General features: G+C 34.0%; 2 long non-coding RNA genes and 1 other non-coding gene across 4 annotated transcripts; 1 reads left to right on the forward strand and 2 right to left on the reverse strand.

Moving 5' to 3' along the window:
• Positions 1 to 363: 363 nt before the first annotated feature.
• LOC121218734 (small nucleolar RNA R71) lies at positions 364 to 470 on the forward strand. Its single transcript, XR_005915211.1, has one exon. It is a non-coding gene; the product is annotated as a small nucleolar RNA R71 (small nucleolar RNA).
• Positions 471 to 6,959: 6,489 nt separating this feature from the next.
• LOC121218366 (uncharacterized) lies at positions 6,960 to 7,998 on the reverse strand. Of its 2 annotated transcripts, none has more exons than XR_005914624.1 (2): positions 7,299 to 7,998; positions 6,960 to 7,190 (listed from the first exon to the last, which is right to left on the reverse strand). It is a non-coding gene; the product is annotated as an uncharacterized lncRNA (long non-coding RNA). The 2 variants fall into 2 exon arrangements; XR_005914625.1 differs by having other exon boundaries at positions 7,280 to 7,998.
• Positions 7,999 to 8,696: 698 nt separating this feature from the next.
• Positions 8,697 to 10,622, reverse strand: LOC121218367 (uncharacterized). Its single transcript, XR_005914626.1, has 3 exons — positions 10,573 to 10,622; positions 10,062 to 10,136; positions 8,697 to 8,923 (listed from the first exon to the last, which is right to left on the reverse strand). It is a non-coding gene; the product is annotated as an uncharacterized lncRNA (long non-coding RNA).
• Between the last annotated feature and the right edge of the window lie 61,467 nt (positions 10,623 to 72,089).

The following is a 72,089-nucleotide window of genomic DNA, read 5'->3' on the forward strand; positions in this document are numbered from 1 at the left end:
GGAAACGCCTTGAGTATCTTGATTGTGTTGCTTAATTTGTTGATCCATTGACAGTGATTATTTTTTCAAAAACAAACACATTATGATTGATCTTGGCACCGATAATAACAACAAGATTAACTGGGCTCTCAAGATTAACAACAAGAAGCAAGTGTGTCCATTTCATGTACTCCTACTACTCGTCTTTCTGAGGCTGCTTGGTTGGTTGGCCATTGATATTTATTGCTGACAATTCTTTCAATAATCTCATAAGCATCATTATAAGACTTAGAAAGAAGGGCTCCATTTGCCGAAGCATCCACCATTATTCTAGTATGAATATTGAGACCATTATAGAAAGTCTCCATTTGAACGCAGTAAGGAATGCCGTGATGAGGGCACTTTCGTAATAGCTCTTTGAATTGCTCCCATACCTTATATAAAGATTCTTCATCAAGTTGCTAAAATGAAGTGATTTCATTTTGGATCTTGGCTGTTAAAGATGGAGGGAAATATTTCATTAAGAAAAGTTCAACCAACTCTTGCCATGTAGTTATGGAACTTGACAGTAGGGAGTTCAACCACACCCGTGCTTTATCTCTTAAGGAGTATGGAAATAATCTCAGTCTCAAGGCGTTCTCGGTCCTCCGACTAGTTTAAATGAGTCACTCACTTCCATGAATAGCTGAAGATGAAGATGTGGATCTTTAGTAAGAATCCCACTAAATTGACCCATATTTTGCAACATTTGGAACATGACTGGCTTTAGCTTGAGTTGTTGTGCCTCGATTTTAGGTCTCCTAATACTCAGATTGAGTTCGTTGAATAGAGAAATGGCATACTGTCGAATGGAACAGTTTCTGTCATCTTCAACAATAATCGAATTGTGAGTATTATAAGTGAATGTTCCTCCTAGATTTTAGTTTTGAACTTCGGAATTCATCTCTTTGGTGCTTCTTTGGTCCGCATATCTTCTCCTTTGTCTAAAAGTCCTTTCAATTTCAGGGTCTACGGGGAGTAAGTCAATAATTTGATCAATACTCATAAACACCTGAAACAAACACAAAAAAATGGAATTAAATTTTAACAAAAAAAATAGATCAAAATGCAAAATTAACAATTTCACAAATAATTTCTTTTAAAACAGTCCCCAGTAACGACGCCAAAAACTTAGAATGATGGAAATGTGCAAGTGTACACAATCGCAACAAGTAATAAAGTGACAGGTAAATGTCGAGTTATTGTACCCACAGGGACTCTACAAAGAAATATTTATGAAATGAAATTCAAACACTTTGGTGATTAAAAATATTTTGAATTTGAGGAAGTGATTAAAAACTAAAATTTAACTAAGTAAAATAAAATAGAATAAAAATAAAAGTTTCAATGCACGATTTCAAAAGATGGTTTTAATCAAGATGACATAATTGTGTTAGATCAATTACATTTCTTAACTTAATATTACTAAAAAAATGTTCATGTTGTTACGAATAAATTCACGGCAACTTGGTATTTTGTTAACTATAGCACATATAGACTTACTAAATTAAATAATCTCTTGAACATATCACTATGCCAATTCAAACAATTTATCAATTTAAGTAAGCAAGTAAAATTTTAAGTGAGGTAACAATATATACCTACATTGAAACAGTTTAATCACAATAATATTGCAAGTTATGCAAGGCTAATGTACTGTTTAATACCATCGCTAATTTAACCCTCAGCTACCTTAGAAGATTAAACATATACTGATTAAGTTTTGTGTTAATTAATTACAATTTCAATACAATTAATAATTAATTCATTAGTTACCTTATAATTGTAATGCAAGAATAACATAATTATAGTTTTACTTAATCAAACAATTTACCAAGACCTATAACAACACAAACATAATTTTAATAACTTAAGTGGATGAAATGCAATTAACCTAACTCGAATTAAATTTAAGCCATGTTAATTAAATTTAAAATAAAAACATAACAAATATTTATAGACATGTTCATAACAACAACAAGAAAAGTTAAAGGATAGGAAACTAGAATCAAATCTCGTGTTTCTCCAAAGCCTGACTAGTTTGCTTCGCTCCTCCTTCTGTACTTATTCTTGTTGAACCGAGGCTTCTAAAAACACTTGAATGCTACTACCCAAGGTGGAAGAAAGACTCTTTTCCAATAGGGAAATCAGCAAGGAAGGGACAAGAAAGAAAAATAGAAAATAAGAAGAGAAAGTGAGTGAAAGAGAGAGAGATGTGTGGAATGAAATGTGTATTGAATGAGGTAGCAAATGTGGGTATTTATAGTTGTGAATGGATGATAAAAATAACAAATAATTAGAAAACACACACTCTTCCTTGTCCAGGCATACAACAAGAAAGTTTGAATGTTTCAAACTTACTATTTTAAGCTAGGGGCAAATCTTCAAAGACACAAAAACTGGAGGGGTTTGAATGGTGTTTAGGGAAACTTTGAAGGCTATTTTGCAAGCATAAAAATAAGAAAAATTAAAAAAATTCAGTTGATTGGGTCAGCTTGTTGGATGGTTTTGGGCTGCCATTTCTCTTGTTGGATCAGTTTTCTTTTATTAGCACCATTGAGCCACTTTTTCCTTCAGGCTTTATATTAAAACTTAACCCAATTAAATTTGGATAAAAATTAAATATACACTACGTAAAATAATCGTCATTTGGACTGTCCTTGGCTGGAAAAATATTCAGCCTTGCTCTTGGTTCACTTGATGTAAAAATTCCCTAACGGTTCAAGCCTTTTAAGGTGACTGCCGAGCCAATTTTCACCTTTTGTGCAAAATTGTCGAAAATAAACCAAATTTGTGAAAATTTATTATAAAAATAATTAAAATTCAATATGTTAATAATTTAAGTGAAAATTAATTATTTTATAATTAAAGTGTGAATTTCGACCAAATTTACTATGAAACTGCATGAATTTGGGCTCAAAAGGTGCTGAAAAAGTCTATATATTTTTGTGTTTCCAGTAATAAAAAAATTCTGCCAATGGGCTTCGCAATAATGCCTGGAGAAAAGGAAGACGATTGAGATTTCTTCTTGACTAACTTGAGAAGGCATGTAGTGCCTGTTGGGATCGCCAGTACGCCCTGTGGCACAACAGAAAAATATTTTGGCGATCCTCAGCCATGGATCCATGTATGATGAACGAAAATGGGTTGAGATAAGGTTGAAGATATACCTTCTTAACTGAAAAATGATGAAAAGATGTTGCTGCTTCGATGTCGATTCCAAACCACAACGAAAATGTCCTAACCTCTACGTAGTCCACGTGGTATTAAAACGAATGGAAAAAACTTTCCAAAAAAATTTCTAGAGAAAAATCTTCTAAAACGACTGCTAGACCTTTTTTTTCTTATTTTCTTTAAAACACTCTTAACCCTAATTTGGGATTTTGGTATCCATATATTGAAAATCGAATCATCCTATAGAGAACATATGGAATGCATTAAAAACGTTATATTCTTGCCAAAAAGAATTCTAACTTACATGTTTCAATGTTTGACCGAAACCATAATTATAATAATTTATTATAATAATTTCGATAAACTATATCCTGTTAAAATTTTATATGAATCAAATTCATATATTAAACTTAACTATTTTATTGATTTGTGTACAACAACTTTGCACATTTAATTCATTTAATATTTAACTGTAAATTAATTTAATTCATGTGGCAGGTAAACACAATAGCAACTGTATTTGGATTTTGTTCGTTTTAACCATAAGGTGTGACCTTGTAGGTTAACGTTAGTAGTAATACTAGAACATTTCTAATAATACATGTAATGGGTGGCATCTAGCAATGCATCATTGCTACCTAAGTTACAAGAAGTCATAATTTGACATAACCTTTCTATGATAAACCTTTCATGTATTACATCCTTTTGTCTTTTATATCTAGATTGGACATAAGTCACGGAACAGTTACACTTGCATAATCCAATCTTATGTTTTTTGATATCTTGAGTAGACTACAAAAAACAAATAAGTGTGATATCTCATATCAACTTATTCGAGCATGGCCATACATTTCTAGTCTCACTCAATCAAGTGGCCTAAGAAATTACTCTCATTATATAGGAGGGACAAATCCTATATTGATTAACCATATCCCACTATATAGATTGTGGCATATCCAACATCAGTCTTTTCAGTACAATCTATTATGGAAGACATTTGATTGTACCAAAATATACGACTCACAATGTTGGGATAATGATAATCTCAAGTCTGAGAATCGTATACATAGTTATCATTATGAGTAATGTTGTAACTATTACATAAAATCCAAGAAACATACTCATAGTGGGTCAGTCCAATTGTTGTTCTCTAGCACATACTCATGTATTGATTTTGACATCTCTATGCCAATGACAACACTTTGTCATCAATCAACTACATATTAGTCTCAATGCATTATTGTTGTCCAAGCTTACAATAATACTTGACTAAGGACCTTTTAAGAAAAATTATATTTTTCTTAGAACTTTATTACAATTTCGTTTATTTATATACACAAAAAAAAACTAAAATAATAATGAGAATGCCTTATATTAATAAACAAGGTAAAACGAGTATGTGATTACAATCATCTCATGATTGGTCTTTGGGCATACTATAACAACCTCCCACTAGCACTAAGACCAACCACTCATATATCTAATACCAATTGACTTAGTGTGATGTTCATGCTTCTACTATGTTAGAGGCTTCATCAATGGATCAACAATGTTATCATCTATTGGTACTTTGTATTTTTATATCTCTTCGATCAATGATTTCTCAAAAAAGATGGAAACACCTAAGTATATGTTTGGACCGTTGGTGAAATCTGGGTTCTTTTGCTTGTGCAATGGCTCTGTTGTTGTCACAACGAGGTTTTATAGCATCTAATATGCTACACACAACCCCTAGTTCAAATATGAACTTATTGATCCAAACAGCCTCTTTTACAACCTCACTAGTTGCAATATACCTAGCCTCAGTTGTAGAATCAACTATTGTATCTTGCTTCGTACTTTTCCAGCTCACAGTGCCACCATTAAGGCAAAACAGAAAACCTGATTGCAATCATGAATCATTCTTGTCAGTTTGGAAGCTAGCATCAGTTAACCTTTTACACTCAGCTTTTCCTCACCTCCATATATAAGGAATGTATCTTTAGTCCTTCTCAAGTACTTAAGGATATTTTTAACTGCGACCCAATGAACTTCAATGAGATTTACTTGGTACCGACTAGTCATGCTTAAAGCATACGAAACATTTAGATAGGTACATAGCATGCCATACATGACAGACCCAATAGCTGAAGCATATGGAATCTTTGAGAAGCTTGCTTTAATCCCTAAATGGATCTTTGTAGCTTACATGTCTTTTCAACATCTTTTGGATAGTAAAAACCTTCATGTTGTGTCATGTACACATCCTCTTCCAGTTTTCCATCAAGGAAAGCTATTTTGACGTCTATCTGCCAGATTTCATAATCATGAAATACAACTATTGCAAGTAAGATCCGGATGGATTTAAACACAGCAACAGAAGAAAAGGTTTCATCATAGTCAATACCATGAACTTGGTGAAAACCTTTAGTAACTAATTGCCTTTCGTATGTTTGTACATTACGATCCATGTTTATTTTCTTTTTGAAAACCCACTTGCACCTAATAGGTTACCCCTTTAGGTGGGTCAACCAAGATCCATACTTGGTTTTCTAACATGGAATCCATCTTAGACCTCATGGCATCAAGCCATTTCTTAGAATTTGGGCTTACCACCACTTCTTGATAAGTCCTAGGCTTATCTTGATCCATAAGTTGAATATCACCATATGTTATAATGAAACATCCATATCTCTCAGATACATGATGTTCTCTTAAAGATCTTTGTGGTAGTTGTGTTTCTAAAACAATTGATTTTTCTGCAATAACTTGTGGAACTTGTTGTTGTTCAATCTCTGGTTTAATGATCTATTGTTGTTTTTAAATTTCTCTGAGTTCTATTATTCTACTACTTCCTTTTCTAGAGACAAACTCTCCTTCAAGAAAGATTCATGTCCGAGCAACAAACACTTTATTCTCAGTAGGATTAAAGAAATAATATCCTTTAGTTTCCTTAAGATATCCCACAAAGATGCACTATTTGGATTTGGGTTCAAGCTTAGTAGACATCTGATGTTTAATATAAGCTTCACAACCCCAAATCTTTATGAAAGACATACTAGAATGCTTCCCAGTCCACATCTCATATGGTGTCTTTTGAACCAATTTAGTGTGAAAGTAGTTTTTTCAAGTGTATGTCCCCAAAAGGAAGTAGGAAGTTCAACATGACTTATCATTGATTGAACCATATCTAACAATGTTCAATTTCTCCTTTCAAGAACTCCATTCCATTGTGGAGTACCAAGAGTTGTAAGTTGTGAGACAATCCCATAAGTATTCACCTCCTCAATCTGATCAAAATGCCTTAATACTTTTACCTTGTTGATTTTGTACTTCATTTTTAAATTCCTTGAAGTTTTCAAATGCTTCAAATTTATGGAGAATAAGATAAATATACCCATATCTACTGAAGCTATCAGTGAAAGTAATGAAGTATTGAAAACCTCCTCTGACTTTTGTGTTCATTGGCCCACATACATCACTATGTATTAAGCCCAATAATCACTAGCTCGCTCACTTTTACTATTAAAAGGAGTTTACCTAACAAGCAAGACTTACATATATCCAATTGTTCGAAAATAAAACAGTAAAAAACTCCATCTTTATGGAGCTTTGATATGTGTTTCTCACTTATATGGCCCAATTAACAACGCTAAAGACAAATTTGATTAGAGTAATTTATTTTTTTATCTTTTAGTATTCATGTTATAAACGAGTCTATCTTGATCTAAAATGTAGAGGCCATTTACTAATTGTGCTGAACTATATAAAACATGATCGAGATAAAATGAACAAAAATTATTCTTAATAATTATTTTAAAACCATTTCTTTCTAAACAAGAAATTAAGATAATGTTTCTAGTCAAACTTGGCACAAAATAACAATCCTCCAAAATTTAATCAAGTCCACTAGGCAATGATAAAAGATGTGTTCCTACAACTGATGCAAGAACTCTTGCTCCATTTCCAACTCGTAGGTCTACATCCCCTTTAGCCAAATTCCTACTCCTTTATAGTCCCTGTATAGAGGTACAAATATGAGATCCACATTTGGTATCTAATACCTATAAATTAGATGTTGATAAATTAATTTCAATAACATAAATACCTGAAGTGTCTAGTCTTACCACAATGGAAACATTTTCCTTCCTTAGCAATTCCTCCTTTAGGTTTCAATGCAGCTTTTCCTTTGTTGAGTTTCACCTTGCCATTGTCCTTGGGCTTTGCCTTAGCATTAAGCTTTCCTTTGCCCTTGTCCTTGTAGACCATCAGAATGGGCTTAGGTCCAACCTTTTTCATGTTACTTTCAACTGTTCACAACATGCTAAGTAATTGTGGCAAAGTCTTATTAATCTCATTCATGTTAAAATTAAGGAAAATTGGCTAAAACTATCCGAAAACGATTGCAATATGACATCAGTGACCAACTCCACACCTAGAGGAAATCCTAGTTTTTCAAGGCTTTCAATATAGCCTATCATTTTGAGAACGTCAGTTCCCATAGGAGATCCCTCACCAGTTTGCATCGAAACAGAGCCTTAAAGGTCTCGTACCTCTCTTGATATGATTGCCCTCATATAATTCCTTGAGGTGCTGAATCATATCATAGGCAACCGTATCCTCATGTTGCTTTTGAAGCTCACGAGTCATAGTGGCAAGCATTAGACATCCTATATCGAACTTGTCATCAAAATGCTTCTTATAAGTATCATTTTCAACTCTAGAGGCATTAGCTACTGATTCATAAGGAATGGGTTCTTCAATGACATATAATTTTCATTCTTGCTTGAGAACAATCCTCAAGTTACGGAACCAGTCAAGGAAGTTCATGTAACACCCCTTACCCGAGACCGTTGCCGGAGTCGAGCACGAGGCATTACTTAGCTTATTTTACAAATTCGGAGCATAAAAATTTGGTTTGAAAATTGATTTCACTGTTTACAGTAATCTGCCCAATCGCGCAGCAGTTACTAAATTGATTATAACTCGAGCTACGGGACTCGAAATTTAATTCCGTAAATTTTCCCTGAAACTAGACTCATATATCTTTCTTCCATAAAAATTTCAGAATTTTTGGTTTGGTCAATTAGTACAGTTTATTAGTTAAAGTCTCCCCTGTTTCTTCACTCGACTGTCCTGACCTCTTGCCACTAAAAATAATTTTTCTAATTATAGTATTTTCATATGATATCACCACTTGTTTCTAAGAAAATAGACTCAATAAGGATTCTATACATATAAACTACAACTCATAATTATTTTTTTACCCTTTTTAATGTTTTTCTAAACTTGAAACAGGGGACTCCAGAAATAGTTCTGACCCTGTCTCACTAAAATTCACATATCTTAAAATATAAATTTTTTTTTGCTAAACCGTTATTTTCTATGAAAATAGACTTAACAAGCTTTAATTTAATATATCATTCACCCTATAATTCATTTTATACTATCCTAGGTAATTTTTCAAAGTCGCATCACTGTTGCTGCCTGAATTCTGTTTCTTTGCAAAGTTTACCCTTTCTCGATTTTCACACTTAACCATTTTAAAAGCCAAACATTATCACATACTCACACATCTTTCTTTAGCAATCTCATAGATACAACATTCAAAATGACTAATCCCTATACATCACTTAGGTATATAACATTACCTAGGTACATGCCACATTATCAACAAAAAGGTACATCACTAAAATTTCTCTGAAGTCGGGATTACTTTGGATGCTGGATCGAACACTGGTTTTCTACAATCCTGCGCACGGAAACAACCGTACGCTGAGTATGGGTATACTCAGTGGTATTACCATAATTCAAATTAATAATATTAATAAACATATAATGCATAAATCTTATATACAAATATTAATTCAATATTTCAACAATAGCAATCTATCAATCAATATCACATATCCACAATTTGAATTTGAACATATCATAAACTTTAGATTCAATTCTCAATCTCATTTCACATTTCAATTCACAATTCAACTTTTCATTTCATTTCAATAGCTCGTTCGATCAACTCGTTCGGTTTATCATTTCATTAATTACCCTATTAACAAAACTCGAACTTTGGCGGATACACGGATTCCAACCAAACACACCAGTACGGCACATTGTGCCTAAAACGGTACATAGTACCTGATCAGTATACGACACATAAGTGCCTGAAATGACACACGAGGTGCCTGATACGACACATAAAGTGCCTGAGATACGACACATAAAGTGCCTGATCGGCAAAGCCGATAAATCCCGTACTCTTCCAAATCCTATGGCATGCCAATTATATCCGACTCAGGCCGACTAGTTAATAGGGTTTCCGAATCACATTTCAATTCAATCACTTTCTCATACTTTCAATTCAAATCATTCCCATTTAATCACCATTTGTTTCAATACATTTTTCTATTTCAAATTCACTTTCGATTTAATCGCAATTCAACTCAGATTCACTTCCCACTTTCAAATCAATATACAATTCAATACCAATACATGTTTCAAATATTCACATATAATCATACTTCGATTCAATTCAAACCACTTTTCAATCAATACACAATTCACATATTCACATATCTTCAAATCTCATATCTCAATTTCCAATTCACATATCAATTCACAATTCACATATTTACACATAGTCATAATTTAATTCACTTTTATTCAATTCATATTTTAATTCATTCAATTAAATATCGATATTCTCCTTATTTTTATTTACTAACATATTATTCAAAATTCAATAATTACTATCAATAAATCCAATATCAATACGTATATATATATTTCATTCAATTCAATTATGAAACTCACCTCAATTTGCTTACCGTGTATATTAATTTAATTTTAACAGTTAATAATTAAATTCGAATTATGGTAATACTAACCGAAATTTCTCCCGAGTCAATCCTTGTCCACCTTCTCCTTTCTTTTCTTGGACAATGACTCGTACACGACATTAGCTACGTAATTAAACAATTAAAAATCATTAATACTCAATTTCATTAAAATATTTCCCGTATACCTAAACTTTACCCAAATTCTAATTTAATCCCTTATCAATACTAATTTTATTTTTCCATTCTAACTCTATATTCTCTCTTAATTCTTACTATAAACTCAGTTTAATTCTTCAATTTCCCCATAAATCCCTAATTTCGGGATTCTTTCAATTTAGTCCCTATCAATTCAAAACTTATATCTTATTTTACAAATCAATCTTTTACTAACTTCTAACTTAAAATTCAACCATTTTAACCTCTAGTTCATCAATTAATTCAACATAACTCATGTCTGAAAATATAATAACTACCCGAATTCCAACATAAATCCAATAATACTTTGTTCTAGGATACCAAAAACTCAAAAATTATAAGAAAAGGACTTAATTTGACTTACCAATTGAGCTTGGAACCTTAAAACCTTAAATTTCCCTTTTTCTTTTTCTTTCTTTCTTTCTTTCTTTCCTTCCTTCTCTGCCCGTTTTGCTCTCTGTTTCTTTCTCTGTTTCGTCTCTTCTATTCTGTTTCTTTTCTTTCTTTTTCTATTCTTTCTTTTGTCTTATGTATATATATAATATAATATAATATATTAATAATATAATATAAAAACATAATCATTACTATAATATAATAATATTTTTTTAACACATAAAAATCTCAGATTTTTATACTTATGCCGCTCAACTTTGGAAAAAGGCATAATTTCTTATTTGGTCCTTTTAACTTTTCTTTAATCTATAATTAAACTTTTATCCCTATTGCAATTTAATCCTTTTTCATAATTAACTATCGAAACGTTAAAATTTCTTAACGAAACTTTAATATTATCCTATTGACACTCTGTAAATATTTATAAAAATATTTACGGCTCAGTTTATAATATCGAGGTCTCGATACCTAGTTTTCGACCCAATTTACCTAATAATTTCTTTTAAATCACAAAATTCACTAATTCAAAAATATTTCTAAAATCACACTTAACTTATAATTATTAATTAATAATTTTTTTAACTTTTTCATCGATTTTAGTGATCTCAAATCACTATTCTGACACTACTGAAAATTGGGCTGTTACAACTCTTCCCCCCTTAAAAAAAATTTCGTCCTCGAAATTTCTTACCTGATACAAGCTATTAAGTCAAATCTTTCTTCACCCCTTTCAATCGAAGTCCATAAAAATTAATCATAACTCATATCACTTCCGAACTCATATCAAAACTCATTTTAGAAATTGATACTATGCCTGAACTTAACTGAGCAGCTCTGATGTTCTCTTGCCATCACTTTTTCACTAGTAGTATGACTACCAAGAAATTTCCAGTAATTGTCTGTCGAAACATAACTGAGAAACCCGAATTATCTTATTTAATACCTTTGAACGAAGATCTTGGAAACCCATCCAGCCAGAAGAAAGTAAATAATTTAAACCCATTGTGGAGACCCAAAATATATTGTTTCCATCACTGATTATGATTCAATTAACTTTTCAATGAATAACCCACTCTGATTAAAACAACTGAGTCGATTTTACCCATCAGATAATAACATTTCAGAATAATCCATTCTTCTTGTTGTCAAAACAATCCAGATATACCATATATCATAATCCTCTCAGAACACCAACCGAAAATTACCACAAATAGCATTTAACTCAAACGAATTTTGACATTCCATTATTGACTTGTTGACATAATTCAGAATTACCTGAGAAGTGAAAACCAAAATACAAGTTTGAGCTCAATCTTCCTCCATCTACACTTTTGCCGATATCAACCCTTTCACGAAAACTAGAAAGGAATTATATATAATAAAAATATTTCAATCATTAACATCGAAGCTTTAAACTATACCGAAGCCACAACCATTAAATAGATTAAAAACCATAATGCCATAATAGAACTGACGTTCCAACCGTATAGATAGAACAATACCTCAACATCAATAGTGCATTCCAAAATAGATGAAGAAAACCGAAGTAGTCCCAATAACAACCAGTGCAGTAATACAACTTCTATAATCTGAGATCCATATAACCGAGTTCCCATGATCAAACCAAGATTTATAACAGTAATAAATATAGTTACCTCCGGCCAATGAATATCTTGTACGGATGAACCATGGTTAATAAATAAGATTAGACTATAAGAATAATAAGAAAATCGAGATAATAAAATCCAAGATGTGAAACTATACTGAATTTCCGAGAAGAAAAACCACATTGAATGATAAAGAGATCGATGATATCCCAGAGAAAATCCAAAAGAATATCCCAGAGAAAATCCACAAGAATATCCCAGAGAAAATCCACAAGAAGAATATCGCTTGTACGCACTAGTAATAGTTGTGATAAAGACAATATAAATTCCATATATGTAATTCGGAGCTTCAACCAGTAGAAATAGAAAATAGCTTCATATGAGTTTTATCATCAAATCTTCTATCGAACATAATAGATTAGAAAACCAAAGAAAGATAGAGGAATCCCGATCATGAATCAACCAGACTAATAATAATTTCGTCTAACAATACGATTAGCCAACCTTGCTATATAATAAGAATCATATCTGAAAATAAATAATTGCATATACCTCTGAGGATAAAAGAGCATATAGAATACCCATATAGAATACCCAGAAGAGATCATTGTAAAATACTCGACTACAACAACTGCATTCAGATATGTTTGCAATTTTCAACACAATCCCACTAATTACTAAAGTCATCATTAATCTCGCATTATCCCAATCATTAAAGAAATCAATTCAGAAGAAATTCCGATTAACCTGCTCTTTAAATTTTATACCTGAATAAGTCGATTACTCGTGAATAGCTTTTTCATTAATAGCGACATTGCGAATCCCAAATAATCATTTAAAAATTTGATATCTTTTCTGGAACCCTCTTTACTTGCTATCCCATCCACAACTCTGACTGCATTATTATTCCTTCAATTATTGAACTCTTCAATTTCACACTTGTAAACTTAATGAATATAATTCTTGTAAATTCCATTGTTCAGGTGAGGGGGTGAAGGTCGTAAAGCCTCAAAATTTTAACTCTCATATATGTACTTATATATATATACACATAACATGACTTTTATCGTCAATATATTCATTACAAACATTCATTTCGTACCTTATAAATCTTTACTCATATAGGCAACTCCCCTTTCTCTATCAAATACTCAAATATCATTTTCATCACTGTCGGAACTAGATCGATTGGAGACATTTTTGTCTATTAGTAAAACATTTCTCATTTATCAAGGTTACTCCTTAAATGTATAAATGTATATTTTCATCCTTATCTATAAGGATTACTATTTTAAATCTCCATACAAAACTAAATAACATTTACTTATTCACAACTTTAAATTATTTTATTACAAATACATGCTTATTTATTCACAGCTTTGTAACTTATTTTCCTTTATAATCATTCATCATTGAATCAAAGATAATCTTTTATCTTGTAACAATTTTTTTTTCTTTAGCAGAGACCCAGTAGACGAAATAGAACACTTAGGATATACGGGACTGATACAGAGGTGCATTATTATGCACTATTAAACAGAGAGCACTAAAGTGCTATACAGAGAGCACAAATGTGCTAAACGGCGAGCACTAACGTGCTAGTGATCAGAGAGCGCCGATGTGCTAAACAGAGAGCGCTGATGTGCTAATAATCAGAGAGCACGCTAAACTCCCTTAATATCCTAATAGTTCTAACCTCGTCTACTTGGGCAAATTATTTCATTCATGCATGCATATTTCGCACAATACTTTTACATGCTTTACAATTTAATTCTTGTACCAATAATTCGTGCATTTATATCATTTTTATCTTTAGCACATGTAATATATTTCAAAATTTACTATTCATCCATAATTCCTTATCATCTACTTCATATATTACTTTTGTATATTTTATAATTTAGTTATCAATTCAACAGTTCGTATAGCACTATAATTTATTTTTCAATGAAACATATAGCGTAATATTCATCATCATATTCATTCGACATTTTCAACTCTAAAACATAAGCAAATATATCAGCATCCAAATCCCGACTCAATTCGACACAATTATGGCATGTACCTCTAAACTCAATTCCGAGCTCGATTTAGTCCGAGAATCGACTAAACCTGCAAAGCTCTGATACCAAAAAATGTAACACCCCTTACCCGAGACCGTTGCCGGAGTCGAGCACGAGGCATTACCTAACTTATCTTACTAATTCGGGGCATAAAAATTCGTTTTGAAAATTTATTTCACAGTTTACAGTAATCTGCCTAATCGCGCAGCAGTTACTAAATTGATTATAACTCGGGCTACGGGACTCGAAATTTAATTCCGTAAATTTTCCCTGAAACTAGATTCATATATCTTTCTACCATAAAATTTTCAGAATTTTTAGTTTGGCCAATTAGTACAGTTTATTAGTTAAAGTCTCCCCTGTTTCTTCACTCGACTGTCCTGACCTCTTGCCACTAAAAATAATTTTTCTCATTATAGTATTTTCATATGATATCACCACTTGTTTCTAAGAAAATAGACTCAATAAGGATTCTATACATATAAACTACAACTCATAATTATTTTTGTACCATTTTTAGTGATATACCTTTCTGTTGATAATGTGGCATGTACCTAGGTAATGTATATACCTAAGTGATGTATAGGGATTAGTCATTTTGAATGTTGTATCTATGATATTGCTAAAGAAATATGTGTGAGTATGTGATAATGTTTGGCTTTTAAAATCGTTAAGTATGAAAATTAAGAAAGGGTAAATTTTGCAAAGAAACAGAATTCAGGCAGCAACAATGACGTAAATTTGAAAAATTACCTAGGATAGTATAAAATGAATTAGAGGGTGAATGATATATTAAATTAAATCTTGTTAAGTCTATTTTCATATAAAAATAACGTTTTAGCAAAAAGAATTTTATATTTTAAGATATGTGAATTTTAGTGAGACAGGGTCAGAACTATTTCTGGAGTCCCCTGTTCCGAGTTTAGAAAATCACTAAAAATGGTACAAAAATAATTATGAGTTGTAGTTTATATGTATAGAATCCTTATTGAGTATATTTTCTTAGAAACAAGTGGTGATATCATATGAAAATACTATAATGAGAAAAATTATTTTTAGTGGCAAGAGGTCAGGACAGTCGAGTGAAGAAACAGAGGAGACTTTAACTAATAAACTGTACTAATTGGCCAAACCAAAAATTCTGAAAATTTTATGGTAGAAATATATATGAATATAGTTTCAGGGAAAATTTACGGAATTAAATTTCGAGTCCCGTAGCCCGAGTTATAATCAATTTAGTAACTACTGCGCGATTAGGCAGATTACTGTAAACAGTGAAATAAATTTTCAAAACGAATTTTTATGCCCCGAATTAGTAAGATAAGTTAGGTAATGCCTCGTGCTCGACTCCGAAAACGGTCTCGGGTAAGGGGTGTTACAGTTCAAGCCATTCAACTTGTCATTTTCAAGGACAGATCGTAATGATAAAGAGTTTGTCTTGTTTGCCATAATAAATCTGCAATAATAAAATATGCTCATGGGTAAATTTACCAAGTTTATTATAATCATCGAAAGGACTTTATTAAATGATGCTCCTATTATTTTATTCAAAATTAGTAACCCTCATATTTTAATTTTGGAAAGACTTTCTCTAAATTTTTCTAGTGGGTAAGGATCCAAGTCAACTTTGGCTTTACTCACAAGATTGTGGTTATTTAGGTAAATAACACTTGCTAATTACATCACATGTAACTCTCCTATTTGGTGAACAACTCTTGTTCTAATCATCTCATGATTATCCAAAACTCTTGCCTCTAGGTATCTAATCCTATTAGAGTAACCTAGTTAAGTTATTAACCAATATTATAACCGATGGATATCACTTGCTTATTCTTTGTGTTTGACCAAGATAGATACATGTACTTCGCTTTAGTAGAACCCACATTGTATCGATCGAGGCTTTAATGAGGGTAAATATTGGAAGATAATATTAATTTAATATTTTATTGAAGGTTTTTAAATTAAATTAATCTCACCATTAATGGTCAAAATTTATCCATTTAATCCTTTAATTGATCTTATCAATGTCCTACAACATGCATGCTACCATATCATCCATTGTATCATATATAGGAAAAATATAAAGCAGTAAATAAATGCAATAGTTATAGCCCATAAAACTAAGGTGGTTCTTCCCAAGAAAATGAGAGAACCGAAAGGAATCATAAGGGTGTATGCTGCTTCTCAAGCTTCTTTTCCACTTTAGGTAGCCCAACCTTCTTTTCCTCTAGTCCATAGCAGATCATATAATTTACAGTTATAGAAACTCGTTTTACATACAAGGGAGTTAGATGAGAAGAGAAATATAGAAAGGCACAACACGCAGGCCATATTTATAAAATTACAATATTTCTAATTAATAAATTAAATGGGCTATCGGGCTATAACCATGCATTTCCAAATATCAAACATAGTATACAACATATGACACGTTTTATTTAATGACTTTTTTATGTGAATTACCAAATTGTCCCTACAGTTAATGTTGCCTACACACAAGGGTCAGGGGCGAAGTCTATTGCGGGGGTCTCATGCCTCGGTGTTGCAGGCGGTGGTGCCGCTAACTATTTAGTGGTAAACCCCGGCGAAATTTAAAAAACTGCACTTATATCTCTATGGAAAAATGTCACGATTTGACAACTTTTATCAAAATAGAATAATATCTTTGTTTTAAAAAAATTCGATCTGAGATGCTTCTTACTGGAACAACTTTTTTTCCTATTTCAAATATAATTAACAAGTTAACAATTAACTTCAAATGACAAAAACCCTACTGTCCTAAGACTGATTCATTAACACGTAACAAACCATATACAAGATCCAATAAACTTCAAAATCAATGATTAACACTTAATCATCGATTGAGAGGAACAAATACTTACATAGGTTTAACAGATTAAACATGTATGTTTTAAATAGCAATTAAAAAAAAGATATATTCATAAAAACAGATCAATTAAACATATCAAATATATGTATCTCATACAATCGCATCAACCAATCAATTTAATCACGAATACATATCATACAAGTGACTCTGGTACCACTGTTGGGATTGCCAGTATGCCCTGTGACTTAAGGGAACAATATTCCGGCGATCCTCAACCATGGATCCATGTATGATGTACGAAAACGTGTTGAGATAAGGTTGAAGATATACCTCCTTAACTAAAAAATGATGAGAAGATGCTGCTAATTCAATATTGATTCCAAACCATAATGAAAACGTCCTGACCTCTGTTTAGTCCACTCGGTGTTAAAACGAATGGAAAAAACTCTCCAGGAACTTTTCTAGAGAAAAATCTCCCAAAATGACTGCTAGACCTTGTTTTCTTATTTTCTTTAAAACACTAGGATTTTGCTATCCATATATTGAAGATAAAATCATCCTATAAAGAACATATGGGGAGCATTAAAAATGTTATATTCTTTCCAAAAAGAATTATAAGTTCCATGTTTCAATGTTTGACCAAAACCATAATTATAATAATTTTGGTAAACTATATCCTGTTAAAATTTTATATGAATCAAATTCATATATTAAATTTAACTATTTTCTCGATTTGTGTACAAAAAGCTTGTACATTTAATTCATTTAATATTTAAATACCAAATTAAATTAATTCAATAATTAATTTATTTCATGTGACAGCTAAACACAATACCAACTGTGTTTGGATTTTGTTCATTTTAACCGTAGGGTGGGACCCTGTAGGTTCTTATAACCATAGTAGTAATACTAGAAAATTTGTAATAATACAAGCAATGAGTGGCATCTAGCAATGCATCATTGCTACCTAAGTTACAAGAAGTCGTAATTCAACATAACCTTTCTGTGATAAACCTTTCATGTATTACATCATTTTATCCTTTATATCTAGATCGGACACAAGTAATGGAATAGTTACACTTGCATAATCTAATCTCATGTTTCTTGATATCTTGAGTAGACTGCAATAAACAAATAAGTATGATATCTCATATCAATTTATTCGAGCATGGCCATGCATTTCTAGTTTCACTCAATCAAGTGGCCTAAGATATTGCTCCCATTATGTAGGAGGGACAAATCCTATATTGATAAACCATATCCCATTACATAGATTATGGCATATCCAAAATCAGTCTTTTTAGTACAACCTATTACAAAAGACTTTTGACTGTATCAAAATATACGAATCACAATGTTGGGATAATGATGATTTCAAGTCTGAGAAACATATACATAGCTATCATTGTAAACTCTAAATTATATAGATTTTTTATAGTTGTTTATATAACCTTTTTACTTAGAATTTATGTTAATCCCAAGTGTTTGGATGTTTAATTGGGTGATTTTTGGTCATATTGAGACAATGGGCATAATTTTACTAAAGTATGCAATTTTACAAATTTATGTATTAAATTTTGTATAATTTAACTATCTTATGTTACAAAGTAATATTTGTACTTTAATTGTTGCAGTGGGACCATTGAATTAAGAAGTGTGCGAGCTTATTTAAATTATACTTGTACATGAGTTATACTCCACCTCTATAACAAATTGAGTCAACAGAAGTCAATTTGATCTAGTTGAAGTTGTATTGTTGAGAGGAGCAAGTTTGATAGTTATTTGGGTCACAAAACCATCCAAGTAGGGGGAAAGTAGTTCAATTCAGATAAAGCATCAAGAGCAACCCAAATTATCTCTGGGATAATTAATTTGGAGGTCCCTGCACTAGTGAAAAAAATTAGAAATCGGTTCCCAACTAATCCCAAGAAACCGTCCAACTCCTTGCATGATTCATGCACGAAATCAAGCATGAATCAAACAACCACCAACCTCTTCTTCCACATTTCATGGCCAGCCAAGCAAGGGAGCATTTCAAGTGATCTCCATGCTTATTTTAACAAACTCCCTATCCATTCCTCTACTATAAATTCCACCCCTCATTTCCCATTTCAAGCATCCCTCATTCATCTCTCAATTCACATTCCTGTCATCTTTCTCTCATATTTTTTTCGTCTTTTCCACACATAAGCCATCCATTTCTCCACCTCCCTTAGCTAGCATTTCCCTTGAGAAAAACCACTCTTGGTCGGCCACCTTGAAATACATTTTGCTAAAGAGCAATCATGAGAATCGAAGGAAGCCATCACGATCGATCTTCAAAGAATCATTGAAATCATCAAGAGTTTTTTCTTTCCTATTCTTTAATTTTGTTCTTAGTTATTCAACATGTTTGCAATTTGTTTTGATGTTTTCTATTGACTATGATAACTTAATTTTTCTTAGTTAGAATAATTGCAATGATTGGATAAAAAAATTTTAATTCATGTTTATATTATTTTGTGCCTCAATTGTTCATGCTTCCAACTAAAATCATTATGTATTGCATGCATTAAAATGTATTTGAATGCATTAGAATTAGTTAGTCAATCCTAATCAGTTGATACCTAATAGACACGATAATTGGAAGGTGCATGCTTAATTTATATCCTAATTAGAATAAATTAGGAATTCGTAATAGACTAAGAGAACTTCTACCTTGCATAACTTTAGGTTTATCTGATTAAATCGTTCCAAACCTAATTCATCCCTGTTACTTCACATAAATTCTAGGGAATTCTTAGTTAAATTATGACATTGGTTTATGCACATTTTTCTAAGTATAAGATTCGATTGAACTTATATGAGATTCCCAGTTAATGAACGATCAAGTTAATTGGAATATTTTTTGAACATTGTTAAATATGATGAAAATGAATTGAGTCAAGTGTTGTAATATTTCTAGTTTATTCATGTTATTGTTCTCAAACTTGTGAAATTGCTGCTAAACCATCACCCTGCATTTTATTTCATCTCATTTAGGTTAATTTGCATCTAGTTAATTAATTTAATTTTAACATCAATCACTTCAAAATTATTTCGTTTTCTTTACCAACTTGTAAATTCATAATTTTGCAATTATTTGATTAATAGATACAATCCATGTGGAGACGATAACTCTTTTACTTACTTATTACTTGATAACAATTATGTACGTTTGCACAAACCTACGCATTACAATCACTATGGGTAATGTTGTGACTATTACATAATAATCCAAAATACATACTCATAGCGGGCCAGTCCAATATGTTGTTCTCTAGCATATACTCATGTATTGATTTTGATATCCCTATGTCAATTACAACACTTTGTCATCAATCAACTACACATTGGTCTCAATGCATTACTGTTGTCCAAGCCCACAATAATACTTGACTAAGGACCTTTTAAGAATAATCGTATTTTTCTTAGGTTTATTACAATTCAGTTTATTTATATAGATAGAAAAAGGAACTAAAATAATAATGGCAATGCCTTATATTATTAAACAAGGTAAAACAAGTATGTAATTACAATCATCTCATGATTGGTCTTTGGGCATACTATAACAGTGCCCAACCTGATATATGCGTCATTTCTGATAGGGAACCCAAAATACTTGCGAAAATTGAATGACATAGAAGCCTTTGGGATCGCACCCACCATATGATGCGACCAGGTACGAACTTGTCCAACATCGGTTTCATCAAATGTTGGAAAACTTGCGCGCGCATTAACGAGAATGGTGTGGCATAGCTCACTAGCATACCCTTCGAGTAATGGACTCAATCCTATAATGGGGGTCTATGATATAGGTACATGACAATGAACCTAGCGGAATGCATCATGTCCAAAGCAAGTAGAAAAATATAAAGGACAAATAAATGGTGGTCATGTTTAGTACGAGGATATGATGAAAGAGATTAGACAATGTAGAATAAACGAGCTGTATGTCTGTAGTGTGTCACTCATGTTCATACCTAACGTTTCAGGTTACAAGTTTGACAAACTCGACTAAGGTTTTTTCGAAAGAGTACACCATGTTAACCTGAGACGAGAGACCTACGACTGTGGGAGATTTGACGCACTTCGTTATCCATGCACACACACAATTACTACAAGTGTGCAGACATATCTAGACTAACGAGCTTTGTGGATGAAGTGTACAAACTAGAACACATGTATAATCGATCCAAGATGAACTTATATGGTTGCCTATATCAAGCGTTCCATTCCAGTTGCTAATGAATATTTCATTGCACTGCAACCCAAAAAGTCGGCTGAATTCTACATGAATATGTGCCAATATGGATATTTAAGAGACGACACACAAACCAAGGTTATGTAGTTATTGTAGGAACTCGGGGCATATTAGGCCAAAATGTCTACACTTGGAGGATACATTGAGGACAAGACCTCGTTAACAAATTTATTTATTTTTTATCCACAATTTGTTAATTTTTTCATTGATATAGATTTGTTTCGTAAATTATTAATAACAATTGTAAATATCGATATATTATTCATATGCAAAACAGAACGATACAATATAAAATTTTTTCTATACATTTTGTTTATTTCCAAATTTTCTTAACTTCAAAGCCCAAATTGGTATCCATACCATACCAGGGGTATCGATACTTGAGCCCAGCACATAATAATTTTTGAGTGCTTGAAAGATAAAATTAAAATTTTATCTCTTATAACTATTCCAAACAAATTATCACTTAAAATTTATCAATTTTGTTTGAAAATCTATAATTATTTAAAACCATTACATTCATAATATTGGTCTAAAGTATCAAATTTGACATGTATTATTTGCATGATAAGACAGAAAACAAAACCATCGACGTTGCTGAGTTGAATTTGTGCAACAACCCAATGGGTGTCGATTGCGAGACGTATTTTTTCGTACAAGTTGGGGTTTTGGCTCCTTCTCATCTTCATCTTCATCTTCTCCTTGACCATCATGTTCATATTCATCTCCTTCCTTCATGGTTGAGTGTAGTGTCGTCCTATGATGCCATCATGTGTCCTCCGTTGTACAAATAGGTGGTTGCGAAGATGAACCACATTTTTAAAACAATGATGCTGGGGGTGATTGGGACACTATCAGTGTATAAGTGTATGGTGACACATACCCCGATGGTTGATAATATGGTGGAATTATCGGAGGTGGTGCATACGTTAGTGGTGGATACATTAGTGGTGGATATGTTAGTGGTGGATACATCGGTGTTGTCGTTGACATTGCCGTGTAATATACTGTGGATGGAGGTGGTGCAAAAAACATACCTACTGAAAATGTAAAATCAGGGTGCAGTGGTTCGTAGTGTGGTGCTTTTGTAAAAATTATGGGGTTTGTGAAAGAACCAGAATAAGCCAAGCCATACTGATTGGGAGGTGGTGCAGCCATCGGTGCCTCTTATTGATTTGGAGCCTATGATGAACCCATCTCGGCACCTGTTCCAGACCTTGGATTCCGGTGCAATCATTGTGGCCTCATCGACTGATGTTGCCTACCCTTCGTCTCTTACAGTAGTAGTTATGACTTGCCATGGTGTCTAAACCATGACATGTACTTCGAATCGATCGCCAATTCTCGAGTGACAATTAGTTCTCTAATAGGTAAGAAATTGTACCTATGCTCCCAAATGTTGATATTTTGCTCGTGGAATTTTGGCTAGTTTTTGTCAGTTCTCCTGCATATGTCAACCTTATACAGTGTTTCGATGTCTTGGGGTGGTAACAGAATAGTTTGCCTAAACTCGAACTACCGCTTCATTCAATAAGATTTGTGCATCTCCATCATGGTGTAAACTATCAATGACACCTTCACATGCCAGATATTGAGGTTGACTAGGAATTCGGACGAGATGCATTCTTAAATTCTCGATTAGCATATGGTGTCTATTCAAGCTATAGTACGAAATAATAAAATAAAAATTTAAAAAAAATTTGAAATCCTTATATAAATATTACATAATTAAAACTTTTAAAAAACTAATCTCAGCTTTCAATCGTTGATCTAACAGTAGCAAGATATCTTTGAGCTCTTCCAATAGTCCCACATAAGTCGGGCCATGGTTCCACCTATTCAAATGATGTTGTTCTTTTCAAAAATTAGCCTAATTAAATAATATTATGATAACTACATTATAGAATTAATTTTACCTTTTTATGAGTGGGAAAGTATAAGGGTAGTTAGTTCAAGGACTGCAGAAGGAGTACACAACCATCGATTTTAATTTTTTTTGTCACCCGCTACATCTCTCAGTACAACGTCGGTAACATGGTTGACCCCTAACTAAGTCCGCCCACTTCTTTCAAGTTGATGAGTTGTAGCAGCCACCTTAAATGTACAAGAGTTCAAGCTTTATCAGGCATTAGAACACCTCTAGTTAACCTCATGATGTACACTTGAGTGTATTGTTCTCTTTCAAGGGGATTCAAACTCTCGTCAATATCTTTGAAATTTTCTTCCAACCATTTCAACTCTATCCGGCCACCAAAAAACTTTAGTGGCACCTTGCCTAACAGTTCCTTGCAAATATCGCTCCAATTGCCAACAACCACTGATCCCACTCAATATAACCCCTTTGTAAATATCTAACCTTCCCTGCAATTTTCAAACCGAATACAATCCAAAACCAATCTTTCAACCAATACATTTGCACACTTAATATACCTAAATTATGTCTATAACTTTGACTTAACCATATAATCAAATTACATTCATAAAATCATATAAATTTTACTATTTAACTTTATTCATTTTTCTTTCCAAGTTTATTACCCAAACTTACCAAATTTGTCATACCATTTTATTAAACTTAGTACCAAAACACCAAATATCATTCAATACAACCAAAATTATATAACATTTTAAAGTGACCATTACAACACCTATGTACATGCCACTTTCATTTAAGGAAGAAAACATCATCAAAATTTTTGTGCTGGAGTCGGGATTGTTCGGATGCTAGACCGAGACTTTGGACTCCTATTGTCCTGCGTACAGAAACAACCGTACGCTGAGTACTTCATACTCAGTGGTATTACCATAATTCAAATTATATTAATAATAATGGAATATAATTATCAAGCATATAACTATCCAATTTTTCAAATATCAATTCATTCTTAAACTTTCATTAATTAACAATAACAATATAATTTTTTTTTAGCTATTCTTCAATTTCATTCACATATCATATGTCTCAATTTCAATCGTTACATGAACATTAAGTTCATGCCTTTCATTTCCAATCTCAATTTCAATCCACAATTCAACTTTCTTACATTTTCAATAGTACAATCAATCAAATTCATTTAATTTTTCCCATTTCGATTATTGACCCTATTAACAAATCCGGACTTTGACGGATACACAGATTCCAACCCAAACACACCAGTACAGCACATAGTGCCTAAAACGGTACATAGTACCTAATTAGTATACGACACATAAGTGCCTGAAATGACACACGAGGTGCCTGATATGACGCACGAGGTGCCTAATATATGACACATAAAGTGCTTGATCAGCAAAGCCGATAAATCCCGTACTCTTCCAAATCCTATGGCATGCCAACTATATCCAACTTAGCCCGACTAGTTAATAGGGTATTCTAAATCTCAATTAAATTCTCACTTTCATACCAAATTTAAGATCACTATTCAATTTGAATTCACATTCAAATCAATATACAATTCAATTATACATACACATTCACCATCCAACCCAATTCCCATTCAATTCAAATATTAATACTTACCTTATACTCATTTATTAAATATAAAATTTATATAAAACATTTAATAAAAAGTGATTTAAAATTATAGTAATACAAATCTGGATTTGTTAGATTACTCCTCGACAACTTTTCCCTTTCCTTTCGATGCCGATGCTTCGGGTTCTTTGTTAGCTACAAAAATTAAAATAATTATACCATTAATTACAGCACTAATTATAACAAATAATTGAATTTCTATTCAATTTGCACCTTATTTTCAAATAGGTCCTAATTAACTCATTCACTTTACTAACGTAATTCATACTTCGTTCGTATTCAAATTCCTATCAAATTCAACCTAACTATCAAGTATTCATAATAAAACCCTAATTTAAAATTTCTTTCAATTTAATCCCTCAATTACAAAACTTATAGCTTCTTTTACAATTTAATCCATTTATCAATCCTAACTTGAAATTCATTCAATTAAATCCCTAATTTAAAAATTTATCCTACATGAACCATGCTTAAAAACCTATGAACTTCCAAGACCTCAACTTAATTTCAATAAAACTTTGTTCTAAAGCTTCTAAAACATCAAAATTAAGTAAAAAGGGCTTAATTGACTTACCAATCAAAGCTTTAAACCTTAAACCCTCAGTTTTTCCTTTTTATTTTCTTTCTTTCTTGTTGCTGTTTTGCTTCGAAATGGCTTCTGCTATTCTTTCTTTTTCATTTATTTCATTTCTTATATATATAATATCTAATTAATAACTAATACATATATTACAAATGTATACATATATTTTTTTTACACTTGTACTTAATTTATACCCTACACTTGTCACAAATTAATTTATTAATCACGTAAAAATCTTATAATTTAATTATTTTTCTAATAAATATCTTTTAAATAATAAATATCTATTTAATATACAAATATAAATATTACGATTGTATATATTTATCTTTTTACCCATGTATTATTTAATCATCATACATTTGGCATAAATATAATATCATGATAATAATAATATTAATAAATAATAATATAAATTAATGTTATAAATATCTTTTTACTTAAGTTTTAAGTAAATAAATCATTTTAATACAAGTGTATATATATTCACTTATTACACATTTACCACTAATCACCCTACATTTGTCATGTCTTAATTTATTTATTTCATAATATAATAATTAATATAATTTATAATTTAATATAAAACCTTAATAATAATTAATACTAAGATTTTAATAAAAAAATCATATAAAAATCTTAGATTTTAACGGCTTATGCCGCCTCACTTATGTTAATTGGCATAATTGCCATTTTGGCCCCTTTCTATTTTCTTTTAATCTATAATTCAACCTTTGCCCCTTATTCAATTTAGTCCTTTTTCCTAATTACTCTTAATTAAGCTAAATTCACCTAATTAAAACTTAATTAGACACACTACTAGACTCACAAATATTCCTAATAATTATTTACGAACCCATTTTGCTAAGACCAAGGCCCGATAATGTACTTTTTCGATGCCCGTGAATTTTGGGTCATTACATAAGCTCTCCTTTGTTATATACTATTATGAAAGCTACTAAATAAGTGTTCGTCTGTGACCTTGTCATAAGTGTGTTACCTTCATAGGATATCTTAATAACTTTTGGATAAATTCATTCTCCCAATATGATCATGGCAACCATTACATATCCATTCTTGAAAAAGTCAATTATTAACAAATAATAATTAAATCATTTATCTCTAAGACAAATTACTCCTCACCGTGTTACTCTTCATTCATCATGTAATGTTGATGAGAGGATATGATTTACCCTTTATTGGGCTATAAATTTCATTATTACGGAATGATGCTACATCATGCATATTTTTTTGCAAAATAGTCCATTTTTTAAAAATTTCGGTATTTTACAATTTAGTCATTATTTCTATTTTTGTCAAAATTGAACACTTTATTCAATAAATTTTCAATATGTACATTTATAAAAAAATTTCTAATCTATTTAATATAATTAAACCAACTTCAAATCATCCTTTACTTGATTTAATAAAATTTTAATTTAAATTTATCACTAATTATTTCAGAGTTTCTTTGAGTTCCAATTTTCTTTATTCCAAATAACCATAATATATTCTTTTTCATACAAGAACAATTTCTCAATCATTCTAACACATGAATTATACAATCATTCATCAATATAAATTCACAACTTTAATTTCTTATAAATAACTTAATAAATTTACCAACAATAATTATTTACTAAAATAAAATCAATAATTTTATACCCCCTCTGACCTAGGATACGTGGAAACATGAGAAGTGACTGAAAAGACATCTATGGTCAACCTTTCTGACCGCTTCCAGACGTGAGAACGTCTGGACTGGAAATACTGCAACAAATAAATATATAATTAAACATCGATGTCCACAAGTACACGAGTTAAATTGTAATATAGTAAAAAAATGTTACAACAAAACACTTCAGAAAGTATTTCGAAGATTGTAACCAAGGGATCACAGATTAGAGAAAGTTGTTATTGATTTAATTGCAGAAAATAAGTACTAATCTAATCAAGTTTCGAACTAGTAGTGTGAATACAAATTAAAGTATTAATGAAATCAATTAACCTAAACTAAGCTAATGGAATTTCCTAGTCCTAATGTTGACAATGCGAGCTCTCAGCCTATAATCGATTAAATCCCTAATTATCAACTAAATCATTAATTACACTCAACTGAGTTATTACCACCCTTAGCTACGAATACTCTCTTGATCTCATCTTCACTAAGGATTACCACCTAAGTCATTTTAACATCCCGAGGTAGGGCCTAGAAGTTTGGACTTCACAAGCAGGGGATTCATTAGTGGTAAGGCGAACTAGTGTCTGCCAGAATACTTTCAGCAGGGTTCATCAGTAAGATCGGTTAGCAGTGTATGCCTAAGGATGTGGTAAGGATTGTTAGCTAGTTGGTTTGGCGAATTGGGTTCAACAGTTAATTTGGGGAGCTAGGGTTCGTCGGTTGGTTTGGTGAGTTGAGCTTCACTAGTTGGTTTAGCTAGTTGGGGTACGCCAGTTAGTTTGGCGAGCTGGGGTTTGCCATTATAAGTCGAGTTGCACTTAAATTAGGAAATTGACTTGTTTTCCAATTAGGACAGTATCTATGCATGTAACCTTTTCCTAAGTCAAGTAGGGTACACTAAGAGTACTAAAACATCTAGTGCCTATAAATTAAGCCTTTCTCATAGAGAGTTCTCTTATTGATTATTCTGTTTTTCAAGTCTCTGTTCTGAATCAAAGTTCTTAGAAACCAAGGTAAGCCTCTGTTATGCTAAGGTAAATTTTCTAGCAAACTAGGTTCACTCGTATATTTGGATTTTATTTGTCTTGTTTGTTAAGTAATTTGTGTATGTTTATGCATGTTGTGAACCAGCTAGACCATCTATCAGCAAGGACAAAGGAAAATAAAAACTTGTTAAAATTCTTAACTAATCGGTGAGTGTTCAGGGATTGCCATTTGTGTACGAACCATTGTGTTTTTAGGAGCTTAGTTTTTTTTATTTAAAAAAAACTAAGTTCCAAGAGTAAGCTTTTCTATCAACTCTATTTTCAAAATCAACGATTATGTTTTTAAAGATATGTTTTATGTGTGCTTCTACAGGATCTTATGTTTTAAATATATTTTTTAAAGGCTTGATTTTACAAACTGTATTTTTGCAAGCTCTTTATGTAAGCCCTATGTTAGATATATTGGCATACCAAAGGATTGTGAGTGTTCACCTATAAGTTCTGTGATTTGGGTGTTGAGGCTTTGGGACATGTAGAGAGATAAGAGAATGTCGAGCTATGCTCTATTCAAAGGGACATGTTGGCGTACAATAGGGTGTTTATCTTTATTCTACACTTATGAGACATGTTAAGGACTCTTTGGGTCACAACTAAGACGTTATAAGAAGATTCATTTATCCAACTATACAAATATGAGAAGTATAAGAACATGTTTTATGATCAGTATACGAACAAGAACAAGAACAAGTTTAAGGACGTGTTAAGTTCATGAATATGTTTTATGTTTTCTTAGGAAAACAAACCAAGTTTTTAAGTATGATTTCCAACTAGTACATGTGAAATTATTTCAAAAACTTATATGTTTCTATAACAAGAAAATAACTGCGAACTAGGTCTCTCACCTTCACGGTGAGCCCAGTTCACGAAACGATTTTTAGACTAACTTTTGTTTTAACTCTGTATTTTAAGCCTACTTTGATGTTTCCTGTATATTCACTAAGTTCTTAATGAGCTTACCCACTCCTTTCTTACTTCAGAGGTAAGTAGTTCGCGAAAGGCAGTGGCGAAGTGATTGATCCCAGTAAGGCTAATTAGGATGGGTATTAGCGAACCCTGGAAAAGGCGATGTGGTTATTTGCTTGGGATTAGTGATATTGTGTTGAATGACTTTGCTATTTTTTCTAGACTCAGTTTTTCCTTAAGTTTATTTTTATTTTTGATTTTGCGAACCATAGAGTTAAATACTTATTTGTTTGATTTTGTTGAATTCTTTCAGTATGAATAAAGATCTAAGTTTCATTGTCCTTCCTTTTGTGCGCGACCAGTTATGTTCTTCAAATTCAAACTAAGTATGACTTAACCCCTTATGCGAGCTAGATTTGATGTGAGAAATCCATGCACGTGGCCCCTTGTGTTTGCAACCTTGATTTTGCATGTGAACCCTTATTAGCAAAAACTTACGTATTAGTGACCTTTCTTGTTGCGAAACCAGTATTACATACGAACCTATGTTGTTATGTAAAATTATGCTGTATGGAGTTCGGGAACCTATGTGTTGTGCATGCCTTAATATTATGTTCTAAGTACTTGTGTATTTTTTTCGAATATACGAACCTTAAAAATATTTTTTATTACTTCATGCGAACCCTGAAGTTTTTATTTTTTGTTGACATGCAAACCCTTTCTCTTTACGCAATTTTATGTGCTTGCATGCTTTATATTTTGTGCATGTTATTATGACTTAACCGCTGCATTTTGATAACTTAACATATTTTCATACTGTAAATCCATGGTGTGTTTGTAAGGCCCTGAAAATAGGTCTAGTAGTTTCGGGTAAGTTTACCAGGTTTTGAGTGAAAATTGGGAATTAATTGGGTTAATTAGCGATTTATATTCTTAATTAGTTAGCTTAATTTCATCTGAAAATTGGTAAATAATATTTCAAAAAATAAAAAATAGAAAAATTAATTTTATGGTTTTAAATAATGTTTCGATAAAAATAAATATTTTGGGTTAAATTGGATTTTAAAAATAATTTAAAATGGGGGTTTAATTGGCGGATTTAAAATATTAATTAAATGAGACTAATTTGAAAAAAAAAATGTGTAAGAAGTTTTATAGCAAATGAACCATATTTTTTAAATTTTGGAGGGAAAGGAGCAAATTGTAAAATAAGGGAAAAATGAAGAGTGGCCTAATGGCAAATTCCCCAAATTTTGAAAATTCGGTGGGGATTTTCAGTTTTAAAAACTTTGCAACTACCTCACTTTTCACTCATTTTTCACCTAAATTGAGAGCTTTTTCTCTATTTTTTTTGCTTGTTTTCATAAACAAAATGTCAGAGAATGGATCTAAACATTTTCGCTCCCAAAATTCTCTCTAAAATCTCTCAAATAATTTTCAAAGTTGGGCAAAAAGTCATCCGAATTTCTTCAAGTATTTTGATTCAAACATCCAAATCAATGGTTTGAGTTCAACTGAAGGTAATCTTCATCTCTAAACTTGTTTTTAGTTGATTTCAATCATTATTTGTTAATTAAAGTGATTATAATGAATTTTCAACTTTAATTTCTTCTTTCTTGAACTTGAGGATGAACAATGGTGGATTTTTAATTTCAGTTGGAATCCAAATATTAATGGATGTCTAAGCTCGTCTAATAAGAGGTTTTTAATCTTAAACCAAAAGATCAAACACGTTTTATGGATCAATTTTGGGAAATTTTAATTTGATCAAGAACATGAATGATTTTTCTGGAAAATTATGAAATGGATTAAATGTTGAAATTAACACTTAGAATACATGTTGTTGGACTAGGAATGAAGATTAGAAGTGGTTTGAGGTGCTTCAAAAGGAGCTTAGTTGAGGATTTCCATATTCCGGCTTAGTTGTGCAACATTGGTAAGGTAGTTTAGAGTAATAATTTATATTCGTATACTTTATCAAATTTCGTGTTTCTTCTTGCTATTGTTAGTTTGTAATGCATACTTTGTCTCTGTTAAAGCTCCACATCAAGAGAAGGAACGTGCAAATCAGAATCGAAGCTCAAACCTACTTATTTGAACACATTTTTGCTTAAATAGATAAGTGTGGATGTGAGTGATATTAAAGGAAATTTGGTAAATTGGCCTGATTATGTGTTAAATTAAAGGTTTAATTAGTGTTATTAGTGGCTTAATTACATATTGGATGGTTGGATTTGCAAAAATAAGTTTTATTTTATAAAAGAGAAAAATGACAATTGGTTTGGTAGGTTGTGTATTATGCTTTTAGCATGATTAAATTGTATGGAATAAATTTATAATTGGTATATGAATATTGGGAAAATTATTTTGCTATGCTTAATTTTATTGATGTCAAAATTGCTTAGCAACATGCTTTTACTTGCATTTTAACATCCTAAATTAAGTGATTAAACAACATATTTTATGTCTTATATGTATGGTTATATTGGAAACATTGCATAGTGGATCCATTGGATATAGTTGGCATGTCATAGGATTTGTGAGTGCTCACCATTATTTGTGATATTGTGAGCATATGGCTCATGGTGGACTGATTTGTTTAGAGTAGATAAGGGAGTGTTGAGTTTGAGTCTCCATTCATCAGGTTATTTGAGGCACTATTGGGAGTGTATGGCTTCAGCCCGCTCAATTTGGAGGACTGTATTTGATTTATGGGAGTTCATAGATTCGTTTATCCAATGTATGATCACACGTTTACTTATTGCCATAGATGTATTATGCCAATATAATTGATTGATTGGGCCAATATAATTGAATGCTTATGTGTTAAAAGATGATTTTACATGCCATGGAAAAATTGATTCTTAATTCTTGAAATAGCATGTGATGTTATGGTGAAATGCTAACATGTTGTGACTGAAAATTTAATGCTTTATTACTTTGATTTATGCATGATTGGGTGCAAATAACTTTATGTTTTTACTATCATTCACTGAGCTTTTTAAGCTCAGACCCTTACTTTTCATGCAGAGAATTTTCGAGAAGCGAGTGTAAGGGTGATCCAAGAATAAGGCTCGATAGTGGCTTAAGAAATTTACTTTAGAGACTATATAAGGGCATTGTGATGTTTTTGGGACTAGTGTTATTTTACTTGTAATGGACATTGGATATTAAATTTTGGACATTAATTTTGGTGATTTTATAATTGCTTTAATACATGATTTTATGTCTAATTGATGTTTGATTTATAGTATGCTGATGAGTGTTCATACGGTGGTTGATAACAAGGTGTATGTAGCATGTATTTTATACTAACAATGTTTAATTGAAGCTTACCATGGAGTGGATTGCTTGCAACTAAGGTATGTAGCTCTTGTGAATTAATTGGTGTTTGCTAAGCGTGTATTTGAGTGTTAAATTTTGATTAATTGTTGCATATTTGTTGTAAATAAATTAAATTGGAGATGTGTGGATGTTTATGGTAATTAATTGTAACTATTTCAAGTTTAATGGGTAAGTAAAATATGTAAAATCGGGTAATTAAAATGAATTCTTGACAAAATAGGTGCAGTGGTTTGCACACGGGCATGTGGGTTTTTGGGGGTTTGATTTTTGGTTTTTGTAATAATCTAATTTGCATAATTTATAATTTAGTCCTAAAACTTGATTAGATTAATTGAAGCCTTTAATGATAGGAAAACTTGGTAATATTTTAGGATTAGACTTGTAACTATTAATATTTGGTAGAAAAACTCTCAATTTTAAATTTCAAAATGTACTGAAAGTTTGTAAAAGTTACGTTTAGTCCATAATAGTAAAACTTGAATTAGACATAGTAAATGAACTAGAATTAAGCTAAAATTTTTAGGGCTTACATTATTTGACTAAAAAAAGGTCGATAACTATTTAGAAATAAAATTGGGATAGTTTAACCTTAGGTGGTAAAATGACCAAAATACCCTTAGGTTTAAATACTTAAAAAGTCTAAAAATGGTTCGCAAATTGCTTTTGCATTAATAAATAATAGTTAATTAGTCATAAATGAGGTATTATAAAGTTGGGGTGTGCGTCAGGTGGTCGTTAGCTAGAGATTCACTTCGGTCGCTATTGTTACGCTTCGAATTTAGGCCAGTCCGCCCAGTCGAGTTTGGGGTGTCACACTGTTGGAGGTTAAGTTGGAAGTTAATGGAGAGTCACTCTAGTGGCTAATGTGACACGCCAGATTTGGATCGAACCAACTTGGCCAGGCTTGGGGTGTTACATTTGTTGGTATTAGAGCTAGATAGGTTCGCCAGGCTAATTATCTGATAGGTAAGTTTGCTATAATGGTGAGGTATGTACACCAAATTTGGTGTAGTAGGCTGGCTAGAGTTGATAAGGTAAGATCCTTGAGTTATAAATGTATTGGAAGTGTTATGAAAGTGTGGTTGCTTGATTGGGGTAGGACTAGGAACAACATTACCTTGGTTCAGTTGTATCTTTCACAGGTCTATACTTCAGATCATCTGTCCGCTACTCGCCATTCCAGAAAGTAGTGTTGTTTGTACGAACTGTGCTGACAAGTATCTCTGTTAATTTCAAAATTGAATTTTCAAGATTGTTTATTAAGTTTGGGATACCCATTTGTGTATGTTTAATGTCTTACCTAAACTAGTGTCTTGTATATGTTTAGATTTGGTGAGAATGCCTCCTCGAAATGTTAACATGAACCGTTTGAATGAAGTTGCTAATCCGTATGAAGGCGGCAGGAGTGCGGCAGTACATGAGCGACCTCGCAGGGCAAATTTTTTGGAAGATGGTATGGAACCACTAGTGCAAGCTATTATAGAGGCTTTTCAATGAGTTACTAGTGCCAATACTACTCCTGTGAGCAGAGGGTTAACATTGGAATGTTTGTGGCCTCTGGGTGGTAAAGAGTTCAATGGTGTTAGAGGGTCTAATCCTAGAAAGGCAAAGTATTGGCTTGAGGGTGTTGAGAAAATCCTTGAGTAGATGTTGTGTACTAATAAAGAGAAGTTGGGATGCACTATGTCCTTACTCACCGGCGAATCGCATCACTGGTAGAACACAGTGAAACAAGGGACTGTTGCAACCATTTAACGTGAGATTTCTTCTTGAGAACCTTTAAAAAGAAATTCATGGGCGAGCAGTATATGGAAGCTCGCAAGTGAGAGTTTATTAGTCTGGTGGAAGGCGAGGTATCTGTGGCTAGGTACGAGGTAGAGTTCATGTGACTGAGATAGTACACAACTAAGATGGTTTCGCATAAAAAGGATCATTTTTAGAGGTTTCACTTTGGGTTGTATCACGACATACAACTCTATTTGGTAACTCATGATACAACGAGCTTTGATAAGTTGGTGGATAAGGAAAATACTATTGAGGAGATAAAGGCTCCACAAGCTGAAACAAAAGTAGGAAAGCAAGTGTCTAAGTGAGCATCTAAGAGGGATCACGACTCGTGAAACACGGATAGGAATTTCAAGTGAAGCTTTAGAATAGATCACTCATGACAGTAGAGCAATACTCAGGATGGAAAAAAGAGTTTGCACAAGTCTACGAGCTAGCCACTTTGCGAACACTTTGAGCGAAGACATCCTGGTAAATATCGTAAGAGGATTAGATGATGCTTCAATTGTGGATCCTTAGACCATTTGATACAATATTTCCCAAAAAGACAAGAGAGATCACAAGTACAAAATGCAACCCTCACCTAAGTGCGAGCTAGTGCTTGTGGACAAGGTCGAGGCAAGGGCAATGATACAAGGCAAGTTGGGCAGCGAATTTTAGCTCACACTGTTACTACCCAAGATGAGCCAGAAGGCCTCGCACGAATGTATGTTGTAAGGGAACCACAGGAATAGGGTTTGACCGATGTTATCACAAGTACCTTCACTCTGCGAACTATACCATTATTTTCCTTGATTGACTCTGGTTCCATGCACTTGTATGTTATAAGGAAACTAGCCTGTGAGTTAGGAATTTCAATAGAAACCATAAATAAGGGTGTGATTGTCACTAGTTCATTTGGTGAAAGTATATTGGTTAATAGGGTGTACCGTTGGTGTCCATTAGTGATCCAAGGACAAGTTTCTATGCGAACTTGATGGAGTTACCATTTTATGGGTTCAACATAATCTTGGGGACGGATTGGTTGGCTAAGAATAAATCCAAGATTGAATTCGAACTGAAAAGAGTCACCTTGCGAAGCAGCAAAGGCAGGGAAATTGTCGTTGTAAGTGAGTGACCGACTTCGTATGTGCGCATTAAGACAACTAATTTATGAAACAATTTTTAAAGCCCGATTTTACTGCCAGTGTATAGATCAGTTGCAATATTTATAGTACGCCAATAGAGTCTAAGTGAACAGGCTCCACTTTATCTTCCGATCTCAATTTTATCGACTTAGGGTGGGTTTGGATGGGCAATTGGGTGCGGTGCGGTGCGTTTAGCTTACTTTTTGTCTCACGCTACAGTATCGCTACAGTATCTAATCTCACCGCCACCGTTGTTTTTACACTAACCGCAGGTAAACGCACTGCCCATCCAAACTCACACTTAGACGAATTATGTCTGATTTATCTTCCAATCTCACTCGTTAATCCGAAACTAATGAATGGGTGCGCTACAAGATTACCTTCTGGTTTCACTTGTCTTGATATTCTCTTAGGGGCGTCACTTTTTAATTTCTTAGGTCTATTTGATTTAGTCCAATTTATTATGATTTAGTCCTTTTTCCAAAGATTTTATTTTACCCACATCTCAATCAACCAACCTCCCTTGATTCTTAGCTACTCATACTCAAAGTAAAATAAACAAACATGGAAATGAAAAACAAGGCAACCATGAAAGTAAAGCTTAAGAAAATATCAAAGTTGAGATTTTTATGTAAAAAAATGTAAATACATGAAACTAAAAGTATTTAACAAGAAAATCTAAAGCAATAAACATAAAAGGAACAAGTTTTGACAGATTTAAGTTAAAAAAAACTGAAATGCTTTTGGCTAAGATTTAAAGCATTTAAGTTAGTAACATGAAACTAACGTAGAAGAAGAGAATATAAAAATCCTTAAAAAAGTGCAGCGAAACTTAAGAGAAAACTAAAACTAAGCTAATATGCGTCTCTATCCTCTTCAACAAATTTTGGCTATTTTAAGTTGTATTATGGTAACTTTTCATTGCCAAAAATGCCTCTACATGGGCCTTGAGTGATTGGTGGACCGAGTAGAGAAAGGCTACCCTTTTTGTCCAAGTTTGTCCTTCTCATGAAGGTGATATTGTGATACCCAGTAGAGGATATCACGATACCTTGAGAAGTGTTGAGCCTTAGGGTCTTCCTTGGAAGGTGGTTATCGCGATACCCAAAGAGGATATCGCAATACCACTAAAGGGAGTCTTTACTCTTTTATACTGTTTGAGGTATCATGATTCTAGGGTATGGATATCGCGATACCTTTTTCCTTGGTGCCTTTCTTGCTTGTTTTTTACCTCCAACACATCCCTATATCACTTAATGACATGTTAGGCCTTCTAATGGTGCTATTGGCCAATTTAGGTCACAAAATGAGAAAAAATGAGACATTTCCACTTATTAAATGAAAATATAAATATAATGAACAACTACACTAATGACGCTATTTTGCTCAAGAAAAATCTCCTTAAGTACATTGAAATAGCCTAATTTTCCACATCAATTTATGGCAGATCAATGAGCAAGCTCAATTTATGTCTAATATGGTCTCGATAATAGAAACAGAAAAAATGTTGGGTAAGGTTTGCGAAGCCTATCTCGCATTTGTGATGGGTTCGCAGAACAAGGTGATAGAGGTTCGCGAGATACGTACTATAATAGACTTTCTTAATGGGTTTCTAGATTAGTATATGGTTTACCTCCAGATCGCGAAGTGGAGTTCACTATTGAGTTGTACCTTGGTAGTTCACCAGTATCCATTACACCGTGTCGCATGGCACCAAAGGAGCTTAAGGAACTAAAGATACAACTTCAGGAGTTACTTGATAAAGATTTCATTCGACTAAGCATATCGCCATGGGGATCGCCAGTTCTATTTGTGAAGAAGAAAGATGGAAGCTTAAGAATAAACATTGACTATAGGCAGTTGAACAAATTGAATGTAAAAAGAATTATCATTTGCTAATAATCGACGACTTGTTTGACTAGTTACAAGGTGCCACAAGTTTTTCAAGGATAGATCTACGATCTAGCTACTACCAACTTAAAGTAAATGAGACAGATGAGTTGAAGGCAATATTTAGGATAAGGTATGGGCATTATGAGTTTCTGGTTATGCGTTTTGGGTTGACAAATGCACTTGTAGCATTCAAGAACCTGATGAATCGAGTGTTCCATTAATACTTGGATCGGTATGTGGTGGCTTTCATAGATGATATGTTGGTGTACTCACGAACTGAAGAAGAACATGATGCTTATTTGCAAATTCTGTTCCAAATTCTACGAGATAAACAACTATTCATGAAGTTTAGCAAGTGCAAATTTTGGCTCAAGGAAGTTGCATTTTTTGGGGCATGAGGTTTTAGTAGAAGAGGTTCTTGTAGACCCAAAGAAGATCGAAGCAATTATGGAGTAGAGATCGCCAAAGAGTGCTACTGAAGTGCAAAACTTTTTGAGGCTCTCAGGGTACCATTGCAGGTTTGTTGAGGGGTTAACGACCATAGCAGCACCATTAACAAAGTTACTATAGAGAAATGAAGAGTTTACATAGATAGAAGACAGGCAACAAAGCTTTGACAAACTTAAGGTGATACTCACAAAAGCACATGTGTTAATTCAACCAGAACCAAGAAAGATTTTGTGGTCCATAGCGATGCCTCACACACAGGGCTAGGATGGTGCTGATGTAGGAAGGGAAGGTGGTAGCCTATCCTTTTAGGCAATTGAAGATCCATGAGCAAAACTATCCAACCCATGATCTAGAGTTGGCAGTTATGGTGTTTACACTCAATATTGGCGACACTACTTATACGACGAACAATGTACTATTTATACAGATCATAAAAGCCTCAAGCACTTGCTCACACGAAATGATCTAAACTTGTGACAAAGAAGGTGGATAGAGTTGCTGAAGGATTACAACTATGCGATAGAGTACCACCCTGGCAAGGCAATTCAGTATGCGAGTTGCAAGCTTTGTTTGCGCAAATTGAGTGTAAGAAGTGATGGCTCGTAGAACTACAAGTAAGGCTAATGTCATTACAACATATAAAAGAGAAACAACTTACATATGAGGAATTGGTGAAGTGAGTCCGCCAAGTGGAACAGGGAGTGCGAGGGGACTTTACATTAAATGATGAAGGAGTACTATATTTTTGTGGAAGCTTTTGCATACCCAATGGCAAAGAGCTTCAACATGTGATCCTTAACAAAGTGTATCGTGACCTTCACGAGTTGTATTCATGGCCTGTATTGAAGCGAGCTGTTATAGAATTGTTGCAAAATGCTTAATTTTTTAGAAGGTGAAAGTAGAGCACCAATATCCATCAGGACTACTTCAACCACTAAAAATTCCAAAGTGGAAAAAGATCACCATGGACTTTGTGTCAGCTTTGCCACTAACTTTGACAAAGAAAAATGGTATTTGGGTGATTGTGGATCACCTTACAAAGAGTGCACATTTCTTATTTGTTCGCAAAACCTACACTATACAAAGGCTTGTAGAGATATACATCGCTGACATAGTGAGACTTCATGGTGTATTAGTTTCCATTATTTTCAATCAAGATCCTCGATTCAACTCGAGATTTTGGAAGATTTTGTAAGAAGTTTTAGGATTAGAGCTTAAATTCAGTACTGTGTATCATCCTCAAACAGATGACCAATCTGAGAGAGTGATATAGGTTCTGGAAGACATGTGGAAAAGTTGTGTGTTAGAGTTCGTAAGAAACCGTGAATGTTACTTAATTTTGGCGAAATTCGTGTATAACAATAATTACCAAGCAAGCATTCAGATGAAACCCTTCGAAGCATTGTATGGAAGGATACGTCGAACACCTAAGTGTTGGGCTGAGTGGAATGAGAAGTGAATGGTTGGACTTGAGATGGTTCGTGAGACAGAGGACAAAGAGAAGATGATATGTGAATGGTTGAAGGCTACGTCAGACAGATAAAAGCCTTATGTTGATTTAAAAAGGTGAAATATTGAGTACCAAGTGGGTGAAGAAAGCCCTAAGATTTGGTCATAAAAGAAAACTAAGTTCGAAATTCATTTGTTCTACAAAGTGACTGAAAGGATAGGTCTACTAGCTTATCGTCTTAATTTGCCTTGTGAACTTGATCAAATTTACAATGTATCTGATATGTATATGTTAAGAAAGTATCATGCAGACCCATCCCATATTGTCTCAACAGATGAAATTGAGGTGCGACTTGATCTAACATATGATGAGTAACTAGTAAAGATTGTGGCTCGTGGGGAGAAAGTTTTGCAAAATAAGAAGATTATTTTGGTCAAAGTCTTATGGCGAAACCACAAGACTAGTGAAACTACATAAGAAATAGAAGAAGCAACGAGATAGTAGTATCTTCAACTGTTTAGAAAAGAACATTTTGAGGATGAAATATCTTAAAAGAGAGTTCTAACATCTCGAGATAGGGTCTAAAAGTTTGAATTTTGCAAGCAGGGGGCTCACTAATGGTACGGTGAACTGGTGCCCATAAGAAGACTTTTAGCAGGGTTTGCAAAAAAGGATCAGTGAGTAGTGTAGGCCTAAGGACGTGGTAAGGAGTGTTCGCTAGTTCATTTGGAAAACTGGGATTTGCCAGTTAATTTGGCGAGCTGGGTTTCACCAGTTAATTTGGCGAGCTAGGCTTCGCCAGTTTGTTTGGTGAGCTAGGGTCTACCAGTGAATTTGGCAAGCTGGGGTTCACTAGTTGGTTTGGTGAGTTATGGTTCACCAGATAGCTTAGCAAGCTAGGGTTCACCAGTTGGCTTAGCGAACTAGGGTTCGCCAGTATAAAGCGAATTACATTTAAAGTAGAAAGTTGGCTTGTTTTGAAATTAGGACACTATCTATGCGCATAATCTTTTCCTAAGTTAAGTTGGGTATATTAAGAGTACTAAAACACTTAGTGCCTATAAATTAATCCCTTATCATAGAGATTTCTCTCATCTGTTATTCTTTTTTGCAAGTCTCTATTTTGAACCAAAGTTCTTAGAAAGCAATGTAAGCCTCTGTTCTACTAAGTTTAATTTTCCAAGAAACTAGGTTTGCTTGTATGTATGAATTTTGTGTATTTTGTTCGTTAATTAATTTATGCATGTTTATGTATGTCGCAAACCAGTTAGACCATCTACCAGCAAGGACAGAGAAAAGTAAAGCTTGTTAAAATTCTCAGCTAATCGGTGAGTGTTTAGAGATTGTCATTTATGTACGAACCATTGTATTTTTAGGAGCTTAGGGTTTTTTAAAAGATATGTTTTATGTGTGCTTCTACACATGTTTATATTTTCAACATTTTAGAGGTATGTTTTAAAAGCTTGATTTTACAAATTGTGTTTTTGCGAGCTCCTTATGTGAGCCCTATGTTGGATATATTGACATGCCAAAGGATTGTGAGTACCCACCTATAAGTTTTGTGATTTAGGCATTGAGGCCCTATAACATGTGGAGAGATAAGGGAATGTCGAGCTATGCTCTATTCAAAGGGACATGTTGGTGTACAAGAGGGTGTTTAGCTTTATTCTACACTTATTGGACATGTTAAAGACTCTTTGGATCACAAGTGAGACGTTATAAAGAGATTTACTTATCCAATTATACAAATATGACAAGTCTAAGAACATGTTTTATGATCAGTGCAATAACAAGAACAAGCTCAAGGACATGTCAAGTACATGAATATGTTTTATGTTTTATTACGAAAACAAGCCAAGTTTTTAAGTATGATTTCCAACTAGTACATGCTAAAGTATTTCACAAACTTATACGTTTCTTTGACAAGCAGGTAACTGCAAACTGGGTCTCTCAACTTCTTGGCCCAGCTCACAAAACAGTTTTCAAACTAAGTTTTGTTTTAACTCCTTATTGTAAGCATACTTTGATGTTTCATGTATATTTACTGAGTTCTCCATGAGCTCACCCACTCCTCTCTTACTTCATAAGTAAGTTGCGAAAGGCAGTGGCAAGGTGATTGATTCTAGCACGGCTAATTAGTGTGGGTGGTTATTTGCTTTGGGCTAGAGATATTGTGTTCAATGACTTTTTTCTTTTTACTAGACTTAATATTTCCTTAAGCTTATTTTTATTTTCAATTTTGCAAACCATGGAGTTAAATACTTGTTCGTTTCAGTTTTTCAAATTCCTTCAGTATCAATAAAAATTTAAGTTTTATTATCCTTTCTTTTATGTGTGACCTGCTATGTTCTTTAAAGTCAGAATAAGTATGATTTAACCCTTTATGCAAGCCAGATTTGATGCATGATATCCATGCATGTGACCCCTATGTGTTTGCGACCTTGATTTTGCATACGAACCCTTATTAGCGAAAACTTTACGTGTTAGCAAATCGAGTTAAATTATGTGTGCCCTTGAATGTATGACCTTTCTTGTTGTGAAACACGTATTAAATGCGAAGCCATGATTTGAACCTATGTTGTATGAAGTATGTGAACTTATGGTATTGTGCGTGCCTTAGTATTAAGTTTTAAATACTTGTATATTTTAAGAATGTGAAACATGACCCATCTACTTCACTACGGCAAGCGGGAGACTATTGAATCTAGTGCCCTAACTTTAGTATTTTCGTCTAAGTACACTTGTAATTTTTCGAACAAATTGATTAATAAAATTATTCATGAATTAAATTGATATATTTTTTATTATTGTCCTTAAATAATTTTTGCACACAAAACAAAATTGAAGCAAATGTTGCTCATTGGTTGTCTATTGTTTAAACTGATACTAAACAGTATTACATGGTCGGATCGTAGTATGGGCAAAAAACTTATATTAGTAGACGAACCTAAACATGTCTTTTTTCTAATCGGAAATGAGCAAAATAATTGAAAGGCTAATATGTCGTCTATCAAGTCCAATCGGGGAGATGCCTTTTCTTAGGTATTGACCGCTTCCCGATGTACCAACATTGGAATTGTGAATACTGCAACTAAAGATATGAACTAAAGCGTTGCTTGCAAGTATAAAAGTCAGGTTGTAATATAGTTTGTTTACAATGAAACACTTGGTAAGTATTTTGAGGGAAACAAATATTGAGTCATTTACCAAAAATAACTGCTAATTTACTCGAGTCACGAATTAGTATTGTTAATCTATAAGCAAGATGATAATAATAATAAACTAAATGAATTGAACTAACCTAAATCTACTCCTAAGTTTATGTATTAGCTTCTCCTATTCCTTGTTTCGACTATGCGAGTTCCTTTAGCTTAGATTCAATAGCTTTACCTGATTAATTATTGATGTAGGGTTCTAAAAAATTGGCTAATAATTAACATCGTAAGGCCTCTCGGCCTTTTACTAACCTAATTAGTCAGCAAGAACAACTCACCTCTTGATGATACAATTCAAACCAAGGTAGAGTAAGGTTTTCACTAATAGACAATACCGGTTTCGAGTTAATTCACACCTATAGGACTTCATAGGGTTGTCAAGCCTAGGGTTTAAGTTCTTCCTTCCCTAGCCACTGATCTGTTAAGTGATACTTAGTACGCAATACCAATTTTGGGTTAATTCCTACTCAAGTGACTTTCTAGGGTCGTCAATCCTAGGGTTTAAGTGCACTCAACCAGATCTAACCAATCCAAAATGAATTCTACCTTCCAATCCATTAATTAAATTAGTACAATTGACACATACAAAATATGTATAAAGTATAAGTCGATTCTAATCTTTTCACAAACGTTCAATTAACAATGTCAAAGAAAGAAATATAAAGAATAGAATAAGGGAAACTGATGCTCATGGATTTATCGATGAAAGTGTGGCTCCGAAAAAATCTCAACTCGTGAAAGTCTCACTTCGGAATAGAATTTTTTAATTATAAGAACATAAAATAAACTAAGTAAAAACTAAGAACAAAATAAAAACCTAAGAATAATTTTTGTTTCCTTAAAATTGTGTGTTTAAACTGATTACAATGGCCTTTATATAGGCTAAACTCGGAATATTAAAGTGCCTAAACTATACTTGAAGTACTTAGAGTTTGACTAGGAGAAAAATACTCCTAATTACCTTAAAAAATGTAGCTATCTTGTGCAGGGACTTTTGGGCCGCGCAATAGTTGTGTTGCAACATAGGCCTTCGGTGTTGCAACATAGGATCTGATGTCACGACAATGCAGGGGCTATGTCATGACAGAGCAAGCAGTTTCGCTCCAGTACTTATTTTTGCTTTTGTGTTTAGTTTTGCTACATTGATGTCTTGATGTCTTGACATAGGTAGAAGTTTTGACTCGAATAGGCATATTTAGCTCCTCATTTGTCCTACAATACCATGTTACGTTATTTAGATATCTAAGATCTAATAAAAACTACTAAAAAAAGTAGAAATCACTACTTTAAGCATAAAACCATAAATATATAATAAAATTATTTGATTTAACTATTAAACAAGCAAAAGTTATGTGTAAAAGAGATGTAAATAATAGTATAATTCATGGTAGATCATCTCCCACACTTAACTTGTTGCTTGTCCTCAAGCAACCAAAACACACACATATATATAAAAAGAAGAGAAAAAAATTTAATACAAAATTAACTTGATTTGTTTCTTTAAACAAGCTAGAGTTAGTGAAGATGGATGTAAATAAAAACCTAGATCATGGCAAATTAAACTTGAACTCCCCTACACTTAACTTTTTGCTTGTCCTCAAGCAAACCAAGTCTAGACATATAGCATGCAAAAAAGAAAACGTCCCTTGGATTTTATTACTACTAAGAATATGATTCCTAAATGTTGATGGTATAACGATTCTTATCACACATGCAACTTAATCTGATAGTTCGATACTTTGAAAACTTTTTAAAGTAAACTAGGATTAGTTTACAAAGTTACATTACTAGAAACTTAGAAGTAATTCCCATGACCAAATGTTTAATAATATCACCATTAACATAAACCAAACAAATATTTAGCAAACACAGTCATGTGAATAAAAAATATTCATTAAGTATAATTGTTAGCAATTCCGGAAGATTATGTACAAAGAACGCTTAAGTCAGATTAGTCTTCTAGGCCTATAACGTTCTGAGGCTTAGGACGATATGAGTTCAAAGGAAAATATGACTCAAAATGATTCAAGCACTAGAAATTTTTAGGCACATGGCATTGTTCATTCTTTTCCCCCTAAATGTCCCTTCCAAGCCCACTACCTTTCATGTCCTTCTCCCACCTTCCTTATCTCTCCATTTAGGAAGATACAATAGAATACTAGCAACTATGGTCAGCTTAACGAGTTTTGGTGCATTGATGATTGAGTTTTCTCTCACTTTTGTGATTTTTTGTTTTGATTATATACTCTTTTCTCACTCACAATGCTTTTGTTCCTGTTCTATACTTTTTCTACTCATTTTTACTTTTGACTTTTTCTAGATTTTTTTCTTTTTCGTACATTTTTTTTCTCACCTATAATTACTATATCACATTAATTTTTAATTTTTCGGCTTTAATAATAATTTTTTTAAACCATCGTGATGTATCTACCTAAACCCTCAATATTTATGGCATTGCGTCTATTTTGTAATGTATTAAAGGACCAAAGATAAGGAAGAGTTCAAGTTTTCAATCCATGTTTGGCTTTTGGGTTTCATTTTCGTTGGTTCATTAAAAAGGATCTATCAGTATCAAATGAGGAGACTAGGGATTCATAACATTAAGGTATGGTCATTTGATAACTGGTTGTTCAAACAATGCCTTAGATAATCCCTAAGCATCCTACCATACACAATCTCTTTCATGCTTCAAATTAAAACGAATGAATAACAATCAATTCAAGCATTCATGTTTCTACAACTATCTATAAGACTTATCTCACATGATATCAGTAAATATTCTTACGTAGGTACTTCTAATCTATTATGCAATTTAACTAAGTAACCTAATCAATTTCCCTTAAAAATAATCAAATTATCTCATATCAATAAAAAATTTCATGTTTGAAAAAGATCATTACATGCTTTGTTATTTTCAATCACTATTCATAGTATTAATATAATCCGAGCACTATGCAACAAAAACAAAAACAAAAAAAAAATTCTTTTGGTAAATAGTAAACTAAAACAAAGAAAACACATAAAAAACTAATCCTATGTACTTTCTTTAGGCCAAGTCCTTGTTATTACAATAATCTCTGGATTTGTGTGCTCTAAGTGGATGAAAAAGCACCTAAAAAAATTCTACGACAAAAAATATAAATTATAATGTAAAGAAAATAAATATAAATATAAGAAGACAAATAAGTGTTGATAATGAATGGAAGAATGGCTAAATAAGATAATTCGGATAAACTTGGCCTTTTAATGTTGCGATGTGGCGTTTTGGTTTGGATGTCGCAACATTAGGGTGTGATGTCGCGACATCAAGCTCAGTTTTTTGCTTATTCGATTTTTCGATTCTGTCATTCCATAGTATCCAACATGTTGTTGAAAAACAACTAAACTCAAATAAAATTAATATTAAAAAGTAGAAATAAAACAAATGAATAAAATAAAAAAATAAAAATAAAAGTTCTTTAAAAACTGGGGTGATACGTGTTGCCACCATAGAAGAACTTCCAGCTAGTTGTCGACACTTTGATATGACATTTGTTTTGTTGTCAATATATATGAACAAATGACTAATCATGATTTTGTTTCTCTATAGGGGTTCGAGGAGACTAAAGATCTTAGAGATAAAAGCTTATCGCTGCGGACCAGGAACAAGACAAGTGTGGTAGCTAAAACAGTGTGAGATGTACATCTTTATTTTGATAATTTTAGGAAGATTATTTTAAAAGATATTTTCTTTGTACCATTTTTCAAGAAAAAAATTAATTTTCGTTGCATGCTTATATAAAGATGACTTGACCGTGACTTTTAATAATGGAATTGAAATATTTAGAAATTTAAATCATATCTGTAATAGATGTCAAACAATCTCTATTTTATCAAACCAAAGCTTCTCACTTTAATGAGATGTACCTTTGGCATTTGAGACTTGGTCATATTAACCGAGAAATAATCACTAAACTTGTGAAAGATGAACACTTAAGTTCACTTAAAAAAGTTGATCTTCCACAATGTGAATCTTGCTTGGAAGGTAATATGACTGAGCGATATTTTAATGCAAAAGGAACGAGGGCCGAAAAACCCTTAGAACTTGTGCACACTGATGTATATGGCCCCATGAACGTTAGTCCAAGAGGTGTTTATGAGTATTATGTAACCTTTATTGATGGCTATTCCAGATATGGGTATATATAACTGATGCACCATAAGAGTGAAACCTTTGATAAATTCAAAGAGTCTCATGTGAAAGAGGAGAAACAACTAGGTTTACCCATAAAGACACTTTGGTCTGATCGAGGTGAGGAATATTTATCTAATGAATTTTTAAGGTACCTCATAGAGAATGAGATTCTATCCTAGTTAACTGTATCTGACACTCCACAACATAATGGCATGGCAGAGAGAAGAAATAGAATATTGCTAGACATGATACGTTCGATGTTAAGTTATTCGAATATATCAATCTCTATTTGGGGATATATGATACAAACGGCATGCTATACTTTGAATGATGTGCCAACTAAGGCAGCATCGAAAACCCTATACGAATTATGACATGGTAGGAAGACGAATCTTAATCACTTTAGGCTTTAAGGATGCCCAACCCACGTATTCGATAAAGATGCTAGGAAGTTGCAATCACTCACAGAATTGTGCATGTTTGTAGGATACCCAAAGGGAACAAAATGAGGTTTTTTATAACCCGAAAGAGAAAATTGTTATAATCTTAACTAATACTGTTTTCTTTGAATAAAGTTACATTAATGACTTCAAACCTTCGAGTAAAGAGGTACTCAAGGAACTTTCAGGAAATATACAAAATCCTAATGAAACAGTTCCAGAACCAGCTCCTAATTGTAGACCTATAGACGATTAGCAACATAGGGTGCTTCATCACAGTGGGAGGGTCTCTCATAGGCCTGAGTTCTTCCAATCTGGCTGAAATGTTTTTAATACTGAGTCTGCCGAATAGGAAGATGATGACCCAGTCACATATGACGGAGCAATGTAGAGTGTTGATTCCAAGCTCTGGGAAATAGCTATCAAAGCAAGATAGACTCTATGTATTGTAACTTAGTGCGGTAACTTGTGGACTTATCGGAAGGGATAAAACCTATAGAGTGAGGTGGGTTTACTAGAGGAAAAGAAATGCGGATAGAAAACTTGAAACTTATAAAGCCAAACTTGTAACAAAAGGTTATACTTAGAACTAAGGCATCGATTACGAAGACATCTTCTCTTCAGTTGACATGCTCAAGTCAATCTGTATATTACTATCCATTGTGGCAACTCTCAATTAACGAGATACGACAAATGGATGTCAAGAAAACATTTTTGAATGACTACCTTGAAAAAAACATCTACATGATGCAACCCACCGGATATATTTCTTAGGTCCATATATGGACTTAAGTAAGCATCTCGCTCATGGAATTAAAAATTCGATCAGGTGATCAAGACTTTTGGATTTGAGAAAAACATAGATAAACCTCATGTTTACAAATATTTAGGGGATGGAAATGTGGTCTTTCTCGTTCTCTATGTCGATGACATTCTACTAATTAGAAATGATGTAGGGACATTGTCATTGGTTAAATTGTGGTTAACCTAACAGTTTAGCATGAAGAACTTGGAAGAAGCTAATTTTGTTCTAGGTGTTCGAATCCTAAGGTATCGAAAGAACAAAGTGGTAGCATTGTCTTAGGCTACATACATATACATGATATTTGAGCATTATGAAATAATTGATTCGAAGAAGGGAAATCAACCTTCCATATCAAGATTTCATATCTCTTTAGAGGATTGTCCTAAGACAATGGAAGAAAGAGAAAACATGAGAAAGGTTCTTTATGCTTCGGCAATAGGAAGTATCATGTATGCTATGCTATCCACATGCCCAAATATTTGTTTTGCAGTGGGGTTGGTAAGTTGATATCAAGAGAATCCAGGTCCATGACACTAGCAAATAGTTAAGCAGATACTCAAGCATCTACGTAGAATGAGGGATTTCATGTTTGTTTATTCTAGATGAGACATTACTCCTATCGGATATACTGATTCTAACTTCCAAATGTGTCAGGATTCGAGGAACTCGACATTGGGCTGTGTTTTTGTCCTAAACGATGGGTCCATAGTGTTAATAAGTGTCAAGCATGGTTGCACTACTAACTTTACTATGAAGGGGAAAATATAAGGTATGGAAAAGGTATGGCACAATAATAGTATGGATATATCTAAACCCGAATTAACCACATAAGAACAAGACACATAAGGGAGACAGTAGTATTTGATGGAATGGTAGACGTAGTCAAAGATCGCAAATGAGGACAAACCCTCGGAATTTTTTTAGCCAAGACTCTTATAGCTAAAGAGCTCTTTAGGAAACATGTGGGGTCACAAGAATGTGAAACATGACTCATCTACTTCATTAGGGAAAGTGGAGACTGTTGGATTTAAAGCCCTAAGTGTAGTATTTTTGTCAATATACACTTGTAACTTTTCCGAATAGATTGGTTAATAAAACAAATTCATTGATTACATTAATATACTTTGTATAGTTTTCCTCGCATGGTTTTTACACGCAAAGAAAAATTGAAACAAATGTTTCTTATTGGTTGTCTAATATTTAACTAATACTAAGCGATATTACATGGTTGGATTGTAGTAAGGAAAGATAGCTTATATTAGTATATAAACCTAAATATTTAATTAGTCTAATAAAAAATGAGCAAGCTGATTAAAATACTAATATGTCGTCTATCAAGTCCCATTGGGGAGATGCATTGTCTTGGGTATCAGAGCAGATGACTCCTAGAAGATAGAGACATAGATGTGACTGACTGGATTGACAACACATCAGATAAGACCCAATCAGAATAGATCTTGAATTCGTTTATTGATTTATTTACTTGTGACGTTCATAGTGACATACCTAAATCTTGAATGGATGGATGATGACTCGTACACTTTGACGAAAGTAAAAGCCTTAGCTCAAATAAATAAGGAACCAAAAGCTGGAGCATTGGGTGTATGACTTCTGCAGTGTGTAGCATCATTCACAACAGTGGAATTCATAGCTCAGAACAAGGGTAAATGATATCCTCTCATTAGCATTACATGGTTGATGAAAAGTAAACGTGACCACTTTTTGTTCGTATTTGTGATGGATGACTTGATCACTATTTGATACTGATTGACTTTCATGAAGAAAGATGTAAAGGTTACAATGAGATAAAATAGAAGCATATTGGGATAATGTATATTATCCCAAAGAGATCAAGGATATCCTATGAGGGTAACACACTTATGACTTTGTGACTAGATGAGTTTTTAATTAATAGGAGAAAAGCCAAAACTTAATTATAAATCATTTGAGCTCAACTACATATGTCCAAACAGTCTCTTTGCTAGCTCGTTCAAACCAGAAATGAGTTACGTGTTTGAATATAAATGAATGAAATGAATAGAAATTGATAAATTGAAAAAATTCACGAATAATTATGGTTTTCTCTGAAATGGAGAAATTTAATCATTTGGAAATGAACACATGTCTCAAAAAATGAAAATGGAAATGAAAATGGAAATGGAAATTTACAATCCTATATAGGATTATTTAAAAAATGATGGAAGAATAAGTTTATGTTTTTTTGATTGATTTGAAGCCTGAAAATGAAAATAAACCATTCGCTCATATTGAGTTGTGACATATTGAGTGAATTTTCTCGAAATTTTATCAGTGGTAAAATCGTCAAAATTTTAGTGAAGTAAAATTGGGATGAGAAAATTATTTAATATGTAAATATTAAAGTTTATTTTGGGAAATAGAAAAATTGAATCAGGTTGGATCACATTACATAATACTGGGTCAAAAGGCTCAGGAGGTAGTCGTAATTAGACCCAATGTTAGAGAGACCAAAACCCCTCATATAATATGAAATGGGCGCCAACCCTAGTAGAAATTCGAGGGTAAGTCATTCACCCCTTTCTTAATCTAAGTAGAATGTTGTTTTTCTATTTAAAATAAATCTCTATAACTTTAAAATGGTTCTATCTTATTTTCCTATAAATAGATGGCACCGGTAGAGCTATTAATAAAACTTTTGAGAGATTGTTATTCTGACAATAAATAGAGAGAATTTATTCTTAACTTATAATCATATTTTCCAGAATAACAATTTTACCGGTTTCTATTAAAGAAGAGAGAATTTTTGTTTTCACCTCAAAAGAAAAACTTTTTCTATTTCTATGTTTTGATTCAATTGGTTCGAGCCCACACTCGAAGCAGTTCGTGGTACAAGAGTAACGGAGAAGATCATTTGGTTGAAAGCTAGAAAACATCAAGGATCCGCTTATCCAAAAACATAGGTACGAATTTGGTTAAGGTTTCTTGCTATAAATATCACAAACCGTGTCAGTTTTCAAAATTTTAATTTTTCACTGTGTAAGAAAATTACTTTTAAACCGGGTTTTATTCCAACAATTGGTATCAAACTCAGGTTGTGCTATATTGATTGTCTAACCTAAGACCAAATCTGTCTCTTCATCTTATTTGATTAATATTTCATAAGATGTAACATTCTTGTAATTATTTGCATGTTTAAGGGAATGCATTTGAATGAATGCAATATTATATATATTTGTTATATAATTATTATTATTTTTCCAAGGTTTTGGAACTTAGGAAATAGATCGTGGACTATCACCTTCACATAGATTTTTTTTTTAGAATTCTTTTGAAACAAAAACAGATATAAGACATAAATGTATTTTTTTTCGAAAAGGAGCCCAAGACGAGGAGAAAATGAAGCAATGAAGTTCGAAGATATAATAAATGTCTTGTGATGAAAAATTATGTACTTTTTGTTTTTCATTTATTTTCTAGATATAGAATCGTGGCTGACAATTTTATTTTATTGCCCATCTCTTTAATAATTATTTATGATGTCATTGTGATATATGTATGTATGAGATGATCCACAATTGATCTATCAAAGATAAAAAATGTGGTAATGAGAAAATAGATGTGTTTTATTGTTCCATTCACTTATTTAGGTTATTTGATTATTGTGAGAAGTGTGGTAATGAGAAGGTGCATGTCTAGGATTGGATTTGGCAAGGAAAGGCTAGGTTTTTAAGTGGTAAAATACGACTCACCTCCCTTTCCTAGGAACCTACTTGGTGCACGGTTTACATTTACTTCTTCGATTTTTCCCTTAAAAGAAAATTTATGGAGAATCAAAATTTTTTGATTGAAACTTGTGAAGAATTAAATGTGAATATTATAATATTTCCATAAAATGTCATGCATACTTAAGATAAACATGCCATATAGTTTAAGAAAGAATGTCACATGTACTTGTCATGCATATATTGATCATACATGGTTGAAATCAAAAATTAAAAACCTTGCATGTTATTAAAATATTGAGTGGGAGAATGTCCCTAAACAAGACCTACGGCCTCCATTAATGGTCTCTTGTGATGGCTTGACAAGTGCACTACCCCATGGTAGGATTGCTATGTGGATTTCACTGAGGAGATTTCCTGAAAGTAAGAAGAATTCTCTTGTAATTAAATGATAATTGGACTGACCCTTATGGTAGGCATTACCATGCGATAAGTCAATAAATTATATTTTCAAAATAGGACAACTAGTCAAAGCATGCTACTCGGTAAGATTGTCCCACGATGACTTATTTTTGGTGCATGATGTAATAAGTTTTGAGTTGATGGTTATACACTCAATATCATCTAGTTAAGTAACTCCCTACGGAGCTCTACTTAAGTTAGAATAATGACCAAACATTACATGATTATTAATATGTATGAATGCTTAAGGAAATAGGTTCATGTACAAATTGGATGAAAATCCATGTTCTTACTAGTTGATCATGATTATCCCACGGTGGCTTGATTCAATGGGTGTGGTAACTATTATTGTAATGACTTACAAATGTTTTAAAGGTTTAATGTAAGACGCATGCATCATCTTAGTGCATATTGTAATGTTGCAAAACATTTTCAAACATTTTCTTAATACAAAGATATTAACATATGAATGTTTTACTTTTAGTTCGAAAATGACACCAACTCTTTTATTGAACATACTCACCGAAAACAAATTAAATGGAAATAACTGTAAGGAATGGAAAAGGAACCTGATATTTGTCTTGAGTTGTGAGGAACTTAAAATAGATCTTGATACCAAGTGCCCTTTGGCCATTTAAACAGAGGCTAGAAAATGCTGGAAAGTGCTGGTAAACATGGCCAATACTCTGTATAAGCAACTGGAGGGTTGTAAGACTACTAGAAAATGATTCTAGATAAGCTAGAAGACATGTTTGGAAGCCAAGCAGCCTTGGCTTGATATCTGCCATAACTAGCATGATGAATGCCCAGCAAAAGCCTGATACTCAGTCAAAGACCATATGATCACTTTTATAGGCTACTTTGCCGAGGCCGTGGACAATGAGGCAAATCTGGACCAAAACACTCAAATTAAGATGGTATTTCAAATGATTTTTTTGGTTTATGGGTCGTATATAACCTTGGCAACAAACACCCAATGCTTACACAAATCATGAATGAGTCACAGTCCTATGGGTTAATGTTGAACGGCGGTTAGCTGTTCTAAAAACTAGAAGCGAATATAATTGTAACTTCTTCATCAAAAGGGAAAATAAAGCACACTAAGAAAGACAAGTAAAAAGGAAGAGAACCAGAAGGCCTAAATACCTATCTAAGTTTAGATATGTTTTTTTCTTGAACAAAACAAAACATTAAAGGCCTAACTTTCATCTATAGCTTCCAAAATTACAAGGTCGTGAATCCCTTTTGGATAATTCACATCAAAATTCCAAATACAATTATTACTCAATACAAATTTGCAAATAAAATCAGGAAGTTCATTGCTGGATCTAGGCGCCCATGTGACGACTGCATTCTCAAAGGACTTCAGCTTCTCATAAATGTCATGAGCGGGCTCTCCCAAAAATGTTATATCCCGATCCCTTCTATTAATTTTATTCACAATATTTGCATTGTCAGATTCGAATTGAACCTTTTTTAAATTCAAGCTTTTTGTCAGGCTGACACCTTCCTCAATTGCCATTTCTGCCCACTCACTGTTAAAAGTCATATCTTTTGCGCAGCCATACCCTCCCAGAACAAACCCATCTTCGTCCCTAACAATCACACCCAACCCCATTTTCCCCTCTTCAATGGCAGCGTCCACATTTATTTTCACCACCCCCGCGACAGCTTTATCCATTTACGATCTGCAGGTTGAATAGGGAGCATCGTTCTTTCGCTAAAGTTATGGATCCTGAAGTCGTTGCTTAACATCAATGCTTTATTTCAGATATTATTCGCAGCCTCCTCTTTACCACGAGAAGTAAAGTTATTCATGTTATTCCAAGATTTCCAAATGAGGGTAATGAAGTTTTCCATAGCTTTTTTATCAAGGATTCTCAAGGCCATCTCCAATCAGTCGATGCACCGATCGAAAACATTGCTGAACAGTCTATCGTCAAGGCCCCCACAAATCAGAGTCTCCCTCGCAGTTGGACAATCCTTTAAAGCGTGAATGAGCGTTTCTTTATCAGCCCTATAGCGCCGGCAAGCCGGATTCATCAAAGGATGAATAGACGTAATTTTTTAATTTGTAGCCAAATTTTCATGACCCACTCTCCAAGCAAAAATTCGAATCTTGAGAATGATTTTAAGCTTCCAGATCATTTTCCAGAACAACCGGTGAGCTCCCATGCCCATCTTTTTGAGAATGAGCCAGGAGTAAGCGACTTTAGTAGTATAAGTGCCATGATGACTGTGAAACCAAACAAGCACATCATTCGGACAGTGAGAAAAGATCGGGATATTACAAATTTGGTTCCCCAAAGTTTCTCCATAAATATCATTCACCCTATTCCTGTCCCAGCGTTTACTAGCCGGAATCCACAGCTCATAAACTTTCTTCTCGCTCACTTGCTCCCTATTGCACATAAAAGCATCCCCATTAAGTCCTTCAAAACCCCTATTAACTTTATGAATATCCACACTTTTATCGTTTCCCACCAGCCACCCAAAGCCTGGTCTTAAACTTCGAACAACTGTTGCAATACTACTCCAAGTAACAGACGGTTTATCAACATGTTTGGAGCTAAAGAGATGGTGTGATTACCATCGGGGAAATATTTAGAGCTGAGAACATGATAGCTTATTAGTAAGACGCCTCCAAGCTTGTCTTCCGAGAAGAGCCAGGTTAAAAAGATGCAAGTCTCTAAAACCGAGACCCCCCATGCCTTTAGGAAAACATATATTGTCCCATGCCATCTTCGCCCAACCTCGGTCTTTATTTTTACACGCCCACCACATTCTACGAATCCTCGAGTTCATGTTTTCAATAACACCTTTAGAGCAAGAAAAATAGACAGGGCATAACTTGGTAAGGCTTGAAGAATAGATTTAATGAGAACATCTGTACCTCCATACGAAAGGAGACGTTTTGACCAGCCGTTAATTCTAGAGGAAAGACGATTAAGAATGTCCTTAAAAGGTAAAGATCTCCTTTTCCCGATATGCAACGGTAAGCCAAGATAATTATCTAACTTCTCAACCACCGTCATTAGGAGCATATTGCTAATAAGCTCACGTTGAATAGTAGGGGTGTTCGGGCTAAAATAAACCATAGATTTTTCTAAATTAATTTTTTTTTCGGGACATTTTCTCAAAATCATATAAAATATTCATAAAAGCTTCAACTTCCTCTTTTTTATTTCTAATAAAGAGGAGAGCGTCATCGGTAAAAATCAAATGATTAATATTCGGCTCATTCATACTAGTTATAACACCCCTTATAATCCCACTATCTTGAGCAGAGAGAAGCATTTGTGAAAATGCCTCCATGCAAAAAAGGAAGAGATAAGGGGAGAGAGGGTCCCCTTGTCGAAGGCCTCTCTCTGAAATAATCGGATCCGAAAGGCAACCATTACATTTTATCACATACTTAACCGAACACACATAATTTATAATTAAATTAATCCACGCCATGTCAAAATTTATCTTTCTCATCACATCTTCAAGAAAATTTCACTTTACCCGATCATACGCCTTGCTCATGTCGAGCTTCACCACAAGGCCTTTGTTCGGACCATTTTTTGAACTCTGTAAGTAATGTATCAATTCGTGCACAATAAGGATATTATCATAAATCATTCTGCCAGGAACAAAGGCACTTTGATTTTGGCTAATACACATAGGTAAGATTCCTTTTAAACGGTTTGCCATAGTCTTAGCAATGATCTTGTCGAAAACCCTGCACAAACTAATCGGACAAAAATTAGTCTGGTTCATTTATTTTTGGAATAAGAACAATTATCGTTTCATTTATGCTGGACATATCAACCACAGCGTTTAAGAAATCATGACAACAGGAGAGAATATCCTTACCCACGACCTCCCAATTTTCTTTGAAGAAAATTCCAGGGAGGCCATCACTACCGGGAGCCTTTCTCGGGTTTATCTGGTTGAAAGCTCTAAGGATTTCCTCATCAGTGAAGCTTTTCGTAAGGTTCTTGTTCATCTCCTCGTTAACACACTTTGGAATGCAACTCATATCCATATTATTGACAATATTCGTGCTTGTCTGAAACAGATCAATGAAATAGTCCCTAGCCACACGACACTTGTCTCGGTTATTGTACACCCAGCCCCCACTGCTATCTTTCAGTCTATCAATATCATTCTTTTTCCTCCTACTCGTAGCCCTCATATGGAAAAATTTAGTGTTCCCGTCACTCTCTTTTAACCAGCCGATTCTAGATCTTTGCGCCCAGTAAATCTCATCTTCCTCATAAAGCTTCTTCAATTTAAGACGGGTCTCCTTAATACTGTTGAGGTTGGCTTGTGCATTCGGCGCATCAATGATGTCATCAAGCTTCTTCGACAACTTATTGATTTGATGTTTTCTCTTATTATATTTATTAAACTGCCAAGGCCCCAAAGAACACGGACACAATTCATCTTCTTCACAATGCTATCACTGCAGTTGCACCATCTGTCTTTTATGATTTTCTTGGCTTTCTCATCCCTCGCCCAGCAAGCTTCAAATCTTAAAAAGAGCCTCGGATCGTCCTTCCTTCAGCTTTTTACCTAAAGTATCTAGCATAACCGCCTTATGGTCTGAACTAGTTTGGCGGATAACATTGGTATCAATATACGGATAAGCGCTACAAGCCATAGAGGAAAGAACGAACCGGTCCAGTCTTTCTTTTACCATGGCGTCCCCATCTCTATTGTTAATCCAAGCGAACCAGCCCCTTGAATTTTTTATGTCCACCAAGGCCAGCTCCTCAAGAACATTTTTAAAGTCCTCCATAAGAACCCTCTGTTTTCTCCTCCCCCATCTTCTCATCATCATCAAAAATTGTATTAAAGTCCCCTCCCACGATCCAGTCTTCCTTCACTGTTCTACCAATTCTTCTAAGCATATCCCAGGACAGATTCCTATGGTTTGGATCAGCTTGACCATAGAAGCCGTAAATCGAACATAATTCTTGTAGTGGCCCATTTTTGCCGGGGCCTAATAATACCACAACAAAAAATAATAAACTGTCCATTTACAATAAAAACCCAACAAACCCAAAACTTTTAAAAGCCCAAACTAAACATAGCCCTAGTCCACAAACTTCAAAATTTTTTCAGCCAAAAGAAAGAAAAAAAACCCTAGCCGCACGCCTCCCGCGCCTCTGCCGCTCCTCCTGCTCGCACGCCTCTACCACCGCGCCAACCTCTGACACCACCTGCAAAAAGAAAGCAACAAAGCAGAAAACGACAAACAAGCATAATCCAAATCGCAAACAACAAAATAGAAGTTTAGAGTTTTAAGAATCGACTATAGCCATGAAATATCAATGTGTTGTCTTCTTCTTCTTTTTAAAAAAAAAAACTGATTGAATGCAAAAACAAAAGAAAAGATTTGATTGTTGTTGAAGGTGATATTTGTTTTTTATGTTAGAAATCTATTGTATTTTATTTTATTTTTTTCTCATTTATTTTATTTTATCTACGAAATTAAAAGAGAAAGAGGAAGAAAATACCTGGGCGCCTCTCGGTCGTGTCGACGAAGACCTCTCCGTCGCTGAAATCAGCTCTAAAGGCGGGGTGAAGGGTCCTTCCTCTCGGCATTCGAGCTAAGAACGCTCGGCCTCCAAACGGGGTTTGAAACGGGCTGAAAAATCGCCCTCTGCGCAACACCTGCCACCGGACACGGCGGCGCCGCGGTGGTGGCCATGGCCGAAACCCCATGACCGGAGGAGAGAGGAGAGTGCTGAGAGGGTCTGCTGGTTTTGTTTTTTTTTTAGGTGGGATGAGAATGAAATTTAAAAAAAAAATTGAGTCTTTATAAACTCCCTAAACGGCGTCGTTTAGGGCTTGCCACCATGGCCCTAAAACGACGTCGTTTTGCCCTTGGATCCGCGCATCGACCCGACCCACAAGGAGGATCCGCGCGTTTTCTGACTTGAGGGGCTATTTTCGTATGCAGTCCCTCCGATTTTTCAATGTAGCGCGATCTGATCCTTTTTGGTCTTTTTGATTTGGCCGCAAATTTTGCTTCCATTTCAATCTGGTCCTTAGACCATATGCGGTCCCTTCGGTAAAATGCCGCGCTTTAGGACTGGGGAATATTTCCCTGAAGGTCCCTCGTTCTTTGAGGGCATTTTATTTTAGTCCCGAATCACCCTCTTTTATTTATTTTCAATTTAAACCCCGAATTTTGGGCTCGAATTGATTTCCTGGATTATTTGTCTTAGACTATTAACTATGTAAAATTGTTTCTATCATTTTGTTTCATTTATTTGGATTATTAATATTGATGTATTAAAATGATGCATGTGGTGTTGTTGGTTTATTTGTTTATTTGTATGTTTGTTTATTTGTTCAATTATTTCATTTCGTTTATTTGTTTATTAAAACGTGATGGAGTACGTTATAATTTGATTCTTTGTTCTCATATTATTGCCACTCGTTGACATGAGGTTCCATTCACAAATAAAACAAATGTACCTTATTCAAACATTGTGGTCGCTATTAAAAAAAGGAAAAGTTTTAAAACAAGGCAATATTTTGCATTTTGGAAATTTGGGAAATTGTACCCTAACTCACGGGGTCTCAATTTTCTCGCTAAATCTAAATAGCGAAATACCCTTCTAGTTCTCAAAATTTACAAAGCTTCGATGAGAATTAAAGACAAGCTCATTCTCAAGATTCCCCAAGCGCCGTGTCCTAACTTACGTGATGTGACACTTGTTATCTCGAGTCAAGAGGGTCTTTTTGATCTTCGTTTTAATTTAGTTAAGCAAATTCTTTTAAAACAAACGACATTAAATAAAAATGGATCGTACTTTAAATTTCCTTTCGAATTTTTAACTTTCGACATTAAGACGTTAATTAATCAACTAGGTACCAATTTTTGGGTGTTACAAGGGTGCTAACCCTTCCTCGTACGTAACTGACTCCCGAACCCATTTTTTTTTACTTTCGTAGACCAAAAAGCGTTGTTTTAATAAATTAAATAGTTTATTAAAATAACAACATTTCGAGGTGACCCAATCACACCTCATCAAAAAAGATTGGTGGCGACTCTCGTGTTCATTTTGTTCTTTCATTTTCAAAATCCAAGTCGACTCCGTTTTCACAAAAATATGGTGTCAACAATTCTTATTTTCCATTTGCACCATCGAGTCAATATGAATATTAGAGTAACTTTGAATGATCACCTCAATCCCATCCCTCCACTTCACTCGTTTGAATTTACCGCCAGACAACCCGACATCCTACAAATATCACGAATACGATTAAAACTGTTAGTATTAATCTTAGTTTCAAATAGGAATACCACATCCAGTTTGTTTGCAACGAGAAGTTGCTTCAGTTCACGAACTGTCGAAGGGTTCCCAAGCCCTCGACAGTTCTAGCTAAACAACCTCATTACTCTTGACGGGGCTGGTCGCCAGCCACTGCCTTACATGATGATATGTTGTCTAACAGTCTTCTACGAACACTTTTTGATGGGCTCTCATTCGTATTATCTCCATTTGTGACCCTTTGTCTTTTTCTTTTACATCTGAAACGGCGTAATCCCTTACGTGCCGATTTTGTGGTTCTTTTTTCCATCGGAGAGTTAGACATCGAATCTTCAACGTACTCTTTTCCCTTTCCTTTTTGTACATTTTTTCCATCTTATTCCCTCGTATCCGATTTGCTTTCCTCATTAGTATTATTTGCTATACTTTGAGTTGATACTATCTCAATACCGTTTCTCCATATTCCTCTGTTTTGATTTGGATTCATAGGAGGGGCCCATAACCAGTTACCGTATTGGAGACCTAGGTTGTTGGAATCAGAGACTTCCCCTCTTTTCTTACACTTTTGTGTAGTGTGTCCAATGATCCCACAGTAATAGCAAAACACCGGTAATCTTTCAAATTTTATAGCACAGACCATTTCAACCCCATTCCTACCCACTAACCTCACCACTCTTCGTAGTAGATTTGAAACATTTATCTTAACTTTTAATCTCATAACCTCGGTCCACCCTCCATTCCTATCTTTCCAATCGATGGCCACCAATTCCCCTATAGCTTTGCCAACATCCATGGCAATTTGTCGCTCCATATATTCTAAAGGAAGGTTATAAATTTGCAGCCAAAAAGAAGAGAAGTTGAACTCATAGGTTTCTAATTCTTTGTCCTTTACAAATGGGAGCATGGCAAAAAGGCAATTGTCGAACAACCAGGACATCATATTAAGGATTCTATTTCTATCTTCCACGTATCCGAACTTGACCATAATTACTTCTTCGTTTAGAGGCACGAAATTTACTTCATATTTTGTAAGCCATAGAGATCTTAACACTCTATACATAGCCTCCCTATTTGGCTTTTCTATCGCCATTATTTTACCAACCGCCCAAGCTTCAAACCCTTGATAATTGGTTTTCATATTAGAACTTATGACCCTGATCGATTCTTCCTCCGAGAACTTCAAGTTTTCTAACAATGCAATGATATCGTCTACCATCATAGATTAAAATCCCTGAAAGAAAAACTCACCACCCTTCCACACGCCCACCTCCGCCCAATAGTAACCTATACACCAAGAAAAAACCAAGAGAAACCACAACCACCCACAAAGACCAAAAATACAAATAGTAACCAGTCACAAAAAACAAGAAACTTAGGATGCGGTGTGGTGCGTTTAGCTTACTTTTTGTCTCACGCTATAGTATCACTACAGTATCTAATCTCACCGCCACGCTGTTTTTATACAAATTGCAGGTAAACGCACCGCTCATCCAAACTCACCCTTATAGACCCACCACCTCCACAGTTTGATCGAAAAAATCACCAATGATAGAAAAAAAAGAGAAACTAAGCAAACATGGGCAAAGGCCCCTCGGAACTCTAGAGAAAAACAGAACTGAAACGAAAGAAAAGCAAATAACGTTTGAAAAAAAATGAACAAGATCAGTAAAAAGAAAGAAAGTAAAAAAAATATCCAATACAGAAGAACGAATAAAATAAGATAATATCTAAATAGCAGAACCCCTGGGAACAGGAAAGAAAGAAACTTATCAAAACTTGTTATGGATTTTATCATCCCCTCCGAGAAGAGGAGTCAGAAAAAAGAAAAAAAAACACTTAAAACAAAATGAGTTTGACGTATATTGATCAGAAAGATAACCATGCATGCGTCAAGAAACTTGGACAAGTCAAGAAAAATAGTTTTTTGGCCTTTAAACACTATGGACCCCACCGTAAAAACCCATGCACGTATTTTATAAAAAACCACGAGATTTTTACCAAAATATTACAAAAAAATAAAAATAACCAAAATATTATACTTTTTTTTATTTACGAAAATAATACTAAAAAACAAAAAACAGAAAAAAAGGCTGCAGCGATGTGACAATACCCTGGAGGAGGGTATCCCATGGGCAGCACCAAAGGTGCCTTTCCCATAGGCGGCACCGATGGTGCCCCTCCCATGGGCGGCACTGCCCATATAATGGGCCATCCGGCTGGTGGGTGGGGGGAAGAGAAGGAGAGGGAAAGAAGAAGAAAGAAAGAAAGAAAAAGAAAGAAAAAGAAAGGAGAGGAAAGAAAGAAAAAGAAGGAAAGAATAGGAAAAAAGAAGAAGAAAAAAGAAAGAAAAAGAAGGAAAGAAAAGGAAAGGAGAAGAGAAAAAAAATGAAAGAAGAAGAAGAGCGAAGGAAGGAAAAAGAAAGAAAGAAATGTAATTTTTTTATTAATTTAATTTTTTGTAATATTTGTGTGTAAAAAATTTATGTTATGTATATTATACGTGTTTTATTATTTTATTTAGCATATATATTTTATGAAATTTATTTAGCATGAAAAATTTCATGGTATGTACATTGTACGTTGATTAGGAATTTTTTTTATGAAATTTATTTAGGATGTTGTAATTAGTTTTTTTTAGAAAAATAGTATTAAAAATAAAAAGATAAAAAATATGTTCAAGAAAACAAAAAATACGAAAAGAAAAAAAAACGGAAATTGTATATTCACCGAAAGTAATAAAATCTGAAAAAATAGTATATTTAATAAATTTCAAACATAATGCACTGAAATAATGTAAAATTATAAAAATTAGAATTTATGATATTTTTTAAAATAATTAAATGCAGAGAAAAAAATACGAACAAATGGCCAAAGTAAGAGTGTTTTACTAAAATTTTTTAAAAATTTAGAAATAATTAATAAAAATATTTCAAACAAAATGTACTGAAATAATATAAAATAATAAAATATGAAAATCATATATTTTTATTAAAAGTAATAAAATTCGGGAAAATAATACGAGCAAAGGGCAGGAATAAGAGTTTTTTTACACTAAATTAATTTTAAAAAAAAACTAAATTAATAAATTTCAAACATAATGCACTGAAATAAAGTAAAATTATAAAATTAGAAATTATGATATATTTTAAAATAATAAAATACGGAGAAAAAAATACGAACAAATGGCTGAAGCAAGAGTGTTTTGCTAAATTTTTTAAAAATTCAGAAATAATTAATACAAATATTTCAAACAAAATGTACTGAAATAATATAAAATAATAAAATACGAAAATAATATATTTAATTGAAGGTAATGAAATTCGGGAAAATAATACGAGCAAAGGGCGGGAATAAGAGTTTTTTTTACACTAAATTAATTTAAAAAACACACTAAATTAATAAATTTCAAACATAATGCACTGAAATAATGTAAAATTATAAAATTAGAAATTATGATATTTTTTAAAGTAATAAAATGCGGAGAAAAAAATACGAACAAATGGCCGAAGTAAGAGTTTTTTACTAACTTTTTTTTCAACTTGCAAGCATCGCAATGGCTCCATTGATTCAACCCGGTAGGCACATATCTGATGCGGCTAATAAGGCGGTATGATTTATTATTTGTTAATCACGGGTTCTATTTATTTAAAAAGGATATACGTAATATATAGAAATAAATCATGTTATCATAATATTTTTTTCTGTAATTTAACACATCAGGACTCGTACCGAGAAATAAGGGGCCGTGTGAATGGTTTAAAGAAAGCTCCGGATGCACGATTGATGCCGTACTTGGAGCAAGCCGGATTTGGGTCAGCAGCATTGATCCAGACCTCCGACTTGCGCTGTGATTTATTATCTACGCTAGTGGAGCGCTGACACCCGGAGACCCACACTTTTTATTTTTCGTGTGGGGAGTGCACGGTGACCTTGGAGGATGTTGCAATGCAGCTTGGGCTCCCAATTGACGGGAGTCTCGGAACGGGAGTATCTTCATTTATAGATCCGGCTGCACTTTGTTATCAGCTCCTAGGAGACTCGCCAGAGGGCGATGAGTCAAATTTTACGGGCTTAAAATTTACATGGCTGAAAGCCAAATTTGGACAATTATCAGCGACTTCCACTGAAGGTGAGATGATGTGCGCTGCTCGAGCGTACATCATGCATATCCTAGGGGGAGTACTCATGCCCGATACAAACAACAACAAGGTGCATTTGATGTACTTGCCCCTATTAGCTGATTTGTCCAGTGTTAGCTCGTATAGCTGGGGCTTTGCCGTTCTAGCAGTGTTGTATCGGGAGCTTTGTCGGACGACAAACCCAGATGTTTTAGACATGGGCGGATGCCTCACATTGCTGCAGTCCTGGGTGCTCTATCGGATGCCATTTTTGGCATCGGTTAGTCACCAACCGTATGTTTATTCACTGGTAAACAGGTGATAAAATATAACTTGTCATTTTTTGTAGTCATAATATATTGACTAATGTTACCAACCCTAAACCCTATATATTTTTTTTGTAGGAGGAGTGTTCGTCCGGGTATCGGTAGGTCGCATACTGTCCCGATATATCGACTTATGATCGAACAGTATGCCCGGGAAGGGGTAAGCTGCTATTCTAATATTCATGACATCTTACTGTCTATATCTTACTCACACGTTATGGCTAATTATAACCATGTTATTAATCATGCAGTTTATATGGATGACATACCGTAGGCCGGAAATTACAGATGTGGTACCCTCGTCTGCATACGTTCATTTCCACATATGGTGCACTAACGCACCAATTATAAATTTCAATGTAGTAGAGTGGTATCACGGAGATCGGGTGCTACGACAGTTTTTCTGCATCCAACATATCCCGGATCCGCCATGCGAGGTGGGGGAAGTTCAAGGCATGAATAAGAGAGGAAAACCTCAGTTGGATTGGGGCATTAAGCACAAAAAATTTGTGGCACTGTGGAACGATCGAATGCGTCGAACACCTCAGATGGTTATGGCTTCCGAATTGCAACCATCATTAGAGTACATACAATAGTATTATAGTTGCGAGAAGCCATATATACTTGGAGGCCAGTCGACTGTAGTCCCCCTGCACATGCAACAACCTGGGGGATCGTACCCAACAGCCCCGATGGAGGCGGAGCCTATGCCATATTATGATCCGGAACCATAGCCCGATTAGGAGCCCTAGCCAGAGCCCTAGCCAGATCTGGAACAATCACCTTCACATGTGGATTCACATAGCTATCATCCAGATTTGGCGGGCACTGACTATTTCTCGAGCTTCTCAGGGGGCGAATACGCTTACGACTTTGAACTCTTTGGATCCTACCCGCCCGGCTCGTATTCGCAGCATCATAGGACTTCCTCCGCAGCATCAAGTTCGTCGATGCTGAACGAGGGACCTGCTCCAAATGATTTCTTCTCTATTTTTACTACACCCCACCTGCACCAAATGATGATGTTGGTCATCGTGAACACCCAGAACGTGATCGTCAACCTCTGAATAGGTATACCCCTAGGACCACACCATCGAACCATCAATTTTAGGGGTTCATGGCACTTTTTTGTACATTAACAAGTTTGTACTTTTTGTATAAATTTAATTATTCTAATTTAATTATTCTAATTTTAGTTATGCTTACCACGAAACTTTTTTGTATAAATTTAGTTATTCTAATTTTGCATTATATTAAAGCTGAATTTATGGTTAAATGGCTCTATTTTCGATATAATTTTAATAATTCCAAATGCCATTTACTATTTTATAACTTAATTTGGATACAATTTAATCATAATCATAAGCTGAATAATTTTAATTATTTCTAATGAATTATACTTTTTATATCATTACATATATAAATTTTACAGCATTAGGTCAATTCCGACCCGATCCGGACGACTGTCCAACATGAAATTTTCGTCGAAGGCATTTATTCTGACTATGACCACTTAACCTCCATATTCCACAACGCTTACCGTCTGATTTCTCCCTAATGTCCATTTCATTACAGATTCTGCTTGATTGAGGACGACCTCTTGGATTCCTGCGTAGCCCTCTGTCTGGGAGAAGCTCGAAAGTCGTCGGAGGCACCTCCCACGTAGATAGGTCAGGCAGGACGGGGAACTCATTTTCCCAAACACACAATGTGCACTCGAGCGTGTACACATCATCGACATATTGTTCAACATCAAGGTTGACTTTAGCACACGCTGCCATGATATGCGCACTTGGATAATGAAATGTTTCGAACCTCCTGCACTTGCACCGTCTGTTCTGGAGATTAACTCTATAAGGCTTAGTTGGTATACCAGGTCGACGACTGATGGTATCAGTAACTCGAAATGTTTCCAGTCGTCGTGAATATATTTCTACATTTATTGACCTTGCCATCCGATGGTTTGCAACCATTGCATCCCTGACATGTTCGACAAACACGTGTCTCGCATCCATCTGGTCAACTTGTTGCTGACTCATTCTTGGCATCAAGGTAGCCAGCCTGTAGAATGTAGCAGAAAAGCCAGATGCAATTGGAAGATGACGTATTTTCAACAAGATAGTGTTGATGCCCTCGACTAAGTTTTTGGTTATTTTGCCATAACGAAAGCCCTCGTCAAAAATTTGAGCCCATTGCCACAGCTCTATCCTGCCCAACCATTGTTGGAAAGATGTGTTTGTCTGCCCCTCCATGTCACTCTCAAGTCGGATCATTCTTTGGCGGAAAATATGTGGCTCTAACTCATACGCTACATACGTATTAAGAAAAAATAAGTTCTAGTAACTCGATAACATAAAACATTACTACTTATATTGAAAATATAAGGTTATCATTTACCCATTGCCACGACTTGTCTCTTCTAGTCTGCATTCTTAAAATCTTTGTGGAAGTTAGCCGCAATGTGACGGATGCAGTAAACGGACCTCCATGGCACACCGAAACGCCTAATTGCTACAATTAAACCTTTCACTCTATTGAAGATGATGCAAATGTTATCATTGCTAATAACATACCTCCGCAGGTTAGTGAGGAAGAAGTTCTCTTTATCTACGATGACAAATGCTATCAGAAGCACGTTTCTATTACCGTCTTGAGCAACCGCAAGAAGTAGGATCTGTGTATATTTTCCATATAGCCAGGTCCCATCCACCTGCACAAATGGCTTGCAATGAGGAAATGCCCGCACACATGGATCAAACGTCCAGAACATCCAATGGACAGTCCCCGGTACGTACTCCCGCATAGCAGCTATCCATCTTTGTAGCTCGTTATACGATGAATCGTAATCCCCATACAGTTTCTCTATTGCCATCTGTTTAGCTATCCATGTCTTTCGATATGATACTCGATACTGGAATCGTGCTTGCATCTCGGTAATCAGTACTGAAACTTTAATGGTCGGCATGTCCTTCACCATTGGCATGATACACGTATAGATAGTTTTCGAATCAAGTTTTCCATGATCTTCTGTCATACGTGTTGATGTGCATGTATGAGGACCAACAAATTTTCGTATCTCCCACATCTGAGAACTTTTAATGAATGCAGCTCGTACCCGCTAATTGCAGCCTTCCGCTGCCTTCCAACACTCTCCAATATATATTGTCAGAGTAGACACTGCGACTTTATAATCCATTGATATGTTCATGTTGTACCGTTTAATAGCAAATATGCACTCTTCTTTACAGCTGAATCTCTGGCCTATGAATAACTCATCATGATCAGAATTTACGGCCAGCCCGTGAGGATGAACTATTTCAGGGTACTCTGGGAACTCAGCTACATACGCTGCGTCGGGGTCTATGAGCGACATGTGTGGCCCAAGATTATTGTGTATCAAAATACGTCGCATCTGGTCCCCGACCGAAGAAGTGTCAATGTTTCCATCGTTGTTGACGTCTTTAGTGTCAATATCATCAGGTACATCGTCCACATCGGGATCACTGTCACTATCGACCTCTTCATCCCAATGATCGCTACCACCTTCTTCTTCACCACCAACCACATCAATATCGGGTGTAATATTCAGATCGATACCGATCCCACCCATAGTTGATTCACTATCAACGTATGATATTGGAGCCACCATCCACGGTTCTTGAGCTCCATGTTCTTCATCAGATGTATTGACATCTTCATTTTGCTCCATACCGGCTAACTCAGCAAATAAGTGAATCGGTGCATTCTTGTCACTCCTATTCCCACAGTAAAGAGCGACCATTGTCTCCACGTCTTCATCGTCTACAAGTTCCATTTCGGTGAATTTGACTAGATTTTTCGAAACTGGAAACTTGTAGAAAATTTTTTATATCCTTCTCCCACAACGTCTAAGAATTTTTGCATTAATTCTTGCCTTCATTTCATCCAACGAGACATTTCTATTAAATCTCATTGCTATTTGTTGCCGACATTTAAATACACATCCAACACTTGTTGTCAAGATGACTCCATCGAAATAAACGCATACAAAAAACTTATTATCCATCTTCAATATTCAATCTGTCAAAAAATAAACAAAATCTCAAAAAAAATCTCCAACGGTAAATAAATTACCTAAATAAAAAAAATTAATGTTTCAATATGCAATTTTTCATCCTTAAGCTCATACTTTTTCAGTTATCATTTTGTACATGAACAACGTTTAACCACTAACCCTAATAACTAACACAATAACAATAATAATAGTTTTATACTCAAAATAATACTAACTAACAATAATAATTAGGGTTTTACTAAAAATAATAACTAACCATAATCATAATGCTAGTTTTTTACTAACAATAATACTAAGTAACATCTAAACCCTAAAAACTAATAAATAATAATACTAACTAAAACTATCAATTTGAGTTTTTATTAATCTTAATAACTAAACTAACAACAAAAAATAATAAAAGTTATACAAAAAAAACATAACAACAAGATAATCAATTATTTTTAAAAAAAAACTTTTTTTTCTCTTCTATTTCTCTTTTTTTCTCTCTTTTTCCGGCACCACCTCCTCTTTCTCTTCTTCTTCTTTTTATTTTTCTATGAAGCAGCTGGACAGATCCCGGTTTATAACAAAAGTGGTGCCACCTATGGGAAAGGCACCTTGGGTGCTGCCTATGGGAAAGGCACCTTTGGTGCCGCCTATGGGAAAGGCACCTCTGGTGCTGCCTATGGGATACCCTCCTCTAGGGTATTGTCACATCGCTGCAGCCTTTTTTTTCTATTTTTTGTTTTTTTATTATTTTCGTAAATAAAAAAAGTATAATATTTTGGTTATTTTTTTATTTTTTTGTAATATTTTGGTAAAAATCCCAAACACCACCATGCATTTCGATACCGAAAACAATTGAAAAAAATAGCAACAATTATCATGAAAAATCAAAGAAAATTAGAAGAAAAGGTCAAAATACCACCAATTTCTCGATATCTTAACTTTCTTGAAACATGGAATCCACAATCCGACTCTGACGAAACTTCCTTTACATTAATCCACATCCACCGTGCACCATTCAGTACAAAAAGAAACACCCCACATTTATACCAATACTCACAAACTGCCCAATTATTCAAAGAACAAAGGCAGACATGCGCGAATGAAAAGCAGTATTCAATCCCAAGTTTAAATGCTTCTTTTGCAGCAAGAACGGGCACATGAAGGCTGACTATAAAGAGTGGAAGGAATACTTAGGCTATCAAAGACAAAGTTATTGAACTCTTGATGATAGAAGCTTGTTTTGTGGAGGATTCAATAGACCACTAGGTCATTGATTTAGGAGCCACAAATTATGTTTTTTTGTTTCTCTATAGGAGTTTGAGGAGACGAAAGATATTAGAGATAAGAGCTTATCGTTACAGACCAGAAATGGTACAAGTGTGGCAACTGAAAAAAGGGAGATGTACATATTTATTTTAATAATTTTAGGAATATTATTTGAAAAGACGTTTTCTATGTACCAAGTTTCAAAAGAAACTTAATTTTCGTTGCATGTTTATATCAAGACGCCTTGATCATGACTTTTAATAATGGAATTGCAATATTTAGAAATCAAAATCATATACATAATGGATAAATGTTAAATAATCTCTATTTTATCAAATCAAAGATGTACACAGTGCTTGAGAATGAAATATCGAATAAAAGGCTGAAAACTTCTCACTATAATGAGACTTGATCATATTAATCGAAAATGAATCACTAGACTTGTGAAAGACAACGTCTTAAGTTCACTTAAAGAAGTTGATCTTCCATAATGTGAATCTAGATTGGAATATAATATGACTAAGCGATCTTTTAATGCAAAAGGAGTGAGGGTTGGAAAACCATTAGAACTTGTGCACATTGACGTATGTGGCCCCATGAATGCTAGTGCAAGAGGTGGTTATGAGTATTATGTAACCTTTATTGATGACTATTCCAGATATAAGTATGTATACCTGATGCACCACAAGAGTGAAACCTTTGATAAATTGAAAAAGTTTCGTGTGGAAGAGTAGAAACAACTAAGTTTACCAATAAAGGCACTTCGGTCTGATTAAGGTTGGGAATATTTATCTGATGAGTTTATAGGGTACCTCATAGAGAATGAGATTCTATCCCAGTTAACTATGCCGGGCACTCCACAATAGAATGGCGTGGTAGATAGAATAAATTAAACATTGGTAAACATGGTACGTTCGATGTTAAGTTATTCGAAGCTATTAATCTCTTTTTGGGAATATGCTATACAAACGACTTGCTATATTCTGAATGATGTGCCAACTAAGGAAGTATCGAAAACCCCATACGAATTGTGGCATGGCAGGAAGACGAACCCCAATTTTGTGACACAGAACTTCAAAATAAATTTATTTGGAAACGCAAAGGCAGTTTTGCGACACCGAATCTTAGTGTTGCAACCCGAAACTTCAAAGTGAAAATTCTTGAAAATACTGGGTAGTGTTGTGATGACGAACTTTCGGTTTGAAAACAACTTTCTTATAGAGCTAAAGATTAAAACTTTTAAAATTGACTCGATTTGTGATATTTATAGCAAAATACCAAAGACCGAAATCATACATGTGTTTTCGGAGAAGCGGATCCTTGATGCTTTTCAGATTTCAACCTTGCATGATGGGATTTTGGGCCTCTCTCATATCGGGTTCAATTACGAGTACTTCCCGGACTTTTCGACCTAGTACTTTGTAATTTGATCCAACCAAATTCTATTTTTCTATTTCCCAAAATAAAATTTAATATATTTATATTAAATAATTTTCTAATTCCAATTTTACCCTAGGTAAAATTATGACGATTTTCTCCCTGGTAAAATTTCGAGAAATATGTTTATTATTTCACCACTAAAAATGTTCACTATGACCGAATGATATATTTTCATTTTCGGGCTTTAAAACAGCTAAAAAACATAAACTCATTCTTCCGATCATTTCTTAGTAATTCATGTGCATTTGCAAATGAATCATTTCTCATTTCTCATTTTCATTTTGAGAAAACTACATTCATTTCCAAATGATTCCATTTCTCCATTTAGGAGAAAACCATAATCATTTCTTAATGTTTTCCATTTATGTATTTCAATTCATTCAATTCATATTGATTCAAACACACAATTCATTTCTGGTTTCAACAAGCTAGTGGAGGGATCAATTAGACATATGTAATTAGGGATCAAACAATTTATAATTAAGTTCTGGCTTTTTGTCTATTAGTTATAAACACATTTAGTCACAAAGTCATTCCACTATAGTATCATGCCTGAACTCTCCCTAACGACATTCCATTTCGAAAGCAACTATTCAATGTTCATCCAATAATCTTATCATAAGTGTGTTACCCTTATAAGTGATCTGCCGAAATTCGATGTAGCAGATTAAACTAGTTTTTACGTTTAAGGAGTTTGAATACAAAAATTTTCATTAAATTTTAGATAAGTTTCTTTAATTTTACTTACATTTAATAAAATGTGCAAATTAAGTCTTTTATTGACTCTAAGGGCCAAATGAGGCCTAAAGGAGATACTTTGTGAGTGTGCAGGAGACCATTAGAAGGAATTTTAGGATGATATTGGATGCTATGTCGCACTACAGGAGGACTGGTGTTGCAACATAGGGAACTGAATGAAGAAAACTCAAGTCTGCCTTCGATGTCACGACACAGACTGAAGGTGTCGTGACATACCCCTTGAGATGACTATAGAGGAGCATACTGGTTACTATGTCATGACACAGGTCTTGGTGTGTCGCGACATCGACTCTAGGACAAAAATTAGACATGAAGCAAAGGCATTTTGGTCCACACAATCAAACTTAAAGCTCGAGAATATCAGTTGACCTGGGGTTAAGGACAACGGCTACTAGAGGCTATGAATACGCTCCTTCAGCACATGTTAAAGACACATTTTAATTAACCTAGTTTCTTCCTTTATATTTAGTTTTGTTTTCTTTTTTAAATTTCTATAGTTTACTTTATTTGTTTCTTATTTTCTTTCAAGAGATCTGAATTGTGGAATCATTCAACTTTGTGGATTAATGTTTAATAGCAATACACTCTTTCATTTACTCTATCTTCTCGATTTAATTAGCATGCTTTCTCTTTACATCAATTATATATTGCTTATGAAAACCATGAGGAACTAATCCTTCTGTGGGGGATTAGCTAGTGGAGGTATGATCTGTTAACTATTTTGCAGGGTTACTCAACGAATCAACTATTTGGGAAAGGGAGAACGTGAAAAAAAACCCTAGGCCTGACAACCTTGAGAAGTCATCAAGGTTAGAATTAACCCAAAATTGGTATTGTCCATCCGTGAACACCTTAACCCCAAACCAGTCTGAACTGTGAG

The sequence above is a fragment of the Gossypium hirsutum genome, chromosome D06 (genome assembly GCF_007990345.1).
Source record: "Gossypium hirsutum isolate 1008001.06 chromosome D06, Gossypium_hirsutum_v2.1, whole genome shotgun sequence".
Lineage (NCBI taxonomy): Eukaryota > Viridiplantae > Streptophyta > Magnoliopsida > Malvales > Malvaceae > Gossypium > Gossypium hirsutum.